Source organism: Atractosteus spatula, chromosome 4 (assembly GCF_055471065.1).
Source record: "Atractosteus spatula isolate fAtrSpa1 chromosome 4, fAtrSpa1.hap1, whole genome shotgun sequence".
Classification (NCBI taxonomy): domain Eukaryota; kingdom Metazoa; phylum Chordata; class Actinopteri; order Semionotiformes; family Lepisosteidae; genus Atractosteus; species Atractosteus spatula.
The window spans coordinates 34,617,595-34,682,964 of NC_142709.1; the positions used below are offsets into that span (position 1 = coordinate 34,617,595).

The 65,370-nt window shown below is 39.2% G+C and overlaps 3 protein-coding genes across 3 annotated transcripts; all 3 read left to right on the plus strand.

The window, feature by feature from the left end:
• The first annotated feature begins 32,721 nt into the window (after positions 1-32,721).
• LOC148836274 (chymotrypsin-like elastase family member 1) lies at positions 32,722-36,760 on the plus strand. The gene is made up of 8 exons (XM_088914858.1): positions 32,722-32,796; positions 33,208-33,308; positions 33,885-33,985; positions 34,150-34,272; positions 34,760-34,896; positions 35,560-35,705; positions 35,989-36,138; positions 36,623-36,760. Exons 1-8 carry the CDS (start codon positions 32,754-32,756, stop codon positions 36,638-36,640), a joined length of 819 nt encoding a protein of 272 aa, XP_088770984.1. The 5' UTR covers positions 32,722-32,753; the 3' UTR covers positions 36,641-36,760.
• Positions 36,761-42,700: 5,940 nt separating this feature from the next.
• Positions 42,701-46,485, plus strand: LOC148836275 (histone H3-like centromeric protein A). The gene is made up of 6 exons (XM_088914663.1): positions 42,701-42,800; positions 43,142-43,221; positions 43,738-43,858; positions 44,954-45,069; positions 45,464-45,538; positions 46,354-46,485. The coding sequence occupies exons 1-6, from the start codon at positions 42,701-42,703 to the stop codon at positions 46,483-46,485; spliced, it is 624 nt and encodes a 207-aa protein (XP_088770789.1).
• Positions 46,486-56,366: 9,881 nt separating this feature from the next.
• Positions 56,367-60,390, plus strand: LOC148836276 (histone H3-like centromeric protein A). Its single transcript, XM_088914785.1, has 6 exons — positions 56,367-56,466; positions 56,808-56,887; positions 57,638-57,758; positions 58,859-58,974; positions 59,369-59,443; positions 60,259-60,390. The coding sequence occupies exons 1-6, from the start codon at positions 56,367-56,369 to the stop codon at positions 60,388-60,390; spliced, it is 624 nt and encodes a 207-aa protein (XP_088770911.1).
• Positions 60,391-65,370: the final 4,980 nt, after the last annotated feature.

Below are 65,370 nucleotides of genomic sequence, written 5' to 3' on the forward strand. Positions count from 1 at the left end.
AATGAGCAGAGAAATCACAGGTGAGCTGTAATAAGAGGAATAACACACAGACGGAAGAGGTAAGAGAAGTGGATGGGAAGGCACAAAAAGAGGTTCAGCAGGCAGAGACATGGACTGCTCAGGGGTCCTTGCACCCAAGTGCACTGTAGTGTGTTAAGTGACATCATCAGGAGGTGCTTAAGTTTGCTGGAAGACAGGAACCTATTTATTCTAAATCTTGCATAAGTAAAGAGAAAACCTTTCTTTGAGGTATTTCTTTTAAATGGGTATCATTTTTTATGGAGAGTTGACATTTTACTATACTCCACTTATTATTGTTAACTGTAGGAAAGTTTCTGGAATTAACAGATGATTTGCGAATTTTTCAGTGGGTTTGTGGTCGTTCAGTGCAGCCAGGGTTTTCAGGAGGAATAACAGGACAGTTATTTAGTTATTATTTAGGACACTTATTGTAGTTGAGAGGATTGATATTTTGAAGATGATGGAATAACAATGGCAGATCTCAATCTTCAGTGAGGCATGCAGTCTTGAGATGGATAAACTGGAGATGAAGCTGGCTAATGTTAAAAAGCGAGTGACTGAAATGGTGAAATAGATGAAAAACTTGCAGGTACAGACTGCAAGATTGTGGCACAGTCTATACAAAAAATGAATGAATGCGAGGAAAGGGGCATGTGTACAGTATAGTATTTACAATATAATTCTGTGTGAGGAAATTATGTGAAGAATATTTACAAATTACTAACAACTGAGGGTGATTGAACTTAGCTGTTGTCATCCCACCCAAACTTTCATTATAAATAAACTTCATTTCATTCTGTTATATTAAGTTTTGTATTTTCATTTAATTGTAGTTTGAATTATAATTAGCCTTTAAGTGTTGTTGTAATGTTGTGCTTAATTTAACGTTTGCATTTAATCAGTAATGCTAGAAACAGTCACATTTTTATCAGTGACTGTTTCTAGCAATACCATTCTCTCCTATAACAGTATTATTTCTCACTATGGATATAAATGTAATTAAATTCCAACAAACAAAACAGATTTTATAAGTGTTATCAAGCTTTGTGCAGATGAAGCAAAATGCCATCTCATTTTATTCTCAGAATTATTCAAATAAACATTTGTTGCCATGAAGAAACAGCAGTGCAGTTGAGAATCATAGCGGAGATGGTATCTCGTCACAAGAGGGCACACTACTAACATTAATACACAATGGCTGCATAGTAAGTAAGATAAGATTTTATTGTGCCCTGAGGTAATTTTTTTATGGACACACAGCACTCCTGTACATTTAAATATAATGCAAACAAAAAAAAAGAAAAAAATTGCACATCACTCTATTGCACATGTACAGTATAACACATCACAACATGTAACATTTACTGTATAACACATCACAAAACATATTGCACTCAAGTGGGTTGCAAGAGTCAAAATTGTGTTTATCCTTTACATTTGCGTTGACAGCTTTAATGGATAGTGAAACAAAGGAATGTTTGTATCCGTTTGATTTACGTACATTTAGGAACCCTAAAACGTTTTGCCAGAAGGAAGAAGTTGATATTCAGAGTTGAGGATGTGGGAAGGATCTGATATAATTTTTCCTGCCTATTTGATTATGGATTTTTCAAAGATTGTCTGCAGGGAGGGATGCTGTTTCACTCCCATGACCTTCAAAGCTGTCTGGATGAGGCGGATAATTTGCGATTTTAATGATAGATTACCAAACCACACTGAAATACCATATCTGACAATGCTCTCGGTTACAGAATGGTAAAAGAGTAGCATTACTTCCTGTCGAACCCCAAACACTCTTAGTCTGCGCAGGAAATATAAGGGCTGCTGAACTTTGGAGCAAACACTCTCAACATGAGTAGTCCAGCACAGGTTACTGTTTATGTATACACCTAAGTACTTATATGAATCAACATGAATGATAAATTTGTTGTGGATTACTGCCTGTGAGTGATCACCAACTGCTCTAGGATCAAAAACTATTTCACGAGGAATGACGGCAGCCGAAAGCTTGGGAGAAATTAGAATCGTTTATTGTGATGTGGAGATTTGGCGTAACCCGCTTGGCTGAGGGCCAACCTCCCCGCCGTCGGACGGGGAGGATAGGACCCCCCAAAAGAACCAAGCGGGACCCCCAGTCACCAGTGCAGAAAAACAAAAACAAAAGATTATTGGGCCAATTCAGCTGAGGAGAGAAAGTGCCTGCTTGAGGATACCGGGGTTAGTTTTAATGTGTGCATGGTAAGCCTCAGAGGATCGACGGCCGAGTTGCTTGATGAGATACTCGGGTATGCCTTAGCGAGCGGCGGAGGATGCGGCCCCTGATCCGGAGAATTGTTTAGGAGGGTATCATGATACGGCCCGTCTCGTTTGCGAACAGAGGGACAGTAGGCGAAGCTCCGGCGGAGGTGCGAAGATGTGCGTAATGGGATAGAGGCTCAAAAGGGCTTATGTAGGAACAGAGTTTGAAATAATAGATGAGAGTGGCGGATCCGAGTTGGTTGGTTTTGCTTTTCTTGAGATAGAAGGTCAGCGTCTCGGAAGATAAGATGGAGATGTTGGATAAGCAGGATTGAGAAGAAGGATCGAAGGATGTGGAATTAGCGGTAATTTCGGAGCACCTTAGGAAGATAAAGAAGGCTAACGAGAATAAAGATTCAAGAGGGCGGTCGACCCAGGGCGAGTGGTAACCTGACCTGACAACGTAGATGCAGGATTCAAGGATGTCTGAGGTAAGTGGTGCGCGTAGGTTCGGAAGTGGTTTTTTCAAGCCACTGAAAGCCTTTAAGGAGAGTAATTTGAGGGTGGATAAGGGATGGACAGATTGTGCCGAAAAGGAGTGGATGCCGCACAGGTATACTTTGGCGGTGGATGCTCGTACCTTGAGTGAGTTTCTACGATAACGAACGAAGGACGATACGGTGAGAATGTCGAAAGAACGGAATCTTGTTCGCGGAGAGGTGGAAGGATTGAAAGCCCTTCCAGGCAGTGCAGTAAGAATTGAGAGTTCGAGGGGCGATCCCTAAGAGGATAGTTTGCTGGGCCAGCTGGAGATAGCGATGGAAAGGATGATTCAGAGGAACGCGAGTTCCGAATAGGGAGGTACTGTGCACGGGTTCGGTCTTGCATCTGGTGCCAAGTTCCTGAATTGAAAGCGAGAGAGAGAGAGAGTCAGCTATCTCGTTAAGGTGGCCTGGAATGTGAGCAGCTACGCGGATGAATTGATGTGTGAGAGAAATCCATTTAAGGCGGCAGAGGAATTTCATGATGGATTGGGATGAAGACCTTCCTTTGTTGATTATATGAACTACTGCATGGATGGCCGAATGGATGAGGACGGTTTTTGTTTCCAATTGTGGCCCCAAAGAGAAGCAGCAACGACAATTGGAAATATTTCTAACAAGGCCGATGACTGGTTGGTGAGAGGGATTGGAGAGAAATCAGGAGGCCAAGGGGCCGCAAACCATTGGCCTTTGTAATAGCCTCCGAAACCAACTGAGGGGGCTGCGTCTGTGAAAAGCTGGATATCCTCAGTGTCAGAGAGGAGGTCATCGTAGGAAAGAGATGCCATTCAAGTTGGCCAAGAGAAGCTGCCAAAGCCTGAGCTCGGATTTGCAGTTGGCTGAAGGGCTTACGTGGTGGTAAAGAGAGGGCACGGAAGAGGCGAGGTCGAGAAGGTAGACCGTCCTTGAGGAATGATACGCATGGCGTAATTGAGGTGGCCGAGTGGAGAGAGAAGTTCCCTCTTTGTGCGAAATTTGGCGGAAGAATAGATAGAGATATACATCTGGATCTTGTCGATTTTGTCGCGAGGCAGGGAAGCGGAGGAATTGATGGAATTGAGGGTGATCCCGAGGAATTGGAGTATGAGAGGGGCCAGTTGTTTTGTCCATGGCAAGGGGTACCCCTAGTACGGAAAGAAGTGTGGTGGAGGCTCTTGCAGGTAGGGTGTGAGGAAAGTCTATGGTAAGGAAATTGTTGAGAAGGTGGACGAGAAAAGGAAGCTCATAGTTATTCGAGGGGATCCAGCCGAGAGCTTCGGCTAAGGTACCGAAAATGTTTTGGGCTACTCCTACGTCCGAAGGTAAGGCGGACTGAGAAGAATGAACCGCCGATGAACTCCGAAGAGGTGCCAGAGGTCTGGGTCAGGAGGCATAACTTTAACGGCACTGGAGATGTTGGCCTTGGCGAGCCAGGCGCCCAGATGGACCGCTATACCAATGGGATTGATGTGGTATGCAGGGAATGGGGAAGAGTCAAGTGGGCCAATCGTGAAGCCAGTCTCGACTTTGGATGCTAGCAAGGAATCAACGGAGTGGGGATCGGCGGTGGCAGATTGCAAATTTTTTGCAAAGACGAAGGAAGAAGGAAGTGTGCACGGGCCTGGTGAGAATCCGAAGGAAAGGCCGTCGAGTAAGATGTGGGTGGAAGAGGGGTCGGGGTGACGGAGCAGGCCGAAAGCAAGAGCGGGGATGTCGATTGGGGCAGACGGAAAAGCCAGTAGTCATTTGGGAACGCTGAAGGTGGAGCGAGCATGGAAGGGCCGGCAGGGGCAGGCAGAGCGAGCATTAGCTTCGCCGCAGAAGCTGGAAATGTGAAGGAAGCGACGAAGGGGGAAGGTACGTGTAGAGGAATTGAAGATGTTGGAAATTTGTTGGCCTCTGATCATCACGATGGGGCGACCGCGAACATCTTTGGACCGGGAAGGTTTGAAGAACCTGGCGGGAGAATAGATGCTGTGGGGGAGAAGGGGCGGAGTCAGGGTTGGGCTTGCGGACGGTATCTGGGCAAAGATTTGATGAATGTGTCCAAGAGGAACAGAAGTCGCAGGAAAGAGCTTGGACACCGGTGAAAGTGCGGCAGTAAAGCTCAATGTCGAGGGCTCCCCGGTAGGTGTGCTGGTTCCATTGGAGTAGGCGGGCAGCGGCCTCGGCCAAGAACTGCTTATGGTAATCGTAGAACAGGGAGCCCTCGAAGAGGACAGATAGATCGGGGATACTGTGCATGTAATCGTCGAGTTCCTGACGACGTTGGGGAAAGGTGGAGCACGTGATGTCGTGGAAAATGCTGAAAGCCAAGCAGAAGTCGAAAATTCGAAGGACTGAAGCAGAGTGAGGGTCAGAAGATTTGAGAGTAACGGAAATCGAGCCGCGGTCGGCTGTTCTAGGATCGGAGTTGCAAGTGGAGGAAGAGAGAAGGTGAGCTAGATTGACGTCCGCCTCAGAATTTGCTGCCGGAGTGAAAAGGGGATGGGAGGAGGACTAAACTTTAGTGCGTTAGGAGGAGCTGGGAGAGGAACGGCTGTTCGAAGAGGAAAGTCCTTAGTAAAGGGGAGATTGGAATCCAGGGCCGAAGGCATGGGATGACGGATGCCGTGTTGGACGCCGGGGAAGGGAGAAGATGAGGAGGGAAGAAGAGCGGAAAGCAGATTGTGGTAGGAGGGGTTTGACGGATCTGGGGCCTGAAGCTCGGTGGCTTGGGATATGGAAGCTGAAGACTGTTGAGGAAATGAAGCAGGGGCGAAGGCTGCGTTAAGGACTGAGGAGGCTGCCGAGTCGTCTTGGACGCCAGGGGGTGGGGGAGGGTAAGGGCCGCCTGCTGGCTGAGCTGGGGGTCGTTTACTAGCTGGCCTTCGGGCCGTGGAGACAGCAGCGGGGGCCGAAAGAAAAGAAACCGGGGCCGAAGGCACCAAGCTGGCGGAGCTTGAGCCGTGTTGGACGCCGGAGGTAGAGACAGAGGAGAGTGCAGAAATTAGATTAAGCGGAGAAGGGGGGGGGGGGCGTGAGCCTGGGGCCTTAGACTCGGCAGCAAGGAGATTAGGGCAGGAGGCTGGGTGCAGTTGTTCAGCAGAGGGATGGATTGCTTGGGGGAAGAGACAGACACGGACATATCGGGACAAGACAAGACAAGACAGAAGATGCGACAGGCAGAGGCGCGGGCAGCCTCGGGGTCCTCACGTTGGGATGAGTGGCGGCAGCGCGGGTGATGTCATCAGAGGGCGCCGGGGGAAGCTGGGGAGTTGATGTTTCCCTGTGTAGACTGCGGTTAAGTACAGGGAAAACAAGCTTTTTTTTTTTGGAAGCGTTTCTTTTAAAATGGACGCCGTGTTTTCGAGGTATCCTCTGGAAGCTTGCTACGGTCCGGTTGGAAGTTGCGAGGGATGATCCAGGAGAAGGGGGAACCGATGTGCGTGAAGCGCGGCGGCAGGGACATCCTCGAGAGAAGCGGGGGTTATTTGGAGATTTTGCCGTGGAGGAACGGGGAGGCTGGGTTTGTAATGAGAGAGGGACTACGACGGCGGAACGCAGTCTTCGGCGAGGAGTTGGATCTTGTGAGGACTGGCTGGAAGATGAGCGGCGCTGATGTGGCACGGCGGCTGAAGGAGGCGATGAGACGGAGGTGAGGGGAGCTGTGGGGGGTGGACTGGACGAGAAGGGTAGGAGAGTCTCCTGCGCTGCAAAAAGGTCTTCATCGGAGCGGCGGATTTGTAGATCCATGAGAAGGGAGCACGGATTCGAGCTAGGCGAAGACAAACCATGCAGAAAACGAACGAGGAAGAGGAGAGAGTGACATTTGATATTTATGGAGACCGGTTGCTTACGTCAGGATTAGTGAGAATTGCGGCAGCTGTGTCGAATGAGCGCGGCTGCCTTCATTCCTCCCGAACTTTCATTAAAAACTCCATTTCTTTTGTTTTTTTTAACATTCAGAATTAGACTATTTTTGTCACACCATTGCACAAACTTTTGGATTTCTGGCATGTATACTGTACAGATGAAACAAAAATATGCACAGTAACTATCAGAACAATTATAAAAAAACACGTAGATTTTCCAATGGACTCACACCCAATAGCCTGCAGCTAGCCTGGCAGTAAACATGCACACCTTTCTAGCTTAGTGAGAGGGCTGGTGCTGTTTGACAAATGCCAAATGCTGGGTGTCGAGACATATTTTGTTTGGCTTTAAAGCCTCGTTTGATAACACTTAACAGTGTGTTGTACGCTGCGGCAGCGACTCGCTCTCAGTTCCCACTCACGTAAAGCCCAGAGCCAGGTACTTACTGCTAAATTTTCTCTTTTTTTGTTTGGATTTGAGGTTATCGGTATAAGACACTGAAGCGGTTTCTTTGCTTATATGGGCCTTCCTCTATGTCTTTCCTTGTAAGAGAACCAAACGCAAGCCATGTATCCATGATATTAAGGGTAATTAAGCAGTTATACTACATTCTGCATTAGCTTTCATCATGCCATATATAATGGCGCTAAATTGCGGTCACGTCGGTCACGCAGCAAGCTAAGCCACAATATCTATAAAATAGGTTTATTCCATGCTGAAAAGAGAAGAAAAGAAACATAACATTTTGGCCGTGGAGCCTTCTTCACATGAAGAAGTGAGGAAAGCTCCACGGCCGAAACGTTGTTTCTCTCTTCTCTTTTCAGCATGGAATAAACCTTTACTTGTTCCTTTGCAGCCTACGCATGCTGACGCAGCTACCCACCTGAACTATATCTATATAATGTTTATATTATTTTATTTATATCATGTATTTTGTATATTTACGACTCTTTTACAATTACAACCAGGGCAGGCGCAACCCATACTTGGGCCCGGATGCAAGTAAATACAGTGGCTATATTAAAGGTCTACACACCCTTATTGAAATTGCAGATTTTTGTGATGTAAAGCCAGAAATCAAGATAAATAATGTCAGACATTTTTCCATCTTTAATGTGACCTTGCAACGAACAAAATTCAAGAGAAAAACAAATAGATAATTATTAGGAAAAATAATTGAAATTAAAAAACCTACAACACCCTGATTGCATAAGTGTGCACCCCCCTACTAATACTTTGTGGAAGCACCTTTTGCATTTATTACAGTAGTAAGTCTTTGTGAAAAAGTCTCTATCAACTTTGCACACCTGGACTTTGCAGTTTTATCCCACTCTTCCTTGCAAAAAAGTTCAAGCTCCTTCAGATTGCCAGGGGATTTCCTGTGCACAGCTCTCTTTAGATCATTCCACAGGTTTTCTTTGACTTTTTATATCCACTGTAAAAAAGCTCCCTGGCTTCCTTCTCCCTCTGCCAGTGCACACAGAGTAAGAGAGTAGAATTAAAATGGTCTAACATATTGAACTTGATACTTAGTAACTAGTTATTTAAAAGTTTACAACTTGACTCGTCGCAGCAAACCTAGCGATGATATTATTAAAATCCATCTGCCTTGCGGTGCTGTTCTCTATAGACAGCAAAGCCAGAGCTGACAGTCTTTCCTGCGACATGGTGGACCTTAGAGAAGTTTTGATCAGCGTTCAGCACTGGCGACAGCTCGTGGAATTGTTAAAAACACTTGACATGTTATTACTGTGTTTGGAAACGCAGATTTCATATCTTTGTTGACCAAATACTGCAGCACCTCGGATGGAGTGTTGACTTCATTGGGGAGCAGATGAGACAAACTTTAATTCCATTGCCAAATCTCCGCCATGTCTCCTAAAAACAGTGCATGTTCGTTGCAGCTTCAGTTGAATTATCTCCAGTATTTTTTATGTCAAACAAAATGTCAAAACGATGGCTGAATTTGGTCAAGAAAGAAAAACGTTCTTCTGTCTCACTGATGACAGTGTCCAGTGAGCAATTGATAAAATTCACTTTTAACTTTTCCTCTCTATTTGTCTTTTCTGTTCTTTGTGTTTCTTGCTACCCAACTTACATTTCTGGATCGCTTTCATGTTGCATACTAATTAGCTTAGCTAAATGTAAACTTGTCTGTTGCTCAGTCTTGCAGGGGAAAAGGTCGCGTTATCCAATTCTACATATTTTGGAATGAACGCCCCAATGACCGATTGCAAATCATACGCACAGCCGTGTTTTCCAATAGATCATTGTGTTTTATTTTAAAATATGCCAGACTAATATTGCTATTGGATACACTGCGTTCCCCGCCCCAGACATACGAACTCTCCTTTGTTTATTTTACGGATGGTCGCGGCCCACAGGTTGAAAACCACTGGTCTAGTCTCCTTATTTTTAAATTTGGATAATATAAAGTACAACTTTTTTATAATGTTAGCTTTGAAAACTATTTGATTAAAGATAATATATGAATTTAGAGAATTGTGTATAAAAATGTTCCTTTAAGAAAATGAAATTGCCTGTTCATATATGGCCCTGCAATCTACCTGTACTGTATATGAATTTGAAAAAGTGTACCTTTTTCAAAGACCTAGAGGAAAGTGACTTGTATATCTGTAAATCTTAGCTCCACCTTTTGGTAAATTATTCCCTAAACCTAAAGATCATTGCATTATTGTTTAGTATTGTTAGAACTTAAATTAGAAATAATGTTTATAGAAATATGTTGCTGACTTTTCACTTCCCTAGATACTGGCCATGAAAACAACTCATAACATCTGGTCAATGTAATCAAGAGTTCAGCAGGAAAAACTTTTAGACTGGTCAAGTCAATATTCAGATTAAAATCCAATGGCAACTGCAGAAGAAATATAGTATAGCATAAGATAAATATAGAAATATACAGGACGATGAAGAAAAAAAGCCAGAACATCCCAACAAATGGTTGCAAAGTTCAAAGGCTTGTAGATTTCATTCAGCTAATGTGTTAAATGAATATTTGCTTAATATTGTATTTGAGGAATGTTTTCCATTTATTTTCTCCTTTTCTACTCTAATATGACCAAATACTATATATCATTATGAAGTGTCTTTAAGATTCTGGGCACAATGGGTAATTCCTGACTATTGTGAACATTTCCAGCTTCAAAGGAAGGGACTGTTTGCTGAGATGTATGGGTCCCAAAATAGTGTGGTACCTCTTGCCAGAAGTAAGGGTGGAGAACAACTAGTTTACCTTAATTAAGTTCTGGGTAAACAGTTTAGTGTTACTTAACAGTCTGGGAAACAGCATAAAACAGCAGATAGGAGAAAGAAAGACAAGGAAAAAGGAAGATGAAGAGACAGGAGGGAAGACAAGAGAAAGACATATATTTAACTCAAATAAATAAATATTTTAAAACTTTGATTATCTGTGTGAACAAACCTTCAATTACAAATAGCCTCTCCTGGTTTGTGGGTGCATTTTAGAATAGGGAGATAGGTTTCCGTTCATTTTTTAGCATCCAGGTTTGCAGACAGTAGATTACAGACAAAATTTTAACAGTAGGTTGTATTCTGCTTTCTCTTCTTTCAGCCCTTCTACTGTAGATGTTATATGAGAATTTGGATACTTGGTTTGCAGTCCGGGTTTTTTTGGGTAGTCAGGACATAGGCCTCTGGGATACCTTGTTAGTAAATTCTTACTATACTTAATTTAACTTGTGTGTTGCATGTTTATGGTGTGCATAATTTAGTGTGTGTACTGTCATTATTAATATTTGTTAAATATTTGTTAAACCTATTACTCTTTTCACCAAAGTTGTGAAAGAGAACAAAGTGCTCAGGGGCCTCTGATTATAAGATAAGATAAGATCATTTTATTAGCCATATACACTTTCTTGCATTAGGAATTGTCTTTTCACATAACCCAGCTTACTCTCTATGAGACACACACAGAGAGAAGCTTGGGGTCAGAGCACAGGGTCAGCCATTTATACGGCACTTGTGGCCAAGTGATTCCCCCAAACAGCTGTCTCTAACACAAGCATTTACTAATGCCACTCAACGTGCAAAAGATGCGGACTTTCCCCATAAAAGTAAGTTACCGAATAGAAAAGTGAAAAAATTAAAATCTCAACTAGCAGCAGTCGGTTTTTACGAGCGAAAGCGGCAATCATTACGTAGTTCCGTGTGAGCCACGTCCTGGCTAAACACAAAACGTCATTCAGGAATCGAAAATAAGAAAAAAACGTGTTGAGGCTGCTAACTTGCTGTTTGGAGATTGCAAAAACAAACATTTTTGGCGAGGTTCAGGCAGCTGTTGCCTGAAATCAAAGAATTTCTCAAGTCGTCTAAACATGGTAAATATGCCCAATTAGAGGATGACCAGTGGTTTCTGGATTTAGCATTCCTCGCAGACTTGACTGAAGTGCTAAATGAGCTGAATGTCGAGCTGCAGGGACAAAATAAAAATGTAATCGACGTGATCATCAGTGTCAACACGTTCCAAAAAAATTCTCAAGTGTTCTCAAGTAATAGTAATAATAATAATCAATTGCTTACACTTGTATAGCACTTTTCTGAACACTCCACTCAAAGCGCTTTACAGGTAATGGGGACTCCCCTCCACCACCACCAATGTGCAGCCCCACCTGGATGAGTAAGCTTCTCAGTGCCAATGCTCACATTTAAGGTAGGATATTCTTTTTTCTAAAATGGGGAACATGACTGGTTCACTGTAGCATGAGTCACTTGCTTTTATTTGCTGTCATTTTAGTGATGGGTATCATTATTGTACTGATGTGACCACAGTCTGTTTTTCCTAATGTGTTTTCCTGATGTATATCAGAGCTTCAAATTCACACTTGTAGATCGCTCTGGACTGGCAAATGAAAAAGTAGATCTTGCATTAAAAAAAGTTGGGCACCCCCAATGTAAGCAAAGCAATGAGTGTTTTGGTGTAGGACTATAAGAATAAGGATAAATACAGAAAAGGGTGTACAGAAACGTTGGATAGCTTATGCTCACCTACACCACAGGCATAATACACAATCAGGGTCAGGGACAAAAATATGATCCAGTAAGTAGAACCCTGACAGCTGCTAACCTGCTTCCACATTGGTCTTGTGGAAGACTGAGTGGAAAAGGTCAAGAAAGTGACTATGCGTGGGAAAGGTTTTCTGTTTGGACCTAAGACCACTGTGACCTGTGACCACACCCATTCAACCAGAGAGAAATGAAACAGATTGCAGGATGCCAAATGGCATCTTCCTGTCCTGTTTGTTTGACTTCTGACACTGCCCCTTTCCCTGTATCTTCCTTTGATATGTTAAAGTCTTGCCTACTTTTAATGTATAAAAAGGAAAGTGTAACTTCAGCCAAGTGAGCATGTGTTATTGAGTGCTAGGGGAAACCCTTCCTCTGTGATATGCTCCCCTTCAGCTGATTGAATTAAAGATCTCTGTTTGACAATCTCCCAACCTGAGTGAAGACTGAGTTTTGTTCGACACTCTCTTGTAGGTTGGAGGGAGACTAATCACTGCATCAGGGCATCTTTTTTGTAGTCTTTGCACCTAGCATTACTATTGGACACTAGTTTCCTCAGTGGCACAGTGGCAAGAACTGACATCTTGTCTAGATCTGAGTTCCAATTAGAGTATTCAAACATAGTGTTTGCCTTTTGTTGCCCCAAATTGTCTAAAGATTTAAAGAATATATGAACATAAGTTTTTTACATACTGTACATAGCTCCTTCAAGCACACTGTTACTTATTTTATATCTATAGTTTATGTTTATGATGCCCTTGTATCACCTGCTAGATATTTTCTACAGTCTTGAATTACATTTAAATCTATTTTAATTTAATGTTGCTTGTACCATGACTTCTAAACATCAATTTAAGTACCATCTATCAAAGTCACTAGTGTACTATTACAAACATATAAATCATTAATAGAAATCATGAAGAGACACACTAGTAATTGGTTTAAAAATATTGTATGTTAACTAATAAAAAAAAACTTTTGAATATAGAACAATGCATGGAAAAAACAGTTGACTTTTTCAGCTTATTTATTGTATGCACGATAAGTGAGGAGTGGAATGCATTGTCATAAGCAGGAAAGCAATTTTCCACAACAGTACTGTGTCAAACACACACAGTGGCATGAAAACATTTTGAAACACATTCAACAACAAAGAGAAATGGATATTCCTGCCAAAAACCTAATACTGACAGATGTAACTGATAGTGAAAAACCAATAAGATCAAATGACCCTGTTTTCTTGACCTTGTCATACCTCCCTTCAGAAAAAACACAAACCTCAGAATAACAAAATACTGCCACCACCATTATGGACAGTAGGAATATTGTTGAATTGGGGATGTGTTGTGCTGGATTTGTGCCAAAAGTAAATGTTTCTGCTTTTGTTTCTTGACTGCAAAACCTCAATCAACAGAATAACCAGCTGTCTGCGCACGGATTAAAATACACAGAATACATTTATTCTTTTAATTTATTGATTTATTCTTTTCTTTTGTAGTTGCATGAAACAATCTGCCTAAATATAAGCAGCTGATTGTTTACTTGAGAGTTACCAAGATATCAAGATTAAGAAGAGACAGAAAAATGAAGATTATGGATTTAATATACCATTGTTTATACTAACTGACCACGTACTGTACCACTCCTTTGTCAGGACACAACAAACACAGTGCACCACGCCTCTGTGTTGATTGACTGCTACACACATTGTACACCACTCATCTGTGTCACCTTGCCTTCCAGACCACCAATGTTTTTTTTAAATAACTTGTTTTTTCTGCTGAGAAATGCGTACAGTCATGATACTCGTTCATTCAAGATGAAACGGATTATCTGGAGCCACTCATTTATTTTCCCTTATTACCAGGCCCTCATACACTGTCCTACCTCTAATATATGGGTCTATGGCTAATACAAGCTCTGTATGTGTACATTATGGCTCCACAAATTAAGGCTGCCTCATTGACCACATCATCAAATCTGCATTCAAGTGTTCAACAACTCTCTTGTTGTTTTTATCGCATTTTTATCATGGTCGTTAGGATATGTCATGGTATTTATGAGAGGGTCAAAATGTAAAATACAATGTTGTAATGCTTAATAAACAAAATTGTTGAAAAAACACTTCTATTTGAGACATCTTCCTATTGTAAAATTCTACTGGCCTCCTTCTATGATGTTGTGCTAGTAACCCCTCAGCATGCCCTTGCAGTTGTGCACTTGTACAGAATATGAAAGGCTCCTCTTAGTCTCTGTTTGGTGAATTGAGGACACATGACTTAATATTTAGATTATTGAAAGCATCTTCATGTTCTTTGGGCTACTCTATGAAGTCATGCTTCCCTGTTCAACTCTTTAATAACTTATTCAGTGAAGCTGTAATTTTGGCACAGTCTGGTCCATAATACCTCCTGTATTATGTGCCCAGGTTTTAGAAGAGACAATCTTCCTATTCCTTATGCTATATACTTCATCCTGAGCCAACTCTGTCTTTTTCCTTTTTTTGCATTGTTCAATTTGAGACCTTCTGTCTGTAATATTTTCAAAGCCTGTTACTCAAATATTTTGCAATCCTTGTTGGGGAATGTACCTATCAACATGTCATCGACACATTGCAAAACCTCAACAGTAACTGTCAATTATTTCCATCCATCAAATACATACTTTCAAAGCCTGCTAATTAATTAATTGTTAGGCAGATGTGCCCATGCATATTGTTCTCTTTTAACAGTAAAAGCAAATTTACACTAACCTTTATATCGCAAAGGCAGACTCCAAAATCCAATGGACACAGACTGACACAGAGGACCTCTTGCCTTACCTGCCATTTCACACAATAGAGTAGCTGATAAACTGCAAGGCTATGGACCACCTTAGGAAGTGCCTTGTTCAGATTTTGATGACTGTAAGAATTCAATAACCACCATGCTTTGGCACAAATGATTCTGGTGAATTAGTTGTCATATCTGTGATTCACATAGATTGTAATATTTACACTATTTCTTGTTTATGTACCAACCCTTGATTAGTCTGCTATGGTTAGTCACTTTTAGTTAAATCAGATTTTCTTTGAGACATGTCCTCATGCTTTATTATAGATTTAATTTGAATTGAATGAAAACTTCTTTGCTTACTGTACATGAAGCAAGAAAAAGGATTTTTTTATTTCTGTCTTAATGTCTTTTTAAGGGACACCAGAACTCAATTTTTGTTAGTTTTGCAAATTTTTGTATTTAACATGTATAGCCTATGCCTGTACTTATATAAAAAAAACAATTAATCATTTATTTCTTGAAAAAAAACAAAATTAAAGAAAGCTAAATATTTCAGACTATGAGGAAATAATTCTTTAGGAGGGTGTGGAAAAAATATGACTGGAAAAGATGTAATGATGTAATTGAGAGAGACTAGACAGAAACAGATTGCGCAAATTCCGGTTTCCTCATACCACACAGAGACGTGCAAATTAAGTTTGATTTTTCTAGTCATTGATTCCACTATAGGTTGTGTGACTAAAATAGAGCCACAGGAGCATGACGAGTCAAACAGCCTCCTCTCATTTAGAGATTTAGAAATAAATAACTTTAATGAATTAACTGTTATACATGCCCCACTGATGGCCTGATTTGACAGTGACTGGTTACACAGTACTCTTTGCCAATCAATGGTGAGTAATTTGCCATGGTTCTTTCACAACTCCTCAAAGCATAAACTAAGCTAGTGTAAAATCCTGGGTTCGGTAAAATGTTTCAGGCATTCAGGTGAAGGACAACAGAGCTTTCACTGGCCGATTATCAAACTTTATTGGTAAAACAAAAAAAGTAAATTAGCCGATCAAGCAAGAAGAAGACAAAGAATGAAAATAACGGACACAACGCGAGCCTGCATTCTCTCCTCAACTGTCCACAGCACACTTTTCCCTGGGTCAGAGATTAAATAAAACTTTACTCACACCAAAGAAATGACAACACACTGAACACTGAACATGTTAAACCAAATATGTCTCACATTAGACCCACCGTGGAAAAAGAAACGTCCACGTTTCTAAGTAACATTCCTATAAGTAAATAAAACCATAACTAAACTTTATAACAAGTAACAAATACTAGAACAAACAAGTATTAGATGTAAGATCATTAAACAACATGAAACCACTGAAACACTTTGTGTACATTTTTGTTTAACTTCGTTTTACAATATAATCCCTGAAACGGGCTGGCAACTTAATAGGCCTGCGACCTGGCTGTCGTGATGACTGCTCGGGGTTATCAGGGGAGCAGGAGGTACTGTCCATTTGAGATGCTACCTGAGCTGCACTGGGATCTGATTCCCCTGGAAGGTGTTGGACACGCTGTGCAGTGGACTGTTCATTAATTGTATCTCTGGCAGGATGGTGGCACTGCTTCACACCAGAGAAAATGATGGAAGGCAACTCAGAGGTAGCACTAGGTACCTGCACATCTGGGTTGTCCTGGGGTGGCACCCTTTGAGTCTGCTGAAGCTCGATAGGTGCAGTTGGAGGGAGACATTCTGTCTATGGAAAAGCAGGTGTCAAATAAGCTTTCAGACGGTTGTGATGAACAACTTGGGTAGGTCCATCAGGGGAGTCTTTCTGTCTAATGACATACAGCACCCCATCTCCATCAGCAGGATGTATTAACTGTATGATACAGTATGGCCCTTTCCAACGTGGCGCCAGTTTACACCGTAAATGAGCTGGATCGTTCAACCAAACTAAGTCTCCCTTGTGGTAAGGTGAGTACTTTACTTTTTTGTCATACTGGGTCTTTTGTTGTAGATGTGCAGCTTCACAATGTTCCTGGCTGGACTGATAAGCATGCTGGAGTTTACAACAAACAAATGCAGCATATTCAGCTGGTGTTCCTGGAGATGCAGATGATAGTTCAGCCTTAGGCAAAAATAATAGATGAACTGGCAACCGAGCCTCACGACCATGCACCAGATAGAATGGTGTATACCCAGTGCTAGCATGTACACTTGTATTGTAGGCAAACTGAATGGATCTCAGCAACGTGTCCCAAGCTTCATGTGTTTGATATAAACATTTGGCCAGTTGGTCCTTTAGGAACCGGTTAAATCTTTTAATTAACCCATTACTTGCTGGATGATAGGATGAAGTTCGGGTGTTTGTCACTCCTAATTTAGAGCACAGTTCTTTTACCAAATCTGACTCGAACTGTCGACCTTGATCTGTGTGGAAATATTCTGGAACTCCATGCTCACTTATGTATTGTTCAAAAATAAAGTGAGCGACTGTGACTGCACGCTGGTCTTTCATGGGATACAGGTTCACATACCTAGTAAAATAGTCCTGTATAACAAGAACATACCTGTACCCACTGGGTGAGATAGGGAGTTCAGTTATGTCTGCAGCCACTTTCTGGAATGGTCGACTAGCTTCAATTGTCTGCAGAGGAGCAAGGTTATGGGGTACTGGCATAGCTCTGGATTGACACATTACACAATGGTGACAATAGCTCTCAATGTCCCTCGCCATAAAAGGCCAGTAGAACTGCTCTCGAGCTCGATGAAGTGTTTTTCTGTGACCAATGTGGCCAACTATTTGGTTTCCATGTAGGAGCTGTAGCACTTCCGGAACAATCTTATCGGGAATTACAATGTGAAGAGTAGGCTCCTCCCCTGGTTGGTTACATGAACAGCGATAAATCAGGTCATTCACTAAATGCGATTTATAGATCTGTTGCCACAACACTTTAAGTGCAGGTGAACATGTTAAACCAAATATGTCTCACACTAGCTTCACCTCTGAGCATGTCCTGGCTCTTCTTTTAAGTAGTCCAGTACACTTCATTGCTCATTAAGGAATTCTAGTCATTGCATTTAATCATTGTACACTTTGGTATGAAAGGAATGGGTAATACATCAAATGTAAATTTCCTATACTTTAATACCATAATAGTCCATATTCTACAATTAAGGATTCTTATTCCGTGTTTTGGGGTTTTCATTCCTTCCTCTTCTTGCACTCTCTCACTTCTGCAGTCTGTCCTGTACCTCTTCTCTCCTTGATCAATTCAGAAATGGTACTAAATCTTCCTTCAAATTATCATAAAAAATTATTCCTTTTACCCTACTTTGGTTTCTGCAATGCTCCTATTTTGCTGCTGCTATCTTTCTCCATTGCCTTCATACCTGTTTCTCTGGGCTTTCTATTTGCTGTTACAATACACTTGCTTTCCACCTCAAAAGAAACAAATAATTATGTCTTAGAGAAGTGCAGATGGTTCTTCTTTTTTGTCTGATTTTATTCTTTCAACAAAGGTTTACATTCTCAGAAGAAAGTTGTCAAAAGCATATCTGTGAATTCTGACATTTAAGCTTTGAAACAAAGGAAGTACGATTTATGAATTAGTCATTCCAGTGTCAGGACCTGAAACCCATATTGTAGACTCATTTGAAGGCTCCAGTGGCAGGAAGTACTTTACTCAAAATATAAGAAAAACAGCAGAATACATTCTGCTATCTTAAAGACATACAGTATTATGAAGCTGAAAAAACTTCAGCTGTCATTTTTTTCATAACTTTGAATCTCCTAGCAGACACTCTTAAATGTATTGTGATGCCGTCCAGAGTGTGGAGTCCCTGAGGGACAGAGCTCTGGTTAGAGAAGTACACATTACTAAGCTACCATGGCTGAACAGAGCTTGTGAGCTAACAAGATAAAGGTGTGGGAATTCTATAAGAGCAGGCTGAATAAGATGTAGCTGTAAAGTGGAGCAGACATAAGATCAGGTCTCATCTTTGACATGTAGTAAAAGGAAGCAGCAGACCTGGCACAACAGAGTGAGCGAGGGCCGGTGTCTGCAAAAGTACTGTGCCTGACGCTTGCTGATGCACGGTAGTGAGTGTAGCTTGGCCAAAGCAGAGAGATAGAAACAAGTCATTGGTGCATAGCATAGCATAGCATAGGTGTGAGATGCTGCTGATATTAGTGTAGGTAAAGAGCAAGTCTGCGATATGTGAGAGCAAATTAATGGCTGCCGCTTTTCCCCACGAAAAGGGGAAAATAATGAGAAAGACAGTTCTGGGGGGAAATTGTGAAATTGGAAAGATAGGTGTATTTAAAGGCCAGCCTGTCTGGGAGAACTGGGCTGGCAAAGAGAAGTCCGCTGAGTGAGTGGAGTAGTGTGGTAGAGTGGCAGAGGTGCCCTCACTCTGAAAGAAAAGGGCTGATCTAGCTGCTGACCTCTGACGGTGGGCACACATTGGCGACAGTGTGAAGGTGCCACTGATGTGAGTAAGTGTGTGAAACTGTAAGCGTAAGGAAAGGCAGTGGAGGCTGGGCACAAAGGAAACGTCCACCAGCGTCTGTGAGTTGCACAGTCTGGAAAGCGACAGTGAGGAATCAGAGAGGTTGTGTGGGTTTTAAATAGTGTGTGTAATTTAGTCTGGGTGCAAGGCTGAGATGCTGGAGACTTTTGTGTTGTGTGTGTGAGACCCAGCCTGAAGGCACCTGGGAGCGACTTAGCGGCTGGAGGAGGACCTGATAGTCCGAGGGCTGAATGGTTGGGAAAGAGAAAACTAGCAGTCGCTGTGGAGTGTGTGAAAACTGAGGAGCAAGAGGCTCCAAGAAAAATGTGTGGTTCCCCTGGGAGCAGGAACCTCTGGAGTAGAGTAAGGGAGCAGAAATCTACACATGTGGTGACTAGGAACAGGGAGGCTCCTAGAGAGTAAGGTCATCGAGTTTCAGGGAAGGCTCCCAAAGAGTAGGAGCCCCATGAAAGAGAAGTTACCATGTCAATCCACAGGTAAGGTAAAGATGGTGGTATGGCAGTCTTTCAATGCTATTACCTAAAAGGGACTAGCGTAAAGGAGAGAATGAGAGGAGAGGTTTGTTGAGCCCGGGTATCCAAAACAAAAGGGCTCAGTGATATGAATGATCCTCAGGAATGATCTTGAGAGGTCAGGGGTATATGTGAACATGAATACTTTTATCTAGACTGCATATTTGAATAAGTGTTGTTGAACTGAATTCCAACATATTGATTGAGAGTTCTGCAGCAAAACCTGTATCTGTTCGCTTATACATCTTGCTGAATCTCGTCGAGAAACTTGTCAATGGGATCAACATCAGTGCTCATGTTTATTACCCACCCCCAGGCTAGTTTAATTCCCTTGGAAAAGGAAACAGTTTGACTTCCTGCTGATTGGCTTGTCTGTTTTGTGTGGGACCACTATGTCCTGCACAGTCAAATGCTCAACAGTGAGGCATTGTTTGAAATATATCCATTGTTGTGAGTTGAGAAAAAAGGATTAACATAGTTTGAAGACCAAGTTTCCCTTTTTGCTTACAGTAACTAGTGAGCAGAAAGGGATTTTATGCGACAACATGGTGACCGTACAGTATTTTCACAAAGTTCACAATTTTGTGATTAATTCACAATTTGTAAAATTATGTGATACTGTCAATTAATTTGTTACCGAGATAATAACTGGTCTGAGAAATTTGGACTGCAGTTCCCCTTTAAATACATAGGAGAGCAGCTGTCAGATTTTCAGGTATCAGGAGTGCAAGAACTCACAGTGTCCTCCTCTCAGACAACAATCAGGCTGACTGCCTTTTACGTTCATCTCTTTTGTTTGCCTTGTCTTTGGAACCAATTCTTCAGGTTTTTTGTCAAAAAGCCATTTCTTCTATAACAACATGGTAATGACTATGCTTATCTTAGGTAAACATTAACGTCACAGTGTGGTATGTGTTGATTCCACTGACAACCGCATGACGCACTATTAAACTAAGAGTGCAGATGAATTGTAATACATGTTCTGAATCCATTGGTTCCACTGGACTAGTTATTTTTTTGCACTGTTTTTTTCTGGTACTCAGTATCATGGAACTCCAAGTGATCAATCGGCTAGCATCTTTTTTCTTTTTTGAATGGAACTGAGTCTAAATAAGTAGGAAACTGTAGATACTATAAATACATTCCCTATAACAATTCCCTGTAATAATGTGCATCAATGTAGCTTTGTGGTGAGTTGGAAACTGACTTATGAGATGTTGCTTTTGGCAGACATACTGTATCTGTAAGACAACTGATTAAAGCACCAGTAGCACCAGCTGTCACCATGGTAGTATTGAAAATAGCAATACTCAACTACAACAATCAAATACTTTAACACTCTGATGCTTGTATTACACAGATCTTTAGATCTTACATAACTGGGCTCATTTCGAGATGCACTCTTCTGGGACTTGAAATGTGCCTTCCTTTGAGTTCCAGTGGGAGCTGTAAATAAGGGGGGAGATGCCTCAAGTAAAGTGGTTCAAATCCTGGACATTAACAAACTCCATATGTGACCATTCCAATATCTGCTATCTTCCACCAGGCAAATATTAAAAACTGTGTTTGCAGCAATGAAAGTCTTTCAGCTTACATTGATTTCTCACTAAATAATAAAGGGAACACCCTTCTTTGCACAGAGTTTCATATGGCACTCAGGTCTTATAGGACTCAGGTCCTATTGCTGATAATTGTACTTCATTCCTGGAAGTAGGGTCAATCTCTTTCTTACTGATTTGTGTTTTTTTCTATATCTGAGAACTGTAAATTTTTCTGTTACTATTCATCTGTATTACTCATCAGGTGTTATCACTATGTTTCCCAAAAGGGGTGCTGTACAAACATTCCATCTCATCATCTCAGAAGTATGACTATCCAGTTCTCATGAGCTCCAATGGAACAAGTCATTAAAATGCATCTGACATTTTCCAGGTTTTTCCTCATTCCAGCACAGTGAAAGTGTGGTAAATATAGTGGTATTGTCCGTCAGTCCTGACTACTGAGAAGACTTCACTTGTTTGCATTTTGTTCCAGAAGCTAACAGCTTGGTCATAAAAGCCCAGTATGTAGTTCTAAGAATTGGCAATAATTCTCTCTCATTTACCTGAAGTGCTTAATTGGATTTTGTCTGATCTGTTGAAAGGCTGTTTGGACGGCCATTGACCGTCATTCCTTGATAACCTTGCACTCTCTGGCTGATTTCAGTCATATCAGTTAGCACTGTTCTAACTTACCCTCCACTTAATTGGTTGCTTTCTTTGTTCACTCAGTGGATTATGAGTAATGTTTTTTTTATATCATTTTACATTTTAATAATAATTCTTGTTCTCTTTGGGTTGTTCTGTTAATTAGGTCGACATCTCACAGCTGTTCAACACCGCTTATTTGCAGCTCATTGAAATTCATGCATACACAGTAAATTGTATTTTAATAATTAAACTCAACAATTAAAATTAATATCAATAATGTAACATTATCTAAATACTGCATAAACCAAACAAAATATAACAGCCATTGCTGTATCACCCTGCAACTCACAACTAGCAACTCACTGCAGCTAGGCAGGTGTGAGCCTGATCAGTACCTGGATGGGAGACCTCCTCGGAAAAACTAAGGTTGCTGCTGGAAGAGGTGTTAGTGGGGCCAACAGGGGGTGCTCACCCTGCAGTTTGTGTGGATCTTAATGTCCCATTATAGTGATGGGGACACTGTACTGGAAAAAAGGTGACATCCTTTGACAGCGATGTAAAACTGAGGTTCTGACTCGCTGTGGTCATTAAAAATTCCAGAGCTTTTCTTGAGAATAGTAGGGGTGTTACCCTGGTGTCCTGGCCACATTTCCCCCAGGTCTTATCAATCAATGCAACCTAATAATTCCCATCTATGAATTAACTTCATTACTCTGCTCTCCCCACTGATAGCTGAAGTGGGGGATACACATTGGTGGAGGGGAGTGCCTATTACCTGTAAAGCACTTTGAGTGGAGTGTGCAGAAAAGTAATAATTATTCATTAATAATAATTAGAGATGTGTTTAAAGTAGGACAGATTTATATACTGTACCTAAAAGTTTTAATTACCTAACCACTAATAGTGGTAGTAGTTGTAAGTGTAATAGGTAGAACTGTGTCTTTTAATGTAGTTAAAGTGATGTAGAGCTGACCTAGACCAACTGATCACAAACTAAAACAAGTTAAATGTCACATCTTATGTGACCCCTAAATTCAACTTTTGCTCTGTAGTTGATTACACCATCTAGCAAATTTGGCATCCACAGACCAGACAAGACAAGATATATATAATATCCCATTTTATTACAGCATTTCTATCTTCCCATTACACAAAGGTCACCCCATAATACAGCCATTCCTATGGCTGCTCACCCAATCCACAGAACATGTGACATAAGTTACTCATGGAGCAGTCCAAGAACCCCAAGTTACTAGTAACTGATGTCCCAAATGAATATTACGGCATTGCTGTACTCCAGTACCAGCTTTGGTTGGTAAACTGCCGTGCTTGTTTATGCTACAATAAAGAAACAGTGAAGTTTCAAGCATCCTCATCGGTCCCAGGAGTCCTGAACATGATGACATGTGGTACAAATTCTTCTTCTGAAGAATCAACAAACTCATGGAGGCAACATTCACTCCCAAAAATCCATGCCATTGGGGAGAGAAAGCATTTTTTAAACATGTATTGTAATCTACCATAAAATGCACACCTTGTATGTAATGTCCTCTATTACATTAAACTGTTCTTTGTTTATACTATTAGCTTGTGACTTTAATAGTGTAGCTTATGCTTTAAGCACACTTTATCTAATTACTGTAGCGCAGCATATTGTATGGCAACTATTAATGCCCCTTAATAATCTGGTTTAATATCTGTGTTGATAGGTAGTCACATAACTCTCTATCATCAGTTCAGATGGACTGATACCAGTGGACTTTCTATGGAGTTGATAATGGGAAATTATATCAATTTATTTCCCATTTTTTGCAGTGAATGTTTCTGATATTCTACCATGTCAGAACCTTATGTTTTATGTGGCACAAGAAACTTGTATGCCCTTTCATTTTTTAATTCTTTAATTTCCCTTCCTGTAAATTTGTGTCCTGATCTGATTCAGTTTCTCTGGGAAAGATGTGTAACTGGTGTTCTTCTGTGTATGAATACTCTTAGCTCTAGGTAGAGGCCCAGTGAAATCAATTAAAAATGTTTCCCAAGGCTTTTTTGAAGCCTCAGCCCTTTCCAGTTCAGCTCAACCTCTTATTCCTTGACTCACCACTGCAAATACTGCACACATTGCACCACTCCTCTGTGTCAATTTGCATTCCAGACCACCAGCAATATTTTTTACAGAACCTGTTGTTTTTTTTTCTGGTAAGGAATGTGTTCAGACCTGAAACAATTCTGATCTTATCTCACATTTTTAGGTGCACGTGTATGGCTGATACAAGGTTTATATGGGCAAATATGGTTTTTGACCAATTCATCACATTTCCACTCAGGTGTACAAAAATCTTTTGTTATTACGATGTTGATTATGATCTGTCACGATATGTGCCTGTACTTTAAAGTGATGTAATCTACCTCCAAAGCCCCCCAGTCATCAGATTTGAAATGTTCCTCAGTTTTTAATATTCAGGAAAAATTAAGAATTACAATTTGGAATTCAGGAATAGTAAATTGCAAGACACCTCTGATGAGTGTTGGAAATCAATCAAACATCATAAGTTAAGGACTCACAAGTGGATTCTAAATATAGAATATAAATATGATTACTATTGTTGGTTTGCTATGCATATAAATATGTTGTATTTCTACAACACCCAAACATGCATCGCAAACCAGCAAGAGTAATCATCTTTATATTCTCAAAGACAAGTAAATATGCATTTACTATTTTGAACTAACCTTTATCAAACATGTGTTTGCAATAATAATTTAACCATCAAGAATTATAATGAGAATTAAGATGCTTCATGCCCAAAGATGCATTAGCCAAACGTTTCTTACTGAGTTTGAACTTCCTCTTGCAGACAGAGTTGGGTTGGGTTGTCTGTGGTCTGACTCAGCTGTTTGCTATGTGCTGGGAGTGTCCTGGTACAGGGGAAAGACAGAGCTTTTCTTACCTATTGCTGAAATTAGGTCTTCAAGGAAGTTAGTATCTTGCTACTCCTTGGTCCTTAAAACAGTTTGTCCATAGTCTTCTGACTTGAAGTTGGACACTAGCAGATCACTGTATGAACAGTGGAACTCCTGTATCAATTCGTATTTCATATAACCTGCTCCCAAGGTTGACTCAAAATTACTCTATATAATCATCGAAGAGTGGTTCATCCTTTTTCACAAGTTATAGCCTCAACCCTAAACGCACAACTGATGACAACTGTATCTGCCCATCACCATCAGTCTGCCTATAGGAAGTGTTAATTGGTTCCCTCATCTCGGCCAAGTTGTTTGACAGTAGAGTTTGCGAACTCACTTTCAGTCCCACGGATCTTGGATTCACGGTGCTCAAAATACTGATTCACACCTACAGTTCACTCGATGTGGGCTTCTTCATCTAAAAAAGCAAAAAAAATCTTCTTGCAATCCACACACATCGATGACTTTATAATGTTATTTATTTTATGAATGTTTTACTATATCACGCTTTTTAAATCAGCACAAGGTTCTAAAACAAGTGAGCATTTAGTCAGTGTTGGTTGTATCCAGGTATACCGTTCATACACTTTTAGAACTAATACAATACAAATAAGATGAAACCTAGTAATTGAAGTAATTAAATTATTTTAATTGAAAGCCCAGATTTCTTAACTTGTAGGATTTCATAATTTGGGAAAGCGGGTATAATGTATGAAAATAGACACTCTAATCCTACTAACAGTGCCTTTAAGAATTTTAGTGATGAAAAGCAGCAAAGAATGTGTATGAACACACAGTCAAACACACCAGGTGCTGTTGGGTTGTAATGTACAAAAAAATGACAAAGTGTCAATAATTAAGATAATGCTAATCAACAGATCACTCCTTACCTACCATTTTATTTAATACTGGGTTATTGCCTATCCTGGCAAGCAAGTGGCGGAAAGCACAATGCACCCTGGACTGGATACCAGTCCATCACAGGGCACACATAGACCCAGAAGGGCACAATTCCCAGAAGCTATTTAACCTACCTTTTGGCTGTGGGAGGCAACTAGAGCATCTAGAGGAAACCCATGCATACATGGGGAGAACTTATAAACTACACACATATAGCACCCCAGAAATTGAACCAAGGTTCCCAGTGTTGCAAAGCAAGAATGCTAACCACTGCATCCTTAGCAACCCCACAGAGCATTCAATTAACTATCATTACTACTGCAGTTTTCCACATTTCTCCACAGCGGTTGAGAACGACTGTTCCTCTCTTTTAGGGATACAGTATTTCACTGAATAAAGAAAATCATGGATGTTGCAAATAAGAACATAACAAAGATTAAAAACAAGCTATTGGTCCATCTAGTCTGTCTGGTATTTAGCAGTTAAGTGACCCAAGGATCTTATTCAGCTGCTTCTTGAAAGAAAAGGTATTAACTTTAACAAATTAAAAAAGTGACTGCGTAGCTAATTCCACACTCCCACAGCCCTTTTGTTAAAGAAGAGCCTCCTTTTCTTAATTTTAAATGCATTTCCATATTGTGTTCACTTGTGCCTTGTGGTTTGTGTTCCACTGTTCATTCTAAAGAAATCTTGCCGGGTTGTTTGAAAAGAACAAAGGAGTTTGGACTGACTAGACACAGCTGCTGAGGTGAAACTCAGAGGATGGCAGGTAGTGAAAGTGCAAAGAAAGACAGCAAAGCAAACAATTGAGGAGTAATAATAATAAAAATTGCTTACACTTATATAGTGCTTTTCTGGACACTCCACTCAAAGCGCTTTACAGGTAATGGGGACTCCCTTCCACCACCACCAATGTGCAGCATCCACCTGGATGATGCGACAGCAGCCATAATGTACACAGTACGTTCACCACACATCAGCTATCAGTGGGGAGGAGAGCAGAGTAATGTAGCCAATTCATAGATGTGGATTATTAGGAGGCCATGATTGGTAAGGGCCAATGGGAAATTTGGCCAGGATGCCAGGGTTACACCCGGACTCTTTTCGAGAAACACCCTGGGATTTTTAATGACCACAGAGAGTCAGGACCTCAGTTTTACATCTCATCCGAAGGACAGCACCTGTTTACAGTATAGTGTCCCCGTCACTATACTGGGGCATTAGGACCCACATGGACCACAGGGTGAGCACTCCCTGCTGGCCCCACTAACACCTCTTCCAGCAACAACCTTAGTTTTTTCCAGGAGGTCTTTTATCCAGGTACTGACCAGGCTCACTCCTGCTTAACTTCAAAGGGTTGCCAGTTGTGAGTTGCAGAGTGATATGGCTGCTAGTATGCTAGTAGTGTACAGACAAGGCTCAGGGATGCCAACTGCCAGGCAATAAACAGGTGGAATTAATGAACCAGTGACAAGCTAACACAGAGAAGACAAAAATATGTTATGTGTTATGATGGCATGTTACTTCTTCAGAAAACCAGGAACACGTTTTGCAACTACTGAGATCTCTGTAATTATTAATTACGATTATAGATAATGATCATATCTACACCCTAGAAAAGAATGTATTTTTTTATTTTCTTCCTCTCTCAATAACCAAACCATAAGGAATTTATTCTTTATAAGGATGTAGCAGAGTTAAGAGATTGCTAAATCTCAATATTATCAAATGTATAATGTACATCAGTGGGCCATGAAACTCAATAAGTTATGTTAAAGCATATCTGGTAAACAGAAAACCCTAGATGAATATTGTAATAACATAACTACAAGACTATAATAACATAATTATCCTATTGTCAGTCATTGTGTAAGAAGGAAATTCTTCTACTGTAAATATTCTAATATTAGATATCTACAGTAGTAAAGGAACAAGTAATAGGTTTATTCCATGCTGAAAAGAGAAGAAAGAAAATGTTTCAGCCGTGGAGCCTTCTATTCTCATATTACAGTAATATTCTAATATTAGCAGTATTCTAATATTAGATATTAGAATATTTAGACACCTTTTTGAATTTTGCACCACAGTTCCAGGAAATATAATTTCCTGTCTTTCCCATGGGTGTAAGGAATTTTTCATATTGTCATATCTTTTCTACATCACATCATACTGTGTATATGTATAGTGACCAAAGTAGAGTACAGCCCTTGATCACAAAAAACTTATAAAAGATTACTAAATTATGTTCTTAAAATCACAGAAACATGGAAGACAGAGGGAGACACTGGAAAAGACAACTTTAATGGACACACAGTGCAGGAAAGATGGAAGAGCTGAGAGTGTGGTGCAGACTTTCAGTGTGTGTGAACTGATCTAGTCTTTCAAAACAATCTTAGCAAAAATACTGTTGAGAGAACCATTAGTGAACTGCGGTCACAGTATAATTACTTTCAAATATAGATTCAAATTATATTTGAGTCCAAGACAAAGGATTTTCTTTTCAAGAAAAGAGACCAATGAAGGAAAAAGAGTAGAATTGGACCTGTGTATAGATGTACTGTATATATAATTTTGGAATGGATGGTAGTCATAGAAGCACATGAATTATCCTACCCAAGACTAAGACAAAAAAAGTAAAAAGGCAATGGACACATTTTATCGATCATTTAAGAAAAATACAAGGAAAAAGGAATACACTGCTTCTAAATATCTAGATTAATACAAGTTTCGAATAAAGAAAATAAGTTGCAAATACAGACTAAAGGGTGGCCATGAGAGAGTTATAAAATCTTGCAATGGGGACTCAAATAAATAATAAATTATTATTTTTTAAAAAATTGACCTGTTAAGGATGACACAAAATGTCTGTGATATAATAAAGGGAAAATTTTAAAAGAGGAAAAGGAAATTGCTGATGTATTAAACTAATATATTATTCAGGTATCTATCGAGAAGGAAATTGACAAGATGCTTCTGGCTGAAGAAAGCTGTAGATTAAATACTTCCTCATTACACAATGCTAATGTTGGTCGTTCTGGATGAGGAAGGGAGCTGGGCGCCCCACCTCATTACATTGTCCTAAGATCAGCTCACTGGCCTCACTGCTCTCCAGTTGGAATCTGGTACAGGATCTATTAATGGATGGATAGATGAATATTGCCATCCAGATTTAATCATAACCTAAACTCATCTGAATTTATTCATGCAAATGATATAGGAACAGAATGACAGAAATGTTAACAGTATAGTACAAATTTGATAATGTGTATTGCTAGATTCTAAAAATCCCCAGGTCATACAAGACACAACTTACACAAATTTGACTTTACATGAAAGTGGGTCACATAATTTTCAAGAACAGATTATATTACTTGCGTGAAGAGCAAGCAGTGTGTCAAGTGGATAAATATTTTGGAGTGACTGTAATGGATGCAGTCTCCACCAACATCCTCCAGGGCTCTGACTGTACACTTCAGTCCCACATTGATTTCATGTACTGTACAAGTTACAACCCCAACCCAGTGCTTTTTTATTGAAAAGTATGAGTAATCCATACTGAAATCATGCCAGGAAGCACCCAAGTGATTTTATTATTTTTATTATTTACTGTAGGTGGCACAGTGACCCAGTGCTTAGCATTGCTGTCTTGTAGTGTTGTGTCCCTGAGTTCAATTCCAGACCTGGGGTGCTATCTGCGAGTTGGTATTGTATGTTCTCCTTGCATTTTGTTTGATTTTACTGAATACAACAATGAAGGGTAATTCCTCCCCTTCTACACATTGTGCGTCTATGGAACACAGATGTTGTGCACAGAAACTTCAAGCCAATTTGAAAGATCTATGAAAATAAACAGCAGCAACTGCGGGTCAACACAGAACACTTGAATTCCACGGGCATTATATATAGAGATTAATGCTTCTGACATTTCAATGACACCTACTGTATCGTTGTGCAATGTATACTTCCTTTGTTGATTATACTGTATCTCATGTTTTTAAAGAGGTTTATTAACCTCTTCTGGGCCGGCCCCAGCTTTTAAAGGCTCCTAGGCAAGATCTTGGAAAGGAGTGCCTCCAAATCACAATTTACACTACTACAGTTCCCACCCCGAACTTACTTTATATTTAGGGCTATTGAATTAATTATATGACTACAAAATGTTTATTAACCAGCTTTGAAGAAAACCTAATAAATAACTTAAAACAAGAACAAGAAGCACACATTTCACACAGATAACTTGTATTTTAATTTTGAAAGTAATAACGTGAAATGTAAATCTATTAACTTCCAGCAAAACATGTCTAGCAGTCTACATGTCTAGCTAGAAAATGCGGCTTGTCTACTATTCTCTAGCTTCATGGATCTGACAGACTCAAAACCTAATGAAATACAAATGATTTATTGCAGTGACTTGATTTGTCACACGTCTGTTTGGAGGTTGCTTATCCTGCTCTTCTTTTCTGCATTTCCTGTTCCCAGCACCCGATAGGTACTTCCTTTTGGAGGATGATGTGCGCTTACAAGTTGCAACTACATATTTTTAATTTTAAACTATTTCAACATAGTTTACAACAGAAGTAAAAGATGTTAGATGTAATTAAACATTAATACAATTATTAATACAATCACAACATTTACTACAGTACTTTTTAAAATTAAATGAAAAACATTCAGTGTAGCAGCAGCTGAAACCGCACTGACACTTTCATCTTATGTCAAAGATGAGAGTCATTTACTACATTGACAGTGAAATTAACCCCAACACTTACATTCACAACTAATAATATTATATTTTATAACTAACAAATAGATTAGCCTAGCACAGCAGCAACAGAAAGAGTCACTGGAGGAAATTTTTGACTCATATTTGAAGGTGCTGATAAAAAAACATATTGAGGAGCCCCCTGGTGGCCTCTGGGCCCTAGGCAGTCTGGTAGTTCTCCTAAGCCAGCCCTAAATACAGGGCAGAAATTGTGCTGTACTTTAGATTTCAATTTATAAACCAGTTTACAATTGTAGTCCTTGGAGCATTTATATATTTAAGTAAATAACTTAACGAACACAATGACAACAATCTGTAAACTTATCTAAAGTTATAGTGATAACTTATACTGTATATCCAACACCTCCACCATTAACACCTGCAGCACTGACAGCGCTATGAGCACCATCCCCCAGGCCAGGCTGACCATCACGGCTGACCAGGTGAAGAGGGAGCTGAAGAGGCTGCACCAGGGTAAGGCCACAGGACCAGATAAGGTCTGAGTTCTGAGGGCTTGTGCTGATCAGCTGAGCGGAGTGCTCCAGCGACTGTTCAACCTGAGCCTGCACTTGGAAAAAGTCCCTGTGCTCTGGAAGAAATCATGCCTGGTCCCGGTACCAAAGAAAGGGCTCCCCTCTGTCCTCAATGACTACAGACCAGTTGCGCTGACTTCTCATGTCATGAAGGCACTGGAGAGGCTGGTCTTAACCCACCTGAGACCCCTGGTTAGTTCATCACTGGACACCCTACAGTTTGCCTACCAGCCCAATGTTGGTGTGGAGGATGCAATCATCTACATGCTGCAAAGGGCCTACTCACACCTGGACAAGGCTGGCAACACCGTAAGGATTATGTTTTTCGACTTCTCCAGTGCCTTCAATACTATCCAGCCCTTATTTCTAAGGAGGAAGCTGGAGGAGATGCAAGTTGGTGCCTCCATGATCTTGTGGATCACTGACTATCTGACAGGCAGACCACAGTCTGTGAGACTTCAGAACTGTGTGTCTGAACAGGTAGTAAGTAACACAGGGGCTCCTCAGGGGACGGTTCTTTCTCCGTTCCTCTTCACCCTCTATACTTCGGACTTTAAATACAACTCAAAGTCATGCCACCTGCAGAAGTTCTCAGATGACTGCAATTGTGGGATGTATCAAGGGTGGGCAGAAGGAAGAGCACAGAGGACTGGTCAGCAGCTTTGTGGAGTGGTGTGGGGAGAACCACCTGCAATTGAATGTAACAAAGACAAAGGAACTGGTGGTAGATTTCAGGAGGAAAAGGGTCAAACCTACTCCTGTCTACATCGATGGGAGTGGCGTGGAGATGGTGGACTCGTACAAGTACCTGGGAGTGCACATCGACGATAGACTGGAATGGTCTAAGAACATCGAGGTCATCTACAAGAAGGGTCAGAGCTGACTTTACTTCTTGAGGAGGCTCAGGTCCTTCAATGTATGCAGTAAGATGCTACATACTGTAAGTTCTATCAGTCGGTGGTGGTGAGCACCATTTTCTACACAGTGGTATGCTGGGGCTCTGGGATTAGAGCAGTGGATTCTAACAGGCTGATCAAGCTCATCAGAAGAGCAAGTTCCATCATTGGGTCTGGCCTGGACCCCCTGGAGGTAGTGGCCAAGAGGAGAATGGTGTCCAAACTAGAGGCCATCATGAACAACGTCTGCCATCCCCTCTATGACATGCTTGTAGAAATGAAGAGCACGTTCAGCAATAGACTGATCCATCCACGGTGCAACAGGGAGCGCTACAGGAGGTCATTCTTGCCTTCTGCCGTAAGACTGTACAGCGCATCCACTGTGTGTCTGGGCAGAGGCAACATTGACAGTGACCTGTTTCTGGACTGAACAGTAAACTGATACATCTGTTCTTTTTCTTTTTCTCATTTAAAACCGTTTTTGGGCAATATATGCCAGGGACCTGTGCAGTACATTTATATTTGTATTGTGCAATATGACTTTTTTGTGTACTGTTCTGTTCTTTGTGTGTTCTGGACTGTGACTCTTGTAACTCTTCGTAGTGCACTTCTCACTGTACTGATTGTATTGTATGTATTGTATTATTATTATTGTATCATTCGTTACACTGTGGCTGTGTTGTCTGTGTTAAGCTGCTGTTGCACTGCAATTGCCCTCACGGGATCAATAAAGTATCTATCTATCTAAATATGATAAATGATAAGCACTCAACTGCTATCTTTGGATTTTCCGGTCTTTGAATGTTATTCAACAGAACAGAATTAGGAATTAGGAAGTAAAAACACATGAAAGATGTGGAGTAGCAGGTTTGATGTCAGTTGTCTGGCATTTTGTCATGAGACATTTCCTGCAAAGGAATGTGGAATGTTTGGGCTTCACACAGCATCTGGGGTATAAAAACTCACTGAGAGCTAACCAAGAGCAGAAGGACAACTCGCAAGATGCTGCCCTATGTTGTTTTAGCCGCGCTCCTCATTCTGCCTGGTAAGTTGCATTTTATATGACTTATTTTTATTATTTTGTAAAGCACTACCAAATATGACAAGGTCATAAACAGAACTCTGTGTAATTAAAACCATTTTGTTTTTTCTGCATTGAAATGCATGTGAACATGAAGTCTGTGAAAACAATAAAAATAAGTTGCTATTTCAAAATGAGTCTCACAGAATTTAATTAGCCGGAAAACAAACCTAAAGTGACATGAGACACTGTGAACATCCATGGAACAGCCTGGCAGACACGGAGTTGAACAGTCCTGGAACGGATCCTTTCACAATGGAAGTGTCAGATTCCAGAGTAACATTGTTTCTTTTCTTCCAATCAAGATGTCTAGGGCATACGTAGTAACAAAAGTGGGATAATGATAAAGAGTGAGTTTTCTTTCCATGATTTCAGGACATGCAGATGAGGTGCAGTATCTGGAGAAAGCACCGCGAAATACAACCCTGCGTGTTGTAGGAGGGGTGACCGCCACTCCCTACTCTTGGCCTTGGCAGGTAAGAGAGCAGATTTCTTGTAGAATTGAAAAGTATTGACGATCTGAGGAAGACTCATGATGTTGGACTGCAGGATAGTGCTGACTTCACTGCAGCATAACTTGGAGTAAATAACTGATTTGTCATATAAGGAAAAGGCCTCAAAAAATAAGAACAATACACGTGTAGCAGTTGTAGTATAATGCTGCTTGTAATAGGTAATCTAGGCTTATCTTTAAAAACTACTGAAAAATCATTTTAAGAATTTGATTTTTAAATTTATTTTTGGTATTAGTATTACATAATTTTTGGTTGACCTATAGACATGAATATCAAGTGTTATATTGTATAACAAAAGTATTAAAGCATTATACAAAGTCAACATCGGCACCTAAATATTTCCAATATGCATTTAGATATCTTGTGAAGATTTTTAAATGAAACTCATGTAGAAACAGTAAAGTGAGGAGGTTTTATATAAAGCGGCCTGGTCTGGATGAAGTGCTCGCACAGCAAGGAATCTTGAATGCATCATGTCCATATTTTCTGTTTACTGTCCTCACACAGTGTTCTTTTTATTGTTGGTGCTGGGTTCAGGTCTCGTTGCGGATTTTCTCCGGTAGCTGTTTGTACCACACCTGTGGCGGCACTTTGATTCACAGCCGGTGGGTTCTGACAGCTGCCCACTGCATCCAAAGGTATGTGACTATCTCTAGTTAATTAGGACTGGGAAAAGGGACAGAATTCAGTGTTGCATCATAGAAGGTCAAAAGTTTTTCCCTCTCATGTTTCTTCATATTTGATATTACACCTACCTGATCAGGGAGGAAGACGTCATTAAAAATTCTGTTTCCTTTAACAGTGGAGCATCTATGGTTGCTTTTCTGGGAGAACACAATATTAATGGGATTGAAGGGAAGGAGCAACTCATTCCTGTGGAAAAGGCTGTGGTTCACCCCAGCTGGTCTAACAATGCTGCAATTGGGTTTGTGTTGCATTTGTTTTAATGAATGTTTTGGGAGATTCTGTTACTTCTGAATTGGTCAGTAGATTAATCAATAAGTGTAAATAAGCATGTTTTTAAAAGTTTTGGTGGAAGATGACTTATAAAAACTATTAGAGGATTGTGATGCTTTTCTCAGCATAACCTGCTATGGAGATAGACAGGAGATTTGAGATATCAGGGAGGGCAAGGGGCATCTTTTCCTGTTCATTTCCTCTTCACAACATTTCCTGCCCTGTTTTAGCTCATGTCAATTCCTTTCCCCAGAACCTAAAAGTTTATATTTAAATCAGTTGTATTGTCCTCTAGAGTTTGTGCACAAAGTTATCGAACTAGCCTTGAAAGTGAACCATTGCTTATATTCACCTGTGCGTTCAGAGCCTGTCTGTGTTTTTCACTCAGGGCAGCCTTCCTTTGAAATATATTTGACTGAACTGGTCTCTTCCTGTGCTCCCTGTGTTATGTGCAGATATGACATTGCCATGGTGAAGCTGATTCAGGGTGCTGTTCTGAACTCCTATGTTGCTCTGGCGACACTGCCCAGTAGTGGCTACATCCTTCCTTCAAACAGTTTGTGCTACATCACTGGATGGGGACTTACTAGCAGTAAGTTTGTAAGAGGAAAATGTCTTCTGATTGACAAAACCCATTTGAATCTAAACAGGAGTACAAATCAGTGTATCCTTATTAGTTCTGTAATGTATTCAGATGAAATGAGTATTCAAATTGAAGATAAATAAACTGATTGAAGATAATAAAATACTGCGTGCTTTGTTGCAAAAAAGCACTTTACTTAGCATATACATGCAATTACGTATTGCATTCAGATATTTTAAAGAAGATGCATTAAATGTTTTAAAGGAGACTCTCCCTCACTAGTAATGATGCTTTCCTCTAAACCCAGGCATCTTTCCTTTTGCCAGAAATAAATTAGTACTCTGAGCACAGATCAGACGTTACTGTGTGCCAAAAATCTAAGCCTTAGGTGGGAATTAGCCAGACAGGACTCTCTCAACCCTTAGTGTAATAGTGATTCTTACATCTTTCTGAGTGTCTCCAGTTAGTACTGATGTGGCCCATGACAAGGTATTAAATATTTTTAAAAGGCAGGTGTGCTGGAGGAACATACACACTGCTTTATATTTTAGGTGGGAAGTATCAGTGAATCATCACCTGGGGACTTCAGAGTTCACAATAGAATTGTGTTGTAGGCACTGGGGATAATAAATTGCTATAAATTCATAGTAACATCAGAAATTTTGTTAACAGCCAATGGACAGCTGGCAGCCAACCTCCAGCAGGCCAGCCTCCCTAGTGTAGACTACACCACCTGCTCCAGCAGCTCCTGGTGGGGATCAACTGTTAAGACCTCCATGATCTGTGCTGGTGGAGATGGAATCAGATCAGGTTGTAACGTAAGTAAATCCACTCCAGATATCAGTTCTGTCATTATTGTTTTACCGTAGCTGTGGCTTTTTTTTTGTTTGATCTTAAGCTTGTATTTTGTTTCACAGCTGCATTAAGTACCAAATTGTTTGCATTGATCATGAAGACGGCTATCCCATAAAAAAACATTTCTTTAGGTGTAACTTTTGACACACTGACTTGTTTGCAAGGACTGTCTTTGTGTACTATTCAAATGCCAGAGCTTTGATGATTAATCTTTCCCCCTGCTCTGTAATCTGCTCTGTCCTGCAGGGGGATTCTGGAGGACCCCTGAACTGTGTTGTCAGTGGAAGATACCAAGTTCATGGAGTGACCAGCTTTGTGTCTTCATTAGGCTGTAATGTTTACAGGAAGCCTACAGTCTTTACACGTGTCTCAGCATACACAAGCTGGATCAACAGTGTAAGTCCAAAACTTTGTTTTTGATGACAAATGTTGATGGGTTTGCATTTGCAGGCAGGGGGTGTTTTAAAGAAATTTGCCACTAAAGAAGTGGAATTTGGAATATTAAACATACAATTTGGAATAAAACTGTTTATTATCATACGCCCTACAACTGAATGTGCTCTGTTGTTCATATGTTTAATGAGTCTATTGCAGGCTTGAGCTCTAATAACCCTTTGCATGATCCGTGTAGCCCAGAACAATGTTGGCTTCCATTTTCTTTTATACAATTTAGCGGGTTAAAAGTGCTTTTCTTTCTCTATAAAACTGTATATTTATGCAGATATAAAACAAAATAACATAGAAAATATCATTAACTATAACAATATGTACAAATTGAAAAATGTACCATCCATGCTGCATTTTCCAGAATGCTGTCAAAACTTAGTTAACTTTTGGTACCTTCAGGCCACCTTGGTGATGTGTGTTTCTCTTCTTCTAGATCATCGCCAGTTATTAAGTATAAGTGGGCTGTGGTGAATGGACTACATTTCTGACACCTGCTGTGTGACAAGAGATGCACAATAACATCTACAGTATATGTGTAATTTACTAGCAATAAAGCATTTTTCTTGCAAAAGCAAGCTATCTTTATTTTGTACTCTATATCTGCTATATTTTGATACTGACACATTTAACTTAAAGTAAATAAAGACATTAGCAATGTGAACAAAGTAATAGATGTTTTCCCAATATCAGAGTCTACATTTGGACAGGTATTTAGTAACAAGAACAATATTATAACACAAGCACACAACACAAAAAATTGCACAACATATAACATTAAATGTTACATAACACACAAAACTACTGTACGCGTTCCAGAGGCCTGCATCCTAACAGACTCAGAAAACGCACACGTAAGCCTGTAACCTGAAACACTCTGCAGTACCTTTACAGGCCAACAAGAGAAATACTATCCTTCCGTTTATCCAATACAGGGTTGCGGAAGAGGCAAAGCGAAATACCCAGCACTTTCAATAAAAGAATACAACTCAGCAATAGATCTCTTCCTGAGACAACGGAAACTCTCTCCCTATTATAAAAATGCATCATCAAATTAGGATAGAATCCTCTTTATCTAGAAGATTCTACAATAAATGAAATCAGTATTTTCTAAAAATAATATGACACCAAGCTCTCAAAGACAATGCTCGACTTAATTTGCTAGATTCTGGTCTCCAAGACTGATCAGAGCAAGGTCCTCTACCATCCCACAAGAAAAGGCAGAAATATACAGTAGACATGATAGAGCAAGAGACAGATGATGATGTTTCTTCTGTTTCTATCTCCTTCTTCTCTATCTCTTCTTCGTCTCCTCCTTCTGTTCTCTATCCAGTGTTTTTATGTTGTTTTGTGTGTTTTCTTTTATTCAGTAGTTTATTCAGTATGAAAAATGCAGTGTATGTTTGGCGTAGTTCACCTGTTTGAGAGAGCTAACAGCCCATACCCCCCAGTATTGTGAGAACTGACCCAGGGCATTGTTGCAGGGGTGGTGGGAGGACTATGAGAGAGTCCCAGTTGCGAGACTTATATATGCTGGTGAGCTGACGAGTGTGAGATTAGGTCTACCCTTCCTCCTGAATTTCTATTATAACTTTCTTACACCTGTGGTTTATTATTAACCACAGAAATTCTCCAGAAAATGTACTTTGATCCTCTGGGATTACCTGTCTCTAATGTCAGCTTCAAGGGGTAAACATCCCTGCTTGAACTCATTGTTTTTAAATATTGCAAAACCCCAGCTTTATCATTATTCTCTCCTCAAAAAATATTGTCCTCAATAATTGCTTGTATCAACATGCCAAAAGGGTGAAGGAAATGTAACAGATTTTTGCTTTACCTTTTATACACAGTGTTTCAGAGACACTATAGCCTTCCTAAGGCACGGTGGTGCAGTGGTATCATAGCACAGTGGGTCCCTGGGTTCAGTTACCTGTGCTATCTCTGCTGTTGGTGTGGAGTTTATATGTTCTCCCTGTGTTTGCATGGATTTCCAGTGGGCACTTTCCTCTCACAGTCCAAAAACACACTAGTAGGTTAATTGGTTTCTGGAAAAACTGGCCTAGTGTGAGTGTGTGTGAGTGTTGTGTTTGTGTGTGCCCTGCAATGGACTGGTGTGCTGTTGATGGTATTTTTAGCTCCCCTGCAACCCTGAACAAGATGAGTGGATGGATTTTGCCTTTCTATTCAAAGACTGTGCCTTTTCTATTCTTTCAATTTGTTGTTTTGCTTTTTTTGTTTTTGAAATAAATAATAAATGTCCCTAAAAATTGCCTGACAAACTGGGTGTGTTGGTGTGCCAGGTCTTGCCTATTTTGGTTCTACTCTTCCACACCCTGAGATTGATTCTACTCTTCCAAACCCCGGCACTGATTCTTCTCTTTATGGAGTTTATATAACGAAAGTTCGGGAGGGATGAGAACAACCACACTCAATCGTTCCCAGCCGTTAGTAATTAGCAATCACTCCCTTAATCCTTCCTCCACCAAACGCTATAAATACCAACATGACATCTCTCTCCATCGAGTGTGACTTTTGCATCCCACCTCCACTCCAACTCCACCTCTGCAGCTGCCCCTAGGTTACCCTGCGTGGGGGTCCTGATCTCCTCGTCCTATGGCTAGGAGGTCGGCCCTCAGCCAAACGGGTTAAGCCAAATATCAGCTCCATAATAGTTCATAAGGCTTTGATCTTGGGTGTTGTCATTCCTAGTGAACATTCTTAAACACTTCCCTACCCAGGATGGTCTTTCCTGCTAAACTCTTCTCAGTCCATCTCTTCCCCATCCATACAATCCTTAGGTCTACAGACAATTGTGCCGTAATAGTATCAGTCTGTCTCTTTCTAGCCTGAGTATGAACGCAGTTTTATTCCTCTTCACAAATTAGTGTTCATCACTCAAAGATCATTTGAATCCATTCAATCTGTGCATTTATGTTGTTTAATAGTTTTATTTATTACTATCAATTAATCTGTGTCCAGTGGCAGCAGATGAACTCATGGTTTTGCTACTCTAATAATTCTCTGTATGGGGGTTTTATTCAGAACAATTAAAAAAAATAACTAGTCAGTAGTTCTCATCAGTATGAGAACTGCCCCTTGCTGTCTGTACTAAACCTAGTTCACTTCTCTTGCAGCTACTTATTCTGAAATCTTTTGAGCTCCTGTAAAAAGGACAGTTTAGCTGGGGACACTGGCGTGCCAAAATCATTTTCGAACTTCAAGCTAACTTTACCGCGGTTTCAAATACAGGGGCTCCAGATCTCCAGAGACGCCGTAACACACAGTCATAATCCTGTCACACATAGTTTATTCCTGACTCTATTGGCCAAAAGGCGGTACTGGAGGCGGGGAGGCAGAGAAGTTAATTGAATGTTATTTGAGTTACGGTATTAGTGGTAAGTAGGGAAGCACGCGTGATCAGCAATTTTATTTGAAAGAAATTAAGGTAGGAATACTCAAAATAAGTCTAATAATAAAGTTTAATTTTAGTCCAGATCTGTCACTACAGCGTCGACACTGATGCCAGTTTTTCTTAATTAGCTTTTGTTAAGTTTTATCATTGCTAATTATATAATTAATTTTACTTTATGAGTTTGCTTGCTCGCAGTAGCTAGAAATTAATATTTCAGTATTTTTTAAACGTAAGAGTTCATCAAATGAACCATATTTCCGACACATTTCCATCCTGGACATCATAGTCAGTTTTTTCTAACGTGATGGTTGCTTTTAATACAGTTTACATTATAATAAGATGTACGTACAAATCAGATATGAAATTATTGACTCCCTCTGACGTTTGCACCGAAAAGACAGGTGCAATACTGTAGTTTTTACCTTGTGTTTTTGTGCAAATACGAAAGGCTTTTCTAATTACGACATCGAAATAAGTTGTTTTCATTCGGATATAGTTCTGCATTTAAAAAAAAAATCTTACATTTGTAGGAAATCGCTGGATTTGCAAAGTGCATGAGTCAACTAAGATGCATTAATTAATCTTGATGTTAATGTATTGCTGGTATATTTACGAGACTTATTGCGAATGGTGCAATATTGGAAATTCTGCAAATGCTTTCTTTGCATTTTAGAGTAGTCTTAAGAAAACGCTGTGCTCATGACGCCATAAAATAATAACAACGAATGACTTATTACACTGTAGCTTGAAAATGTAAAAGATAATCCTAACGTTGTGTGTCATTACTCCATCCATATGTTCTGTAAGTAATAAAAAGTGAGCGAACAGCTGATTTACATGGAGTGACAATTAAAGAAATAATAACAGTAAAATGTATTTTCTGTTATTGCTTCTGTCGAGGTAAGGTCATTTTTCCTGTTCCAATAGAATCGGGCTGTGAATCCGGCCTGCTGCATATTTTCAGGGCGACCAGAAACGACCCAATTAAATTAATAAATTAATTAATAAAGAAAGGGGGTTGTTATTTTACAGCTTTATTTTATTTTAATGCACAGTGTGTGTTTGCATACCTGTTGGAGTAAATTAGGTAGCACGTGCAGTGCAGTGTTTGCACCTCTTTCCGTGTGTATGCATGGTCTGGACTTCGTGTCTGGAAAAGGCAACCTCACTTAAATAAAGCAAATATTTTTATAATATGTAAATAAACATTGACAAAAATTATAGAATGACGCAAGTTTTTCTTCTAATGTGAATGGTTATATTTTTTGTATTTGTGGAACCACTTTTAATCGCTTTACACATTCTTTCTACTCTAGCGTTGCCACTTGAAAAAAGAAATAACAACAACAACACCACATGTCTTTTCTGTTATTGCTTCTATCAGGGTAAGGACATTTTTCCTGTTCAAATACAGGGGCTCCAGATCTCCAGAGAAGCCGTAACACACAGTCATAATCCTGTCACTCATAGTTTATCCCTGACTCTATTGGCCAAAAGGCGGTACTGGAGGCGGGGAGGCAGAGATGTTAATTGAATGTTATTTGAGTTACGGTATTAGTGGCAAGTAGGGAAGCACGCGTGATCAGCAATTTTATTTGAAAGAAATTAAGGTAGGAATACTCAAAATAAGTCTAATATTAAAGTTTAATTTTAGTCTAGATCTGTCACTACAGCGTCGACACTGCTGCCAGTTTTTCTAAATAAGCTTTTGTTAAGTTTTATCATTGCTAATTATATAATTAATTTTACTTTATGAGTTTGCTTGCTTGCAGTAGCTAGAAATTAATATTTCAATATTTTTTAAATGTTAGAGTGAGTAGTTTCATCAAATGAACCATATTAACGACACATTACCATCCTGATTTGGACATCATAGTCATTTTTTTCTAATGTGGTTGTTTTTAATACAGTTTTACATTATAATAAGATGTACATACAAACAAGATATGAAATTATTGACTCCCTCTGGCTTTTGCACTGAAAAGACGGGTGCAATACTGTAGTTTGTTCCTTCAGTTTGTGTGCAAATACGAAAGGCTTTTCTAATGACAACATCGAAATAAGTTGTTTTCATTCGGATATAGTTCTGCATTTTAAAAAAATCTTACTTTTGTAGGAACTCGTTGGATTTGCAAACTGCTTGAGCCAATTTAGATGCATTAATTAATCTTACAAGTTAAAGTTTTTCTTCTAATGTGGATGATTTCATTTTTTTAGTTGTGGAAGCACTTTATATCACTTTACACATTCTTTCTACTCTAGCATTGCCACTTGAAAAAAATCACTAACCGCACAAAATTACTTCGAACACAGTGCGGCCTGTGACTTATAACAGTACACAAAGTATACCACTAAGTAGTCTAGAAATTCCTTTAAAAATAAATATAAATTCTTTTATTGGGAAACCCTATGTCTGCATCATTGCAAATAACCCCCTGTGTATTCTGCAGTCATAAGAATACAGTAACTTTAACATTTAACAAGGGTAGTTTGTGTGTTGTGTAATTGTCTGAAATCAGACAGGTTCCATTGAGTTTCCTGTTTAATGAATTGCAACAATACATTCAAAAATTTTTCCAAGAAAAAATAGGTCAGATATAGAGTGAAAATGGTTTAGGTAGCATTAAAGTTTTTAAGGCTATGCATGTGTAAAGTAGTATCATTGTTGGTAGGCATTCCATTTTGTCATGTGTTTTAGTTTGTACTGCATTTCAGACTTTAAGCCGAGTTAGACCTAAATGCTTTTCTACCTTAATATTAATCTTTTTTATCACTCTTGGTAAATTGCATTCATATAATCTATTTTCTGCAACTTCTCACACCTTCTAAAATGGGTGAGAGTCTGCAGGTTGAAAACCACTGACAGAACAATATTGAATGATATACTGGCATGTTCTCATGTTGGTCTTGGTAGGTTTGGAGGCAGGCATGTGAAAGGGGGGGACAAGTGATGTTGGTTTACAGATATAATTGCAGGGCAGGGCTTGTTAATTCATCTTATGTTTCCTGTTCAGGCAAAAATGGCTAGGTTTCCTTATATCTGGTCTAGTAGATCTGTCTGAGGATTTGCTTTCCATGTCTACTCAGGCTCAGCACAGCAAAATGGTGAATCCGAGAGCTTCTACACGCAAGAGGAAGGCCGTGGCCCCTAAGCGCCAAGATCCCCCCCCTCCGTTACCACCCCAGGGATCCGAAAGACCAGGTCATGATTTACTTTATGATTTTATTCAAATGTAAAGCAGTTCCTGTTTTAAGCCAGCACATGTAAATGTCGGTTCTCTTCTGACTCCTATCACTGAATTTGTAATATTCAATTTTATCACTCCAGTGGTATCATTTGTATTGGTTATCTGTCACATCCTTTTGCAAGTGAGCGTCTGCAAGTTTAATAGGAAACACATTGGTGGATATGTGAGCACAAACCGTATTTACAGATTTGTGTCTATGGTTAGTCTGTTGCCTTGTCTCTTTTTGTGGTCAGTGCATTAAATGGTCTGTGTTATAGAGGGAGAGATGCTAATGGACAAAGTATGTTTCTTCCAGGGACCAGTGCTATGATGGAGGTCAGCCCGGTCCAGGAATCTACTAACAAGCAGCTACGCAGGGGCCCTTCCACCAGAGCAGTAATGTCCTTTGCACTTCAACTGGGCACCACTCTGGATATACAGTACACACACATTGGGTAAACTGTACACTCACACTTGATACACACACTCTGGATAGACACACACTGGATAAACTGTACACTCACACTTGATAAACTCTCTGGATATACACACACGATGGATAAACTGTACACTCACACTGGATATACGCTCACAACGGATACATACTGTACACACAGTGGATACACACTCACAAGGGATACATACTTTACACACACTGGATATACATTCGCATTGGATACACACAATGGATACACACACATTCTGGATCCACTCACACTGGACACACACTCACACTGGACATACATGCTCACACTGCATAATACACTCACTTGGAAAGGTCCTGGAGAATAACTTCTTGAAAGGAGTGTGAACCTGACTAGACATAAGCATATTTCTACATGTGTGTATTTAGCTTTGCCTGTGTCCAGTCCAGTACATCTGTGTGTAGATTGATTGTTCTGGTCTACACAGACTCAGCAAAGCAAAATACAAAATCAGGAAGAACCAGGTTCTGCTCGTAAGAGGAAGGCTGAGGTCCCTCAGCGCCGAGTTACACCCCCTCCGCCACCGCCCCAGAAATCTGACAGCGCAGGTCAGTGCGAAGCTCCACCACTTGTGACTCGCTGTGTTTCTGTGTGTCTCCATCTGCCTGTCTGTCCCTCTGTGTCTCAGTTATTGTATTGGCCTCCCTTCATATTTTAGTTCAGGGTTATTGTCACATGTTCCTGAGTACAATGAAATGCTTACTTCCGTGTTTTCCTCAAACATGACAAATGACATAAAATATTACATAACATTGACAGAAAATGACATAACAAATTACATCTCAGTTCTTGGAGACAATAACAGGGTAGCAGCTATTATTTAACCAGCATTTAGATAGCAAAGCTGTGTGCAAAGTTCAGCAGTGGCTGTAAATTCACTGGAAAGTTGTGGTTGTGTTTTGAGTTCAATGCAAAACAGAGGGGTGTAAGTGGGTGGAGAATTTAAGAGGTGGAGTTTAGGAGTCTTATGTCTGTGCTGTAGAAGCTTTCTTTGAACCTAGAGGACCAGGCTCTTATACTCATAAAAAGTGCATTTCCAGGGTGGTTTTGATCCTTGATCATTTTACTTCCCGTTCTTAGGCAGTGCGTGGATACTGCAAGGTCATGGTCGCGCATGGCATGGTCATCTGTCACTTTAATCATTTAATTTTTGTAAAGTCTGCTCCTGCAATAAAAAATCAGTACACACACAACTGAATGCAAAGTGCTGCTCCTGTAAAGGTCCTTAAATTTGTCTTTTTTGTGATCCAGTCATACAATATGCCATGGGAAAATAATTGTGATCACATGTCAGTTAACCACTGAAGTACACTAGTCATTGCCAAGCCTGGCCACATAGGTTGTGCATTATACAGTATAGTTTGACATTCTCTTCATATTTTCTTTTGAGGCGGGTTAATCTGCTAACCTTATGCTTTGTAGGAGTATATACCCAACCAAAATTATGTTTATCTGAACAGCAGTTACTTACTTTTGAAATATTGGAATAAACAGATATATGCGATATATATAAATCTCTAAGTTTATGAAGAAAAGTGTGTGACTGATATGTGAGTGCAGACTGTATGTGTCTATATTTTTGGTCAGTCTGTTGCCTCATATCTTTGTGTGAACAGTGCATTAACTTATTTGTTTTGTGCAAGGGGAGAAGCCAGTGAAAAAGCGTAGGTACCGTCCAGGGTCCCGCGCTTTGATGGAGATTCGCCGGTACCAGAAATCCACTGAGCTGCTGCTACGCAAACGCCCCTTCGCCAGAGTGGTAATGTCTTATACACACTCATGCTACACAAATGGTGGAAATACAGTAAGGCAGTGCACTGTATACAATGGACTTCTTTATTGCATGTTTTCTTGGTAACAGAAGAGCACTGATGCTGACAATAACTCTGCATGCTTGTCTGGTATCATTGTGTTTTGCTACCATAGTCCCACTACCTGGAAGCTATGAGTGAGGTGAGGAGCAGTGAAGCTAAAAAACAAAGTAAAATTAGTAGGAGTTTAACTCAAGTTGCTTACTTGTGTCTCTCCACTCAATTCTAGAAGGTTTTGTGGGGGGGGGTTAATCACCAGCAGCTTCAGACATTTGCAGGGACATTAAATAGGACCATTTAAGCCTTTACTGATCTGCCGCTAAAGATGTTGTGTGGTTCCAGGTACGCGAGGTGTGTAAGCAGATGTTTCTGATGGATTACAGATGGCAGGGCATCGCTATCACCGCGCTTCAAGAGGTGAGATTGTGGGTTTACCTTGTGGTCTACTGTCTTTGAGTTTAGTGGTACTTTACTGTCACTCTACACCATTGACATACTTGTGTACTTGAATTTATATTTACATCTACATCAGATATGAGTATACATATAAAGATTCACATTTAAATTGTTCCAGAAATGGCCAGATCCCATCACATCTATTGCCTGTCTTTGTCTGCCAATGCATGGTACAATATACCTGAAGCTGTACCTGGTTATCTGTACAACGCAATGTAATCACCCAGGAATCTGAGCCCTCTACTGCCACCTATTGGACTGTAGCAGCAGACCTAGTGTCTTCTGTAAATTACTGATCTTACTGTGATTGTTTTTCCACATATCAAATGTGGTTAAATGTTCCTGAATTGTTAGCCTTGAGACAGAATCAGTCTTGAGCTTTGTTATAGGCAAATTATTTTGTTTAACAGTTTAAAATTATTTAAGGATCTTGAATAATTATGAACCATGACATATTCTAGTGGGATAGACTGGCATTCCGTCCAGGGTGTACACTGCCTTGGGTCTTTTGCATGCTGAGATCTGGCTCCCCTGTGACTCTAAATTGGAAGAAGCAGTTGGAAAGCAGATTGATGAGTGGAAATATACCATGTTTGGTGTACTAACTACTTGACGCATTTTTTATGCTCACATCATCTGCTCCTTGTATTTATATAATATGAATTCAATACGTGAGCCTTTGCAAAATCCAGGTTTACCAAATTGTTGTGGTCATTTTGTCTGTCTGTTGGGAAACGCGCCTGGTGTCTCTGATCTACATCTCTGCCCTCTCTTAGGCTGCAGAGGCGTTCCTAGTGCGGCTGTTCCAGGACTCCTACTTGTGCTCATTGCATGCCAAGCGGGTCACCCTGTTCTCCATGGACGTCCAGCTGGCCCGCCGTATCCGGGGTCCTGAGGACCGCGTGTGAGGAACCAGTCCAGCACTGTTCAGCAGGATGGCCACAATGTCTGGATATTTGTCAGACATTGTTAGAGGTGTTGTATTTCCACAAGTTCTGTTAAGTTGGAAATGATTATGTTCGATTTTTGAGCTCCTGTTGAAAACTTTTATATGATATGCAAAGACTGTATTTGAAATTGTTACAGTATGTTCTGTTGTTTGAATTTTTATGATGTCGAAATTGTGGCTTGAATTCTGTACCTAAGAATACTAATAGTTTTCATTTGCGAGCACTTTTCAAAGTCCGGTACTATAGCTCACATAATACTGAGCCTGTTACTGAGTTTCTCAAGAAAAGACACATTGGAAATGGTAGTTTTTAGTAGTATGTGGGAAAGTGGTTTGTGGTAAGAAAAAGGAAAGAGAGTTATATTAGTTTCTATTTTGTTTTACAGGGTTAGTCAAAGTGCTGTCGTTAATGTTGACGGTTTATTACAAATTAGTTACATGGGTAACTGACAAAAAAGATTTCAAATTAAAACATAAACGTCAAAGTTTCTAACAGTTACAATCCTTCTGTGGAGGAGAAAATACAGCTTTAGTAAAGTAATTTACCTTTATACCTGTCGACAGCAACCCTGTTTCTTTTATTTTGTGGTGTTTGATATTATGTAATTTATGGGTATTAAGTTTGTATTGTAATTTTTGCAAATAAAAAAAGAAAAAAAAAACAGGTGTCAAAATAGCAGACTTTAAGCGGACGGGATGTTAGGAGGTCTTCACTTAACAAAGGATCAAAAACAGGAAGAAAGATCAAACACACCGCTGTGGAGGTGCAGGAGGAAGGATTGTGAGGTGCCAGAGCTGGGGTAGGTGTCCAAATAGGTCTAATAAAATATGGGATACAAAAATAGACCATATTACAGTTTTTCTCAGCTGCTCAAATGCAATTCCTGAAACATACTTTTTCAAAATGGTTAATGCAAGTCCCACGAATGAAGTGTGATTTGAGAAAAACTTTTGTCATTTATGACTGTGTTTACACAAATTTTAAAGCACATTTGTACAAAACAATGAATGCAAATCTGCAGTTAACAGAGTAAGGCTTGTGAAACGAAATTAATTAATTAGTTCACAGCTGAAAGCAACCAGTCCCATGACTTAAACCTTACCTCACAGATAACAGCCAAAATTGTTATATCTTCAGTCAATACTGAAGCATACATTTACTGTATTAGGTTACCAGTGAGTTAGTGTTGCAGAAGGATGGAGCAGGAACAAGTAGTTGGAAGAAAAAGGGGTCTGAATGCATGGTGATAGTGCTGGGGGCAGATAATGGGAAAAAGAAAGGTGGAGTTATACAAATACTGTACCTCTAATGAAATAAAGGTCACCACAGTCCAAATCATGGCTTAATAGCGACGTGGCAAGACCCTTATTGGACACGGAGTCATACTGAATGTGACAGGACAGTGAGGGGTAATATAACCATGTTACTATATCAGATGTTATCATCTTTTGAATAGCTTTCTGGAAGCAAAGATAGCGAGTATTCCATTTCTGGGCCCTATTGTATTGATTGATGTCCTGTTTTGCATCTGAAGCATGTGTTAAGTCTTTTGATTTTGTTAGAGCCTTTTGCACCTATATTGTCCTGTTTTGCAGAAAGATGGTTTTGAGGTTTGGTTAACTTTTTGAAAATGAGAACTTTCAAGAAATTTATCTCAGGAAAACTTTGTTAATTTAGCACATGAGATTGCAAATGTCATTTGCAATCTCATGTGCTACATTAAGAAAAGAATGCTGCTCTGCTCTGTAATCATTTTAGAGCAAGCAGGTACATTTTGGGGCTTAAAGAAAATTGACAAGCTGAAGTAAATTAACTTTTTAGTCTTGAAGAATGATTATGCTGAGACCCGATTTAAATATTCAAAATCTTCCAAAAAAGTGAAAAGGACAACCCCATGGACTTCTTCCATTGTTTTGTTTTTTCTTCTATTTAAACAGCACAAAAACTGGACAGAAAAGGAAACTACTGTATGTGGACATGCATTTAAAACCAACAACAAGAAGCACATCTCTACCCAAAGTGTTACAGGTGGATTCCAGTGGAAACAGATTAATTTCTGCCAATTGAGGAGGAGCCAAATGGTTTATTTGTAATCATTCAGTTTAATTCTACCTGTAATACAAAAAACTGAGATCATGTGATGTCTGCATTCCTTTTTTACCAAAAGAGGAGAGAAAGTCAGGAAGAAGCAAGGGTTATGAGAAGAGATGTGGAGGAAGGAAAAGGATAAACAGCAAGCTGGGGGAAAGAAAACTATTATGGATGGGAAGAAGGATTTGGGAATAAAATCCGTAATGGTCCAAAAATTTTCAGACTACAGTATTCAGTCATTTGTTGAACGGAACAAGTACACTGGCAACAGTAGGCAGTAATAAGAAAGAGGTTACTACCTTTCTCTGACTCATTTGACATTAACACCGTTACAAGAGAGAAAGGTGTTACAGACAACGACTGCCAGGACACTCCATTAAAACTGCACTGAGAGAAAAAAGTTAAAAGTTAAAGGACATTTAATGGATATTAAAGTACATTAAAATCATACTGAAAGGAGAAAATACTGTACATACTTGATTACTTTCTAAAACAGAGACTTCATATTCCTGTAGCTTTCAAGTCAACTACTGTTACATCATAGCATTAAATTAATATTCTTAGGCAGAGAATTCAAAGAATAGTTTGATTAAATAAACTTTAATAAGAAAAATATAATAAGATGTACATAAAAACCATACAAACAAGATATGAAATTATTGACTCTGACTTTTGCACTGAAAAGACAGGTGCAATACTGTAGTTTTTTCCTTCAGTTTGTGTGCAAATACGAAAGGCTTTTCTAATGATGACATCGAAATAAATTGTTTTAATTCGGATATAATTCTGCATTAAAAAAATCTTACTTTTGTAAGAAATCGCTGGATTTGCAAAATGCATGACCCAATTAAGATGCATGAATTAATCTTGATGGTAATGCATTGCTGGGATATTTACGAGACTTACTGTGATTGGTGCAATGTTGTTTGTCATTACTCCATCCATATGTACTGTAAGTAATAAAAAGTGAGCGAACAGCTGATTTACATGGAGTGACAATTAAAGAAATAATAACAGCAAAATGTATTTTCTGTTACTGTTTCTGTCAGGGTAAGGTCATTTTTCCTGTTCTAATACACCGCGGTGAGGTTAGCTTGAAGTTTGAAAATGATTTTGGCACGCCAGTAGTGTTTTCACGAAAGCTCCTAGAGTTACGAAAACACTTGTAAAGTACATTGTGAATATTTTCACAGCCTTCACTTTGGCGTTTTTATGACATTATTTTGACCACACACATTCTAATGCCCATATCTTCGCAAGGGAAACACATAAAGCCTTCAAACCAAACGCATTTTAAAGACCACGAATTGTGAAAATGTTCACAACCTCTACATAAATGTATCAGTGAGCTAATTCTCTTTTTGTAAACCTCAGGTTTACAATCAATACGTAATTACGCACTAACTGGAACACTGTGGGACTGCTGTGTACATACGTTCACAATGCGAGAAATACACCTCAATAAGGGTTCGTGTGAACAACCCACATATGACCATAAGAAGCAGAACAGCACCAAAATAGACTCAAAGTAGTCTCCAGTTATACAGCCTGTAAGCAGGAATAAAGCTTTGTTTGATTTCTGAAACCCTTTATGTCCTATTTTCATTCAGGTAAGGGTCAACTATGTACACAATACTGCTGACAGCAGGAAAATTCCTGTTCTTTACTCAACAGCTTTTAAAAAACAATACCCATGATGTTCAAACTGATTTTGTTACATAGAAAACTGACACAGCTTTGCATTGTGAATCTCTTTTTCTCATGGTTTTATTTAATGTGGCACTAAGTACTGGGATACCGGGATTCTGTTCATGAGCCAATAGCATTTAAACCACAACACCCACAATGCTGCAACTAAGTGTTTTACACACTAGGCAAGTCCTCTGACCTTTCCCAGCTTTGCTTGGGCTGTGAACCTTTTTTTATTTTTTTATGATTTTTTCAATACGGCACCATTAGACAGGCAGTACATGGGGTGGGGGGTGCTCTTCACAAGTCAATACCTTTTTAAGTACAATATTCACAATGCTGCAACCAAGCAGGCTAAGCAGTGCTTAAACACTAAGCAGGCCCTCTTATCTTTCATGGTCATGCTTTCGAATGTGAATCTCTTCTGTAATGTTTTATTATTTCTGGAAGATAGCACCTTTGGACAGGCAATACACTGGGATGGGGGATGCTCTTCATGAGTCAATAGCTTTTTAACCACAACACACATGGTTCTGTAACCAAGTGTTTTACACACTAAACAAGCCCCCTGACCTTTCACGCCAATGCTTTGATTTGAGAAGTTTTAAAATGCAATATTCCATTCATTTCATTTGTAATTTTTTTATACATAATAGAAATTTTCTCCAAAGGAGAAAGCTAAATCTCTGGAGTTTCAGGGTCTGAAGGTTGACCTCCCCCTTCAGGTCCTGGCTGTGTATGACAAGCAGTTATTAGAAACAGTTCACATGCACAGCCATGCATGGTGAGGCAGAGTGAATTGTATTTAAGATATTATGAGAGCAAATGTGTCCTATCCACTGGTTTGAGTGTTCTGCGATCTTGGTTTGGTAGGGATTCATATCCACTGGGGCCAGCGCTTTAGAAATCCAGGAGCAGTCCTTGTCATGGGGGATGGAGCTTGATGGAGCTCAATGCCTACTAAAGGCACTGTGATGACAGAAGAGAGGCAGGAAAGGAGTTAAAAATGATTAGACACAGCAAATATGATTGTAATGTGGTAATATGCCTCCACACTTGAAAACCCTTGGTTTTGGTGGCTGTTCGGCCGGGGCAGAGGTTTTAGGATAAGAAAAACTGAAGAGATGTGTCTTCAGCTTGATAAAGAAGCTGATGCAGATTGGACATCCTTAATAAGGTTCGGTAAGTCATTCCACAGTTTAAGGGCTGTGTGACTGGAAGCTCTGCCACCTGCATATTCCTGTTTATTTGGCGGTTTTTGAGATAGACAGCATCCTTCAACCAGAGCAGTCTTATTGATGCTTAGGGAAGCAGAAGATCACTTAGGAGGCTAAGTTATCTGCATGTGAGTAAAAAAGCCTTGAGATTGAAGAATGAAGAGATAAGAGAGATGCCCAGGAAGTGGGATAATAATATCATTTTCATGTTTTTGTATGTTTTTTGCAAACTATGCAGTTTAGTGGCTTGACGTAGGTTTTGTGCTCAAATGTATTCAAAGATGCTGCCTGTCCTTGGTCAGTAAGATAAGGGCATGTATTTGGTAAGCTGGCTATACGCCCAGAACATGAAAAGAACTAACTCCTAACTAGTCTGCAACTTAGATATAATTAATTGGCAGGTGTTGCTGTTTTATCATTTGTTTAGAATATGTCATAGTAACTCTTTGTGTTTTAAGGCATAAAGGACCATCTTCAGCTACTTATTTTTTAAGTCTGGTGGTCACAAGCCAGACTTCCATATGCATATGAATAAAGGGACTTCTGCTTCACAGACACCTGAACTTTGTCATTTGTTTGACACTACAAGATGTACTGTATATGGTATCATATGAGAAGCCAGTGCAATAAAAACAGGACTTGGATGATGTGATTGTATTTCTGTGTTCTAGTCAGAACATTAGAACAGTTAGATTCTTTGAGCTTTCTTAATATGGAGTGGACATTCTTAGTTATGTTTCTAAGATGGAGAAAAAAAAACTTTAGAAACCCGCTTTCAATGAGAATCAACATTAAAGTCAGGGTGAAACTTTTCACCAAGTTACTGTACAATATTTTTTACTGTTACTGTGATGCGATTAACAGTGTGATCAGCCACATTAAAAGGGGACTCTTAACGTGTTATGACAATTTTTTGGGGGGCCCAACGATAAAGACTTCAGTTTTGTTTATCCGGCAGTAGTTAATAAGTAGCTTCCAGTAATTTCTGGGTTTCCTGTGCTTTATTTCAGTTTCACATTGGTTTTGAAAGCTAACACTTATCCAAGACATACTGTTTTTTGGGCATATTGAAACTGGTACTTACAGTAGGTTTCTTTCTGAGGGGAGTTATCCTGAGAAAAGATGAACTTTTCTTTCCTATTTTCTTGATTTTCAAACATAGCTATTATGCTATGCTGTGCAGTATGGGGTGGCTGTTTAATTACTGTATCAATAGTCCCTGGAATCTAAAACCATTAGAAGGGTTACAAATGACAGGAGGCCATTCACTCAATCTAGCTAATGTAGTAGCTAATAATATATTATTCTGTGGAATTTATCCTGCTTTTTTTTAAAGAAGTCTAAGTAAATTTAACAAAAACACAGATGGACAGTTGTTGACACACAAGCCCACATCCAGCTAAAGAACTGCCCCTTGCTGTCTGTACTAAATCTAGTTCACTTCACTTGCAGCTACTTCATCTGAGCTCTTTTGAGCTCCTGTAAAAAGGACAGCTTAGCTGGAGACACTGGCGTGCCAAAATCATTTTCGAACTTCAAGCTAACTTCACCGCGGTTTCAAATACAGGGGCTCCAGATCTCCAGAGACGCCGTAACACACAGTCATAATCCTGTCACACATAGTTTATTCCTGACTCTATTGGCCAAAAGGCGGTACTGGAGGCAGGGAGGCAGAGAAGTTAATTGAATGTTATTTGAGTTACGGTATAAGTGGTAAGTAGGGTAGCACGCGTGATCAGCAATTTTATTTGAAAGAAATTAAGGTAGGAATACTCAAAATAAGTCTAATAATAAAGTTTAATTTTAGTCTAGATCTGTCACTACAGCGTCGACACTGATGCCAGTTTTTCTAAATAAACTTTTGTTAAGTTTTATCATTGCTAATTATATCATTAATTTTACTTTATGAGTTTGCTTGCTCGCATTAGGTAGAAATTAATATTTCAATATTTTTTAAACCTAAGAGTGAGTAGTTTAATCAAATGAACCATATTAACGACACATTACCATCCTGATTTGGACATCAGTCATTTTTTTCTAATGTGGTTGTTTTTAATACAGTTTTACATTATAATAAGATGTACATACAAACAAGATATGAAATTATTGACTCCCTCTGGCTTTTGCACCGAAAAGACAGGTGAAATACTGTAGTTTTTAGCTTCAGTTTGTGTGCAAATACGAAAGGCTTTTCTAATGACGACATCGAAGTAAGTTGTTTTCATTTGGATATAGTTCTGCATTTAAAAAAAAAATCTTACATTTGTAGGAAATCGCTGGATTTGCAAAGTGCATGAGCCAACTAAGATGCATTAATTAATCTTGATGTTAATGTATTGCTGGTATATTTACGAGACTTATTGCGAATGGTGCAATATTGGAAATTCTGCAAATGCTTTCTTTGCATTTTAGAGTAGTCTTAAGAAAACGCTGTGCTCATGACGCCATAAAATAATAACAACGAATGACTTATTACACTGTAGCTTGAAAATGTAAAAGATAATCCTAACGTTGTGTGTCATTACTCCATCCATATGTTCTGTAAGTAATAAAAAGTGAGCGAACAGCTGATTTACATGGAGTGACAATTAAAGAAATAATAACAGCAAAATGTATTTTCTGTTATTGCTTCTGTCGAGGTAAGGACATTTTTCCTGTTCCAATAGAATCGGGCTGTGAATCCGGCCTGCTGCATATTTTCAGGGCGACCAGAAACGACCCAATTAAATTAATAAATTAATTAATAAAGAAAGAGGGTTGTTATTTTACAGCTTTATTTTATTTTAATGCACAATGTGTGTTTGCATACCTGTTGGAGTAAATTGGCAAGCACGTGCAGTGCAGTATGTTTGCACCTCTTTCCGTGTGTATGCATGGCCTGGAATTCGTGTCTGGAAAAGGCAACCTCACTTAAATAAAGCAAATATTTTTATAATATGTAAATAAACATTGACAAAAATTATAGAATGACGCAAGTTTTTCTTCTAATGTGAATGGTTATATTTTTGTATTTGTGGAACCACTTTTAATCGCTTTACACATTCTTTCTACTCAAGCGTTGCCACTTGAAAAAAGAAATAACAACAAAAACACCACAAGTCTTTTCTGTTATTGCTTCTATCAGGGTAAGGACATTTTTCCTGTTCAAATACAGGGGCTCCAGATCTCCAGAGAAGTCGTAACACACAGTCATAATCCTGTCACTCATAGTTTATTCCTGACTCTATTGGCCAAAAGGCGGTACTGGAGGCGGGGAGGCAGAGATGTTAATTGAATGTTATTTGAGTTACGGTATTAGTGGTAAGTAGGGAAGCACGCGTGATCAGCAATTTTATTTGAAAGAAATTAAGGTAGGAATACTCAAAATAAATCTAATATTAAAGTTTAATTTTAGTCTAGATCTGTCACTACAGCGTCGACACTGCTGCCAGTTTTTCTAAATAAGCTTTTGTTAAGTTTTATCATTGCTAATTATATAATTAATTTTACTTTATGAGTTTGCTTGCTTGCAGTAGCTAGAAATTAATATTTCAATATTTTTTAAATGTTAGAGTGAGTAGTTTCATCAAATGAACCATATTAACGACACATTACCATCCTGATTTGGACATCATAGTCATTTTTTTCTAATGTGGTTTTTTTTAATACAGTTTTACATTATAATAAGATGTACATACAAACAAGATATGAAATTATTGACTCCCTCTGGCTTTTGCACCGAAAAGACGGGTGCAATACTGTAGTTTGTTCCTTCAGTTTGTGTGCAAATACGAAAGGCTTTTCTAATGACAACCTCGAAATAAGTTGTTTTCATTCGGATATAGTTCTGCATTTTAAAAAAATCTTACTTTTGTAGGAACTCGTTGGATTTGCAAACTGCTTGAGCCAATTTAGATGCATTAATTAATCTTACAATTAAAGTTTTTCTTCTAATGTGAATGATTTCATTTTTTTTAGTTGTGGAAGCACTTTATATCACTTTACACATTCTTTCTACTCTAGCATTGCCACTTGAAAAAAATCACTAACCGCACAAAATTACTTCGAACACAGTGCGGCCTGTGACTTATAACAGTACACAAAGTATACCACTAAGTAGTCTAGAAATTCCTTTAAAAATAAATATAAATTCTTTTATTGGGAAACCCTATGTCTGCATCATTGCAAATAACCCCCTGTGTATTCTGCAGTCATAAGAATACAGTAACTTTAACATTTAACAAGGGTAGTTTGTGTGTTGTGTAATTGTCTGAAATCAGACAGGTTCCATTGAGTTTCCTGTTTAATGAATTGCAACAATACATTCTAAAATTTTTCCAAGAAAAAATAGGTCAGATATAGAGTGAAAATGGTTTAGGTAGCATTAAAGTTTTTAAGGCTATGCATGTGTAAAGTAGTATCATTGTTGGTAGGCATTCCATTTTGTCATGTGTTTTAGTTTGTACTGCATTTCAGACTTTAAGCCGAGTTAGACCTAAATGCTTTTCTACCTTAATATTAATCTTTTTTATCACTCTTGGTAAATTGCATTCATATAATCTATTTTCTGCAACTTCTCACACCTTCTAAAATGGGTGAGAGTCTGCAGGTTGAAAACCACTGACAGAACAGTATTGAATGATATACTGGCATGTTCTCATGTTGGTCTTGGTAGGTTTGGAGGCAGGCATGTGAAAGGGGGGGACAAGTGATGTTAACTTACAGATATAATTGCAGGGCAGGGCTTGTTAATTCATCTTATGTTTCCTGTTCAGGCAAAAATGGCTAGGTTTCCTTATATCTGGTCTAGTAGATCTGTCTGAGGATTTGCTTTCCATGTCTACTCAGGCTCAGCACAGCAAAATGGTGAATCCGAGAGCTTCTACACGCAAGAGGAAGGCCGTGGCCCCTAAGCGCCAAGATCCCCCCCCTCCGTTACTACCCCAGCGATCCGAAAGACCAGGTCATGATTTACTTTATGATTTTATTCAAATGTAAAGCAGTTCCTGTTTTAAGCCAGCACATGTACATGTCGGTTCTCTTCTGACTCCTATCACTGAATTTGTAATATTCAATTTTATCACTCCAGTGGTATCATTTGTATTGGTTATCTGTCACATCCTTTTGCAAGTGAGCGTCTGCAAGTTTAATAGGAAACACATTGGTGGATATGTGAGCACAAACCGTATTTACAGATTTGTGTCTATGGTTAGTCTGTTGCCTTGTCTCTTTTTGTGGTCAGTGCATTAAATGGTCTGTGTTATAGAGGGAGAGATGCTAATGGACAAAGTATGTTTCTTCCAGGGACCAGTGCTATGATGGAGGTCAGCCCGGTCCAGGAATCTACTAACAAGCAGCTATGCAGGGGCCCTTCCACCAGAGCAGTAATGTCCTTTGCACTTCAACTGGGCACCACACTGGATATACACACACTCTGGATATACAGTACACACACATTGGGTAAACTGTACACTCACACTTGATACACACACTCTGGATAGACACACACTGGATAAACTGTACACTCACACTTGATACACACTCTGGAAACACATACACTGGATAAACTGTACACTCACACTGGATACACACACACACTGGATAAACTACACACACTCTGGATAGACACTGGATACACACACACTTGAAGCACACACTCTGGACACACACACACTGGATTAACTGTACACTCACACTTGATACACACACTCTGGATAGACACACACTGGATAAACTGTACACTCACACTTGATACACACTCTGGATATACACACACGATGGATAAACTGTACACTCACACTGGATGTACGCTCACAACGGATACATACTGTACACACAGTGGATACACACTCACAAGGGATACATACTTTACACACACTGGATATACATTCACATTGGATACACACAATGGATACACACACATTCTGGATCCACTCACACTGGACACACACTCACACTGGACATACATGCTCACACTGCATAATACACTCACTTGGAAAGGTCCTGGAGAATAACTTCTTGAAAGGAGTGTGAACCTGACTAGACATAAGCATATTTCTACATGTGTGTATTTAGCTTTGCCTGTGTCCAGTCCAGTACATCTGTGTGTAGATTGATTGTTCTGGTCTACACAGACTCAGCAAAGCAAAATACAAAATCAGGAAGAACCAGGTTCTGCTCGTAAGAGGAAGGCTGAGGTCCCACAGCGCCGAGTTACACCCCCTCCGCCTCCGCCCCAGAAATCTGACAGCGCAGGTCAGTGCGAAGCTCCACCACTTGTGACTCGCTGTGTTTCTGTGTGTCTCCATCTGCCTGTCTGTCCCTCTGTGTCTCAGTTATTGTATTGGCCTCCCTTCATATTTTAGTTCAGGGTTATTGTCACATGTTCCTGAGTACAATGAAATGCTTACTTCCGTGTTTTCCTCAAACATGACAAATGACATAAAATATTACATAACATTGACAGAAAATGACATACAGTAACAAATTACATCTCAGTTCTTGGAGACAATAACAGGGTAGCAGCTATTATTTAACCAGCATTTAGATAGCAAAGCTGTGTGCAAAGTTCAGCAGTGGCTGTAAATTCACTGGAAAGTTGTGGTTGTGTTTTGAGTTCAATGCAAAACAGAGGGGTGTAAGTGGGTGGAGAATTTAAGAGGTGGAGTTTAGGAGTCTTATGTCTGTGCTGTAGAAGCTTTCTTTGAACCTAGAGGACCAGGCTCTTATACTCATAAAAAGTGCATTTCCAGGGTGGTTTTGATCCTTGATCATTTTACTTCCCGTTCTTAGGCAGTGCGTGGATACTGCAAGGTCATGGTCACGCATGGCATGGTCATCTGTCACTTTAATCATTTAATTTTTGTAAAGTCTGCTCCTGCAATAAAAAATCAGTACACACACAACTGAATGCAAAGTGCTGCTCCTGTAAAGGTCCTTAAATTTGTCTTTTTTGTGATCCAGTCATACAATATGCCATGGGAAAATAATTGTGATCACATGTCAGTTAACCACTGAAGTACACTAGTCATTGCCAAGCCTGGCCACATAGGTTGTGCATTATACAGTATAGTTTGACATTCTCTTCATATTTTCTTTTGAGGCAGGTTAATCTGCTAACCTTATGCTTTGTAGGAGTATATACCCAACCAAAATTATGTTTATCTGAACAGCAGTTACTTACTTTTGAAATATTGGAATAAACAGATATATGCGATATATATAAATCTCTAAGTTTATGAAGAAAAGTGTGTGACTGATAGGTGAGTGCAGACTGTATGTGTCTATATTTTTGGTCAGTCTGTTGCCTCATATCTTTGTGTGAACAGTGCATTAACTTATTTGTTTTGTGCAAGGGGAGAAGCCAGTGAAAAAGCGTAGGTACCGTCCAGGGTCCCGCGCTTTGATGGAGATTCGCCGGTACCAGAAATCCACTGAGCTGCTGCTACGCAAACGCCCCTTCGCCAGAGTGGTAATGTCTTATACACACTCATGCTACACAAATGGTGGAAATACAGTAAGGCAGTGCACTGTATACAATGGACTTCTTTATTGCATGTTTTCTTGGTAACAGAAGAGCACTGATGCTGACAATAACTCTGCATGCTTGTCTGGTATCATTGTGTTTTGCTACCATAGTCCCACTACCTGGAAGCTATGAGTGAGGTGAGGAGCAGTGAAGCTAAAAAACAAAGTAGAATTAGTAGGAGTTTAACTCAAGTCGCTTACTTGTGTCTCTCCACTCAATTCTAGAAGGTTTTATGGGGGGGGTTTAATCACCAGCAGCTTCAGACATTTGCAGGGACATTAAATAGGACCATTTAAGCCTTGACTGATCTGCCGCTAAAGATGTTGTGTGGTTCCAGGTACGCGAGGTGTGTAAGCAGATGTTTCTGATGGATTACAGATGGCAGGGCATCGCTATCACCGCGCTTCAAGAGGTGAGATTGTGGGTTTACCTTGTGGTCTACTGTCTTTGAGTTTAGTGGTACTTTACTGTCACTCTACACCATTGACATACTTGTGTACTTGAATTTATATTTACATCTACATCAGATATGAGTATACATATAAAGATTCACATTCAAATTGTTCCAGAAATGGCCAGATCCCATCACATCTATTGCCTGTCTTTGTCTGCCAATGCATGGTACAATATACCTGAAGCTGTACCTGGTTATCTGTACAACGCAATGTAATCACCCAGGAATCTGAGCCCTCTACTGCCACCTATTGGACTGTAGCAGCAGACCTAGTGTCTTCTGTAAATTACTGATCTTACTGTGATTGTTTTTCCACATATCAAATGTGGTTAAATGTTCCTGAATTGTTAGCCTTGAGACAGAATCAATCTTGAGCTTTGTTATAGGCAAATTATTTTGTTTAACAGTTTAAAATTATTTAAGGATCTTGAATAATTATGAACCATGACATATTCTAGTGGGATAGACTGGCATTCCGTCCAGGGTGTACACTGCCTTGGGTCTTTTGCATGCTGAGATCTGGCTCCCCTGTGACTCTAAATTGGAAGAAGCAGTTGGAAAGCAGATTGATGAGTGGAAATATACCATGTTTGGTGTACTAACTACTTGACGCATTTTTTATGCTCACATCATCTGCTCCTTGTATTTATATAATATGAATTCAATACGTGAGCCTTTGCAAAATCCAGGTTTACCAAATTGTTGTGGTCATTTTGTCTGTCTGTTGGGAAACGCGCCTGGTGTCTCTGATCTACATCTCTGCCCTCTCTTAGGCTGCAGAGGCGTTCCTAGTGCGGCTGTTCCAGGACTCCTACTTGTGCTCATTGCATGCCAAGCGGGTCACCCTGTTCTCCATGGACGTCCAGCTGGCCCGCCGTATCCGGGGTCCTGAGGACCGCGTGTGAGAAGCCAGTCCAGCACCGTTCAGCAGGATGGCCACAATGTCTGGATATTTGTCAGACATTGTTAGAGGTGTTGTATTTCCACAAGTTCTGTTAAGTTGGAAATGATTATGTTCGATTTTTGAGCTCCTGTTGAAAACTTTTATATGATATGCAAAGACTGTATTTGAAATTGTTACAGTATGTTCTGTTGTTTGAATTTTTATGATGTCGAAATTGTGGCTTGAATTCTGTACCTAAGAATACTAATAGTTTTCATTTGCGAGCACTTTTCAAAGTCCGGTACTATAGCTCACATAATACTGAGCCTGTTACTGAGTTTCTCAAGAAAAGACACATTGGAAATGGTAGTTTTTAGTAGTATGTGGGAAAGTGGTTTGTGGTAAGAAAAAGGAAAAAGAGTTATATTAGTTTCTATTTTGTTTTACAGGGTTAGTCAAAGTGCTGTCGTTAATGTTGACGGTTTATTACAAATTAGTTACATGGGTAATTGACAAAAAAGATTTCAAATTAAAACATAAACATCAAAGTTTCTAACAGTTACCTTCTGTGGAGGAGAAAATACAGCTTTAGTAAAGTAATTGACCTTTATACTTGTCGACAGCAACCCTGTTTCTATTGTAAAGGTTTTTTGTAGATTGTGTTTTTATTTTGTGGTGTTTGATATTATGTAATTTATGGTTATTATGTTTGTATTGTAATTTTTGCAAATAAAAAAGAAAAAAAAAACAGGTGTCAAAATAGCAGACTTTAAGCCGACGGGATGTTAGGAGCTCTTCACTTAACAAAGGATCAAAAACAGGAAGAAAGATCAAACACACCGCTGTGGAGGTGCAGGAGGAAGGATTGTGAGGTGCCAGAGCTGGGGTAGGTGTCCAAATAGGTCTAATAAAATATGGGATACAAAAATAGACCATATTACAGTTTTTCTCAGCTGCTCAAATGCAATTCCTGAAACATACTTTTTCAAAATGGTTAATGCAAGTCCCACGAATGAAGTGTGATTTGAGAAACACTTTTTGTCATTTATGACTGTGTTTACACAAATTTTAAAGCACATTTGTACAAAACAATGAATGCAAATCTGCAGTTAACAGAGTAAGGCTTGTGAAACGAAATTAATTAGTTCACAGCTGAAAGCAACCAGTCCCATGACTTAAACCTTACCTCACAGATAACAGCCAAAATTGTTATATCTTCAGTCAATACTGAAGCATACATTTACTGTATTACAGTAGGTTACCAGTGAGTTAGTGTTGCAGAAGGATGGAGCAGGAACAAGTAGTTGGAAGAAAAAGGGGTCTGAATGCATGGTGATAGTGCTGGGGGCAGATAATGGGAAAAAGAAAGGTGGAGTTATACAAATACTGTACCTCTAATGAAATAAAGGTCACCACAGTCCAAATCATGGCTTAATAGCGACGTGGCAAGACCCTTATTGGACACGGAGTCATACTGAATGTGACAGGACAGTGAGGGGTAATATAACCATGTTACTATATCAGATGTTATCATCTTTTGAATAGCTTTCTGGAAGCAAAGATAGCGAGTATTCCATTTCTGGGCCCTATTGTATTGATTGATGTCCTGTTTAGCATCTGAAGCATGTGTTAAGTCTTTTGATTTTGTTAGAGCCTTTTGCACCTATATTGTCCTGTTTTGCAGAAAGATGGTTTTGAGGTTTGGTTAACTTTTTGAAAATGAGAACTTTCAAGAAATTTATCTCAGGAAAACTTTGTTAATTTAGCACATGAGATTGCAAATGTCATTTGCAATCTCATGTGCTACATTAAGAAAAGAATGCTGCTCTGCTCTGTAATCATTTCAGAGCAAGCAGGTACATTTTGGGGCTTAAAGAAAATTGACAGGCTGAAGTAAATTAACTTTTTAGTCTTGAAGAATGATTATGTTGAAACCCGATTTAAATATTCAAAATCTTCCAAAAAAGTGAAAAGGACAACCCCATGGACTTCTTCCATTGTTTTGTTTTTCTTCTATTTAAACAGCACAAAAACTGGACAGAAAAGGAAACTACTGTATGTAGACATGCATTTAAAACCAAGAACAAGAAGCACATCTCTACCCAAAGTGTTACAGGTGGATTCCAGTGGAAACAGATTAATTTCTGCCAATTGAGGAGGAGCCAAATGGTTTATTTGTAATCATTCAGTTTAATTCTACCTGTAATACAAAAAACTGAGATCATGTGATGTCTGCATTCCTTTTTTACCAAAAGAGGAGAGAAAGTCAGGAAGAAGCAAGGGTTATGAGAAGAGATGTGGAGGAAGGAAAAGGATAAACAGCAAGCTGGGGGAAAGAAAACTATTATGGATGGGAAGAAGGATTTGAGAATAAAATCTGTAATGGTCCAAAAATTTTCAGACTACAGTATTCAGTCATTTGTTGAACGTACACTGGCAACAGTAGGCAGTAATTAGAAAGAGGTTACTACCTTTCTCTGACTCATTTGACATTAACACCGTTACGAGAGAGAAAGGTGTTACAGACAACGACTGCCAGGACACTCCATTAAAACTGCACTGAGAGAAAAAAGTTAAAAGTTAAAGGACATTTAATGGATATTAAAGTACATTAAAATCATACTGAAAGAGAAAATACTGTACATACTTGATTACTTTCTAAAACAGAGACTTCATATTTCTGTAGCTTTCAAGTCAACTACTGTTACATCATAGCATTAAATTAATATTCTTAGGCAGAGAATTCAAAGAATAGTTTGATTAAATAAACTTTAATAAGAAAAATATAATAAGATGTACATAAAAACCATACAAACAAGATATGAAATTATTGACTCTGACTTTTGCACTGAAAAGACAGGTGCAATACTGTAGTTTTTTCCTTCAGTTTGTGTGCAAATACGAAAGGCTTTTCTAATGACGACATCGAAATAAGTTGTTTTCATTCGGATATAATTCTGTATTCAAAAAATCTTACTTTTGTAAGAAATCGCTGGATTTGCAAAATGCATGACCCAATTAAGATGCATGAATTAATCTTGATGGTAATGCATTGCTGGGATATTTACGACACTTACTGTGATTGGTGCAATGTTGTTTGTCATTACTCCATCCATATGTACTGTAAGTAATAAAAAGTGAGCGAACAGCTGATTTACATGGAGTGACAATTAAAGAAATAATAACAGCAAAATGTATTTTCTGTTATTGCTTCTGTCGAGGTAAGGTCATTTTTCCTGTTCCAATAGAATCGGGCTGTGAATCCGACCTGCTGCATATTTTCAGGGCGACCAGAAACGACCCAATTAAATTAATAAATAAAGAAAGAAAGGGGGTTATTTTACAGCTTTATTTTATTTAAATGCACAATGTGTGTTTGCATACCTGTTGGAGTAAATTAGGTAGTTTTGTTTTTAAATTAGGCAGTATGTTTGCACGTCTTTCCGTGTGTATGCATGGCCTGGAATTCGTGTCTGGAAAAGGCAACCTCACTTAAATAAAGCAAATATTTTTATAATATGTAAATAAACATTGACAAAAATTATAGAATGACGCAAGTTTTTCTTCTAATGTAAATGATTTTATTTTTTTATTTGTATTTTATCGCTTTACACATTCTTTCTACTCTAGCGTTGCCACTTGAAAAAAGAAATAACAACAACAACACCACATGTCTTTTCTGTTATTGCTTCTATCAGGGTAAGGACATTTTTCCTGTTCAAATACAGGGGCTCCAGATCTCCAGAGAAGCCGTAACACACAGTCATAATCCTGTCACTCATAGTTTATCCCTGACTCTATTGGCCAAAAGGCGGTACTGGAGGCGGGGAGGCAGAGATGTTAATTGAATGTTATTTGAGTTACGGTATTAGTGGCAAGTAGGGAAGCACGCGTGATCAGCAATTTTATTTGAAAGAAATTAAGGTAGGAATACTCAAAATAAGTCTAATATTAAAGTTTAATTTTAGTCTAGATCTGTCACTACAGCGTCGACACTGCTGCCAGTTTTTCTAAATAAGCTTTTGTTAAGTTTTATCATTGCTAATTATATAATTAATTTTACTTTATGAGTTTGCTTGCTTGCAGTAGCTAGAAATTAATATTTCAATATTTTTTAAATGTTAGAGTGAGTAGTTTCATCAAATGAACCATATTAACGACACATTACCATCCTGATTTGGACATCATAGTCATTTTTTTCTAATGTGGTTGTTTTTAATACAGTTTTACATTATAATAAGATGTACATACAAACAAGATATGAAATTATTGACTCCCTCTGGCTTTTGCACTGAAAAGACGGGTGCAATACTGTAGTTTGTTCCTTCAGTTTGTGTGCAAATACGAAAGGCTTTTCTAATGACAACATCGAAATAAGTTGTTTTCATTCGGATATAGTTCTGCATTTTAAAAAAATCTTACGTTTGTAGGAACTCGTTGGATTTTCAAAGTGCTTGAGCCAATTTAGATGCATTAATAAATCTTACAAATTAAAGTTTTTCTTCTAATGTGAATGATTTCATTTTTTTAGTTGTGGAAGCACTTTATATCACTTTACACATTCTTTCTACTCTAGCATTGCCACTTGAAAAAAATCACTAACCGCACAAAATTACTTCGAACACAGTGCGGCCTGTGACTTATAACAGTACACAAAGTATACCACTAAGTAGTCTAGAAATTCCTTTAAAAATAAATATAAATTCATTTATTGGGAAACCCTATGTCTGCATCATTGCAAATAACCCCCTGTGTATTCTGCAGTCATAAGAATACAGTAACTTTAACATTTAACAAGGGTAGTTTGTGTGTTGTGTAATTGTCTGAAATCAGACAGGTTCCATTGAGTTTCCTGTTTAATGAATTGCAACAATACATTCTAAAATTTTTCCAAGAAAAAATAGGTCAGATATAGAGTGAAAATGGTTTAGGTAGCATTAAAGTTTTTAAGGCTATGCATGTGTAAAGTAGTATCATTGTTGGTAGGTATTCCATTTTGTCA

Coding starts and splice junctions, on each gene's coding strand:
- LOC148836274 (XM_088914858.1), top strand. CDS start 32,754: ATGCTGCCCTATGTTGTTTTAGCCGCGCTCCTCATTCTGCCTG. Junction 32,797..33,207: donor CGCGCTCCTCATTCTGCCTG/GTAAGTTGCATT, acceptor CCATGATTTCAG/GACATGCAGATGAGGTGCAG. Junction 34,897..35,559: donor TGGATGGGGACTTACTAGCA/GTAAGTTTGTAA, acceptor TTTTGTTAACAG/CCAATGGACAGCTGGCAGCC.
- LOC148836275 (XM_088914663.1), top strand. CDS start 42,701: ATGGTGAATCCGAGAGCTTCTACACGCAAGAGGAAGGCCGTGGCCCCT. Junction 43,222..43,737: donor GGGGCCCTTCCACCAGAGCA/GTAATGTCCTTT, acceptor TGGTCTACACAG/ACTCAGCAAAGCAAAATACA. Junction 45,070..45,463: donor AACGCCCCTTCGCCAGAGTG/GTAATGTCTTAT, acceptor GTGTGGTTCCAG/GTACGCGAGGTGTGTAAGCA.
- LOC148836276 (XM_088914785.1), top strand. CDS start 56,367: ATGGTGAATCCGAGAGCTTCTACACGCAAGAGGAAGGCCGTGGCCCCT. Junction 56,467..56,807: donor CCAGCGATCCGAAAGACCAG/GTCATGATTTAC, acceptor TGTTTCTTCCAG/GGACCAGTGCTATGATGGAG. Junction 58,975..59,368: donor AACGCCCCTTCGCCAGAGTG/GTAATGTCTTAT, acceptor GTGTGGTTCCAG/GTACGCGAGGTGTGTAAGCA.